General features: G+C 42.9%; 2 protein-coding genes across 3 annotated transcripts in view; one reads left to right on the top strand and one right to left on the bottom strand.

Moving 5' to 3' along the window:
• tet3 (tet methylcytosine dioxygenase 3) overlaps positions 1-10,097 on the top strand; it is an 81,692-nt gene extending 71,595 nt beyond the window's left edge. For both annotated transcript variants that reach the window (XM_084307503.1, XM_084307504.1), the window contains 2 exons: positions 4,447-4,804; positions 7,915-10,097. In XM_084307503.1, the coding sequence (XP_084163629.1) occupies positions 4,447-4,804; positions 7,915-9,707 (2,151 nt within the window). In that variant the 3' untranslated portion in view covers positions 9,708-10,097. The remainder of the gene's footprint in view (positions 1-4,446; positions 4,805-7,914) is intronic.
• Positions 10,098-29,444: 19,347 nt separating this feature from the next.
• Positions 29,445-71,866, bottom strand: LOC311223331 (histone-lysine N-methyltransferase EHMT1-like; the record flags this gene model as incomplete). Its single annotated transcript, XM_084308123.1, has 19 exons — positions 29,445-29,635; positions 29,682-29,818; positions 30,120-30,295; positions 34,832-34,910; positions 35,059-35,145; positions 36,429-36,544; positions 38,699-38,776; positions 39,243-39,387; positions 40,746-40,913; positions 43,511-43,665; positions 45,016-45,120; positions 45,874-45,975; positions 49,184-49,306; positions 50,524-50,630; positions 52,236-52,315; positions 52,448-52,534; positions 52,678-52,862; positions 64,462-64,547; positions 71,656-71,866. The coding sequence occupies 19 exons, from the start codon at positions 71,864-71,866 to the stop codon at positions 29,445-29,447; spliced, it is 2,418 nt and encodes an 805-aa protein (XP_084164249.1).
• Between the last annotated feature and the right edge of the window lie 223 nt (positions 71,867-72,089).

Here is a 72,089-nt window from a genome sequence, read left to right as displayed (position 1 = left end):
CCCATATCTTGTTATTTGGATACAACTTAACTGATTTCATGGTAACATTAGCTTCCCAAAAGTTCAGATAAAACGTTATGGTCTCAGTCAGTTTGCATCTGCACAGTTATCAAAAAACAGTCCCCAGTCCGTGTCTTCAAAGCAGTCACGCAGTCTTTCCTCACAGCTGTCATTCCAAAGTTGAATCTGTTTGACGGTTGGTTTCTTTGTTTCCGTCATATTTCGGAAGTAAATGTATGACGTTATGGTCTGATTCTCCCGGTGGAGGTCGGCACACTGTTTTATAGGCACCAGGTACGTTGCCAAAACATTGGTCAAGAATTTGCGTGTGGCGCGTAGGGCAGTCAACATATTATATATACAGCACTGTTGTACAATCTATCATACAGAGTATATGGGTAGACAGTGAAAGCAGTTGGTAGGTATAAATTGAGTATAGGCAACAGAGTTCAGAGTCGTACAGTATGGGTAACAGAGCCTATAGGGTGTAGGCAATGGAGTCAGAGTTCAGAGTTTATATGGTGGGGGGAGTTCAGGGAGTGCTTTCCGGTCAGAGGCAGTGCAATTTCTGTACCAGCCTGTGATGCAGTTGGCACACCGGTAAACGTTCACCAGGATCTGAGGGGACAGGTGTGCTTTCCTCAGGCTCCTCAGGAAGAAGAGGCGCTGATGAGCCTTCTTGACCAGTGCTGAGGTGTTGAGGTTCCATGAGAGGTCCTCGGAGATGTGGGACTCCCAGGAATTTGAAGCTGGAGACAGGCTCAACCTCCGCCCCGTTGATGTAGGCGGAGGCATGCGCGCACTGGCTCTGGTCTTCCTGAAGTCCACGATGAGCTCCTTGGTTTTCTTGGTGGTGAGGGCCAGGTTGTTGTCGGCACACCATGCCACCAGGTGCTGGACCTCCTCCCTATAGGCCGACTCATCATTGTTTTTGATGAGGCCCACCACCGTCTGCAAACGGAATTATGGTGTTGGTACCATGTATAGGAGTGAAGTCGTGGATGAAGAGGGAGTAGAGGAGGGGGCTCAGAGTCAGCACACACACAGCCTCGCGGGACGCCGGTGTTCAGGGTGAGGGTGGAGGAGGTGAGATTGTCTATCCTAACGAACTGAGGTCTGTTCGTTAGGAAGTCTAGTATCCAGTTGCAGACAGAGGGGTTGATGTGGAGGTCCTTGGTTTCCACAAGGTCACCAAGTTTGGAGATGAGTTTGGAGGGGATGATGGTGTTGAATGCTGAGCTGAAGTCGATGAACAGCATTCACACATGGGTGTTGCTCTCATCCAGGTGGGAGAGGATGGACAAGCAAAACTGTACATTGGAATATTGACAAAACCATACTTGGTCATTTACTGTACATTGGAAGGGGTTGGGTTAGGACATTTACAGGGGCCAGTTTCGAATTGCAGTCTCCCGTAGGTGTTCTTTGAGAGTGTTTTTGAAAGTGGGTAGTGATTCACATTCCTTTACAGATTTGGGTAGGGCGTTCCACATTGATGTGGCATAATTGCGAAACGTGTCTAGTCCCTTGTTTGAGCCGAATCTGGGTTTAACATGATTTGTGGAGCTCCCTCTGGTGTTGTGATCGTGGTATTCACTGACCTTTGGGAATTATTTTGACATGTACATGGGTACCTTGGTCGTGTAGTGTATCTTGTAGACCAGGGCCCTCATTCATCAACGTTGCGTACGCACAGATATGTGCTTAACCCGTGCGTACAACCATTTCTAAGCAAAGTGTGGGATTTATCAATTTGTACGTGAACTTGACTTTGTGCGTATGTCTACGCACAGCCCAGAGCATGCGTAGCTGGCGCCCGTTTGTAGAATATATTATTACAACAAGGAAATAAGCTTCTGTGCATTAGTTTCAACACTGGCGTGTTCTGTATGAACCGTAATTCATTATAGTTCATTGTAAAATAGCAACAGTAGTGTAATTATGGTCAAAACCCTATAAATAGCATTTGGAATAATCTGTCTTTATCTCCGAATGAATGCAGCATGGTTTATATAGCGTTATCGGAATATACGGGGTGTACTGACTGACTGCGCTCCGCGTAGCTCAACTTGTTATTATTTTGCGCACAGACCGCAGAAACACGGGACCGTTTTGATTATATTTAAAAGGCTTTACGTTAAACGAAACAAGTGGAATTTCGAAGCTGTAAGCAGAATACAAGTCATATGAACACCCACGATATAGTGTTCTTCCCCCTTCCTACTGTATAAGAAAGAATAAAAAACGCATTGCAATGAGAACAGAGGGTGTATGTGTATACAAAACCCTTGCAATAATGTGTCTTAAATTAATGAAAAGCATACATGCTCTGGACACAGAGCATATATTGTGTGGGTGATATGACTTGTATTATGCTTACAGAATTCCACGTATTTAGTTTTACAATGTCAAAGCCTTTTAATATAAATCAAAACGTTCCCGTATTTCTTCAATCTATGCGCAAAATAATAAGGAGTTGAGGTAGATACACACTCAGAACATATTATAATGCTGGTATGCTGATAGAGTAAACTATTATATGAATATGAATAGGAATATGATATAAGGTATACACTGGTCTTTCCGCGAGGATAGCGAGGAGGAGTCGGAGAGCCATTAAATGCCATTTGAGAATATAGGCTATTAATGCAATGAAAACATATTATTTAATGTTTTCATAAGCGTAAAGATACAACAGCTAGATTAATGATCAAGTTAGTTTACTGTGCAGGTTTCGCAGGGCTGTGCATTGTGCTATTATATATGCGCAAGTTACTGTTGCATAATGTAGGCTATGGCTGCTATTATATGTAATTCATATAGGCTACCTAATAGTATATGATTTTTAGAGGCATCTATTTTGTTGTCGGTATTAGGCTAATACCGACAACAAAATAGATGCCTCTAAAAATCATATTATAGCCAATCGAACACAACTAATAAAGGCATTCATATTACAGCACGGTTATAATGACACACTACCAACGCCAAACAGTGGTCAACGAACGGTCTTTATTAGTATTTTGAGCTGTCCAGGCAGAATTGCAGCAATGGTCTTAGGGAGCCGTTGATATCTGACATCACCGTGTACAAGTCAGCCTTTTATTTATCCCATAACACCGGTTGTGTCTTCTTGGTTCGACAGCGCCTCATGAACAATCTCCCGTGAAGTTTCTCAGAGTTCCGCTCGGGTCAGTCCATTATTTCACATCCCATGGGGGGTGTTTCATGACCATATATGGATAATCATGCACGAGCATTGACGGTAGAACAAAGAGGTATTTATCAACACGGAGGAGCGTAGGACCTGTGTACGCAAGGTTGATAAATCCCAATATTTCTGTGCATGCACACATTCTAAATTCTGTGCTTATGTATGAAAATAGAATACTTTCTAAGAAAAATTGATAAATGAGGGCCCAGGCCCATTGCAAGTTGCTGTACTCTGTCGTCTACTCTAAGCCATCCTAGGTTGTCAAAGTGGGCAGGGGTGAGGTGGGTTCTAGGAGTAAGGTCAAGCAGTAGTCTGACCAGTTTGTTTTTAGCGCCTTTGAGGTGCTTTGGTACCATGAGGTGCAAGCATAGTCGTAGTACCCTTGAATGAGTGCTCCTGCCAGAGTCTTCAGGGTATTCTTGTTTACCAGTGAGGAGATCCGGTACAAGAATCGAGTTCGTTGGTTGACTTTTTGTATTACATTGGATGCCATTTTGTCACAGGAAAGATTTGCCTCTAGGATGGAACCCAGGTAGGTAATTTCTTCTTTCCTTGTGACAATATTGTCACCCACTGTAACTGAGAAGCCGTCGGTCTTGCTGAGTTTGTTATTTGAACCGAAGAGAATGGACTCTGTTTTGCCCATGTGTAATGATAGTTTGTTATCAGCGAGCCATATGCAGATTTTGCCTAGTTCCGAGCTGAGGGATTTTTCAACCTGTAACTTGTTCTTGTCAGAGACCAGCAGGGCTGAGTCGTCCGCAAACAGGAACAAGTTGCAGTCACAAGCTGACGACATGTCATTTGCATAAATTAGGAACAGTAGCGGTCCTAGTATGCTTCCTTGTGGAACACCACAGCTCACTGTGAGGGGGGGGGATAGGGTACCGTTTACCTCCACCATCTGTTCTCTCCCCTCCAGGTAGGATTGCATCCAGCTCACTGATAGACTATCAAAACCAATTGCTTTTAGCTTGTCAATCAGAATGGTGTGATTGACAGTGTCGAAGGCCTTTTGTAGGTCCAGCATGATCTAATATCTACTGTATATCTCTCTCTCCCTCTCTCCCTCTCCCTCTCCCTCTCTCTCTCCCTCCCTCTCTCTCTCTCTCTCTCTCTGTCTCTCTCTCTCCCCCCCCTCCTCTCTCTCTCTCTCTCTCTCTCTCTCTCTCTCTCTCTCTCTCTCTCTCTCTCTCTCTCTCTCTCTCTCTCTCTCTCTCTCTCTCTCTCAGGTGTGTACTCTGACTAAGGAGGACAACCGGAGGGTGGGGGAGATCCCCGAGGATGAGCAGCTCCACGTTCTGCCTCTCTACAAGGTCTCCCTCACCGACGAGTTCGGCAGCGAAGAGGGCCAGCGCCTCAAGATGAAGACGGGGGCCATCCAGGAGCTCCAGGCCTTCCGGCGCGAAGTGCGCAAGCTGCCCGAGCCGGCCAAGTCGTGCCGGCAGCGCCGCCTGGAGGCCAAGAGGGTTGCATCGGAGAAGAAGAAGAGCAAGCTGCAGCAGCAGGCGGGGGCGACGCCGGACAAGACGGTGATCAAGACTGAAGCTTGCCTCCCCGGCTCCCCACACCCTCCCACAGGCAATAAAGGTGAGGCGGTCTTATATATTGAAATTCTTTATTCGGAATAACCCCTTGAGATGTAGCATCTCGTTTTCGAGGGGCTCCTAACACAATACAATGTATGCACATTTTCAAAAAACAAACAAACAAAAAAAAACATTAGACATCGAAACAGAATCTACAACAACAAAATCAACTAAGAAATAACAATACAAAGAAATATAGTATGCAGTATATAAATGACATGTATCACTTATCACAATGTACAGGAGGGATTTGTGAAGGCTAGTCTAAAGTTAGAGATGCACCAATATGTAAAAAAAAATTATAACCCTAACTAACCTTACTGTCATGCACTTGTCCTAATAAACTAACCTACACTGTAGCACTCAACACTTTGATGAACATTGTTACTCTCAGCTGATAGAGTTGTGCCCTTCCTGATGACTTGTTGTACAAAACTAGTAAGTCACTTTGGATAAAAGCGTCAGCTAAATGACTAAATGTAAATGTAGTTTTTTTCCAATGACCCCAACATCTAAATCTATACAGTGGCTCAGGAGGTAGAAAGCTCGTCTGGTAATCGGAAGGTTTGTGGTTCAAATCCAATTGTGCTTTTTAAAGCCTAAATCGGCCAATGCCATTGTCTGCCCATACAAAGGTATGGAATGGATGCATACCTACCTATCTGAAATGTTGAATCTTTTATAACTCAATAAAGCCCCTTTCACGCATGCACTGAACTCCTTAACACATTGAGTGCCAACGACGATAAATCTCGTTGTTGGCCGCCATGCGTTGAGTGCCAACAACGACAAATCTCGTTATTTAATCGTTATTTCTTTTATTAGCAATATCCATTCATTTTTCATCAATCCAGCCTCACGTTATCATTGGGACTGTCTCTGAGCTCGAAAAGGGCAAATACCGCCCCCTATCGTCTCCCGGATGGTATTGCACCCATTGGAATGGACTCAGTGAAAATGCATGTGGAAAAAAAACTCCGGATTCCACATTTTACTTCTCAGGCATGTAACCCGAGACTATTGCATTCATTGGGGCAACCGAAAGCAGCGTGGATTATCTGTTTCGAGGTCTAATGTTGGATCAATAAACGCGATCGATATTTGGAATGGCGATCAGGAATTGGAATAATCTTTTTGGAGAACATCTGATCTGAGGTAATCAGTTTTGGGGTAATCAGATGTTTTTTTCACATATTTCACAACGTGTGTGTGTGTGGCTGTGTGTGCGTGTATGACGTTAGCGCTGACCAGGTCATGGATAATTGATTTTTCAGCCCGCTTCTCTAGCGTGCATAAGTACACATATACTATCGATAATCTAGCGTTTATTTGAAAACGATTCATAAATCAGCGGAAAATGACAATGTTTTGTGTGTATTCCAGTAAAAGGCGATTCCTGCAGAATCTTATTTTTTTCCTAGACATTTCCAAAACTATACTCGTATTCAAAACGGTATAAAACGGAAATGTACAGATGAAAAAACAATCCGTTTCGTACATGTTGACTGCAAGCAAGTCATTGATAAGCGATGGGCGTATTAGACACAGCCATAATTTAAAGGAAAACTCCCTGGAGTTAGACAAGAAGATACATACCTTTTTTGTCTCTGTGCATGCATTTAGTTTAGGGAACAGCCGCTCCGTTAGCGTAGCTTAGCTTCATCCCTGGAAGTGGGTCAGATTTGTAGCCTCAAGTTCCCTAAAGTTCCCTACAGTATACACTCCAAATACAATCCAAAACGTTCCTGTAAACATGTTGTGACCTGTGTATTTACCACATGGAGAAATAAAAAATAATTGAATTCGACAATTACGTTTTCTAAGCAAATATACTCGGAACAATTTTTTGCCTAACCACTCGTCTCTGGGCGCAGTCAGTGATTTCAACGTGAAGCCGTGTTTGTTGACATTCTCATTCATTCAAAGGATCCGAACCGATTGAAGTTTATGGATACCATGACTTAAAATCCTCTTACCTTGACGATTAAAAGCCTCCCCAATTTAGAAAACAGTATTCCAATGGCTGGTCTTGATAGGCTGCTAGCTAACGGAGCTAACCAATAAACACAGAACCGGGCGGACACTAAAGCAGATAACGAGAGCAATGACTTCCTTTCTGGGGGGTTTCAAAATAAAAGAGCGACGTCTATAGCAGCGGAATACGTTTATTTTGTACATTATCTAACGTTAACACGAACCTAAACTAATGTTACAACTAACCTAAAGTTAGTTTAGGTTCGTGTTAACGTTAGATAATGTACAAAATAAACGTATTCCGCTGCTATAGACGTCGCCCCAGAAAGGAAGTCATTGCTCTCGTTATCTGCTTTAGTGTCCGCCCGGTTCTGTGTTTGTTGGTTAGCTCCGTTAGCTAGCAGCCTATCAAGACCAGCCATTGGAATACTGTTTTCTAAATTGGGGAGGCTTTTAATCGTCAAGGTAAGAGGATTTTAAGTCATGGTATCCATAAACTTCAATCGGTTCGGATCCTTTGAATGAATGAGAATGTCAACAAACACGGCTTCACGTTGAAATCACTGACAGAGACGAGTGGTTAGGCAAAAAATAGTTCAGAGTATATTTGCTTAGAAAACGTAATTGTCGAATTCAATTATTTTGTATTTCTCCATGTGATAAATACACAGGTCACAACATGTTTACAGGAACGTTTTGGAGTTGTATTTGGAGTGTATTTCGTGACTGTAGGGAACTGTAGGGAACTTGAGGCTACAAATCTGACCCACTTCCAGGGATGAAGTTAAGCTACGCTAACGGAGCGGCTGTTCCCTAAGCTAAATGCATGCACAGAGACAAAAAAGGTATGTATCTTCTTGTCTAACTCCAGGGAAGATGGCAAATAAGCTAATTTCCCAAGATGTTGGAGTTTACCTTTAAGATATAGTTTATGCGTTCACAAATGTGCTCGCCCTCTCATTGACTAAAGCGCTGGCACTCAAGCGATAAATAGCGCACCCCCTGCTGGCAATCAAAGTGTTAACTGCACATTCTGTAACGGCTGTATGTGCGAACACAACATTTTTGTATTATTCAGCCTGGAGTTTTACTCTGAAGTTCTGTTTGTAACTTTTTCTCTGTTTTTTAACCCGGCAGCAATCGTAAAACAGGAGGTGAAACCTACCATTAAGAAGGAGCCCTTCATAGATGGTTACCCTGCGCAGGGAGCGGACCTCTACAACAATATCTACCCCCACCCTGCTTACTATGCAAGGGGAGGCCTCCCTCCCAGTGGCCAGCCCACTGTGCCAGGCCCCATTGTCAACGGCTACCACCACAATCTGCCTGCACTGCCATATGGCTACTACAACTATCCCCCCAATGCACTTTTCCGCCCTGAGCTGAGGACCTACGAGGGTCGAAAAGCGTCCTGGACCAAAGCAGGTTCCAAGGTTGTCCAGGTAGATCAGAAGCCCGATGTCCAGGGTCTCCAGGCCAGACTGGCCCAGTCCTACTCCAGCTACCCCGACCAACAGCACCCAGACCCAGTCAACCAACACAGCGCTTACCCCCAGCAGCCGAATTATAGCCAGTCCCGGCCCTCCTCTGTGTCCTCTGAGCACTCTCACAGAAGCACCCCGGTCATCAAGCAGGAGCCCATGGATTTGCCAGTCTATGAAGGCTCAATGCAGAGCCAGAGTGGCACCAACACACCCAGCACCACGCCACAGCCTGGCGCCTGGCCTGGGCACAAGGTGAATGGGAGTATTGTGTCCAATAGCTGGGATGGGTATTTAACCCCCAAACCAGGCCCTGCGGTCTCTCCCTTCACCCCAGACAAGCAGCAGTTTCACCAGCAGCCCCTGCAGCAGCCCTCTCCCTACCCCCAGCAGTGGAACTCCCTCCCTGGCTCTAATACTCCCATGGCCTCCCCTGTTCCCTCTCCATGTCCCTCCCCACACCCAGGTACCCCACACCTAGGCAACATATACCCAGGCACCCCACACCCTGCTAGCCCACACCCAGGCACCCCGCGCCCCTCGACCCCTCACACAATCACCCCTCGCTCGGGTACACCGCAACCTGGCACCCCACTCCCGGGCACACCCAGCCACTGGGCCAGCCCCGCTCCCAGTCCCCAGCCGCCTAACGCCTGGGCCATGGGGGGGCCTGCGGACTACAGCCCCGGTCCGAAGCACAGCAGCAACCCCGCTGGAGCCTACCCTGACAAGATGTGGTCCAAGGCCGGGGGGGAGAGCTGGGGGGGCTCCGCTCCTCTGGGGCTCCAGGAGAAGGCGTGGAAGTCGTGTGGAGGTTCAGCGGCGGGCAGCACGCCGTCCCCGACTCCCGAGGGCCGCCTCTTCCCCGACTCCCTGCAGCAGTCGAACCCGGCCTACTGGGACCCCAGCCGGGCCGAGAGCGACATGGAGAGCACCAAGAGCCGCGACGAGGACGACGAGGTGTGGTCGGACAGCGAACACAACTTCTTGGACCAAAACATCGGCGGGGTGGCGGTGGCGCCCACGCACGGCTCCATCCTGATAGAGTGTGCCCGGCGAGAGCTGCACGCCACCACGCCGGTCAAGAGGCCCGACCGCGCCCACCCCACCCGCATCTCCCTGGTCTTCTACCAACATAAGAACCTCAACCAGCCCCAGCACGGTATGGCTCTGTGGGAGACCAAGATGAAGCTGCTGGCAGAGCGGGCCCTCCAGAGGCAACAGGAGGCGGCTCTCCTAGGCCTCTCCCAGGAGGAGATCAAGGCCCTCAGTAAGAAACGGAAGTGGGGTGCTGCAGCGGTAGGGGCCAGCCTGGGCCTCAGCCAGGCCAAGGACAAGAGAGAGGGGCCAGTGACACGGCTGGCCCCGACATTCTACACAACCTCCACCGTCACTGTGTCTCCCTACGCCTTCACCCAGCTCACTGGGCCCTACAGTCACTTTGTCTGAGTGCAACACACACACACACACACACACACACACACACACACACACACACACACACACACACACACACACACACAGACTGGTGCAGTGGCGGGCTGGAGAGAGGGATGAGCCTAGACACCCTTCCCTCAACCTCCATATCTCTCCATTCTGCTCCCTCCCCAGTCCACTGGAAGGAGGGGGACATTCTTTTTTTTTTGTTTTTTTTTACCTCATGTCAGGCAGCAGTTTGGGCCTCCCCCCAACAGACACACTGCCTGTGGTGCTCTTCCTCTCTCCTCCGTGGGAGGAACTCCATTGGTTCTCCTTATTCATAGAATTTTAATGATCCTAATTATTGCTATTATTATCAATATTATTATGATTGCTATTGTTACTGTTAATGTTGTTATTACAGGTATTGCTATTATTATGAAGACTTTGTTTTTCTATTGTTGTTTTCATTAATGTTATTATTATTGATGTGGTTGCTTTGGTTGTTCCTTTTTTTTATCAGGAGTCTATCAGACTCAGACAATTGCTTTTTCCTTGTTTGGAAAATGTTTAACCCTGTTTCCTTTAGGTTTTATTTGGCCTTTGTCAATCTTTTAGCTGTACTTTGAGGAGGAGGGGCCATCGTCTGCACTGCAAGATGCAACATGTCTTCAATCACACATTGCAGAGCCTTTCCTAAAGGCTTGGCATAGATATCTATCTTTATATAATTATTATATAGATATTTATCTTTGATAATGTTTGCCAGTTCAGGCCTTTTTTATTTTATTTTTATCACCTTGCTCCTCTTGCTGTGAGCAGATATGGCCGCCTCCTCTTCTCCACCCATAGACGTCCCCACTGGGGCTCCACCTCCACCTCCTGTCCATTCTTCTGTTCCCCTTTGCACTTGGTGCTGTACAAGGTGCTCTTACCACACACGCATCAAGAGAACGGAGGAACTGTCACTGGAGGTCCCCATCTTCCGAAGGTGTCCCAGTAAAAGCGAGCGCTTCCCATTGTAAACCCTAGAAGGCAGCAATGGCCCCCTTTTCAAAATGGTGCACACACATCCCAAGCACTTGAGTTCCACTTGAAAGCCCTGGTCAGCCAGCCGGCATAGAGCCTTGCCTTACTGCTTTAACCATCCATGGCCACTAGAGGGAGCTCTAGCCCTCCGTTTGCCTGAGATACAGCGATAGGAAAAGTGTCGGTGCAGTAGTGGCCCTTGGTGCTCCTCCTATGCACACAAACACGCAACTGTATGGTGCTGTCGTCTCGTCACCACCACGTGAACCCAACCGGAGGCCTTTCGTGGAATGTTTGGAGTGCAAGTTTTTCGTCCATGTTGGAGGAGAAAACGGCAGCCATGTGCAACACAACGGTTCGGCATGTGTTGATATATTTAGAAATATATCGACAAACATTTTTAATCATTTGGTGTCTTATTGCTGGATCTTGTAAACAAGTCACAGTAGATCAGTAATATCAAGCTTTTCCAGTATTTTACCTACTCTACCACTGCACAGAAATATATATATTCTCTCAAAAGTGGTTACAAATGGTTACAGGCTATACACAAACATTCCGTGCAAGGCTTCTATAGGCCGCCTGGTGGTGTCAGTGACCTCAGTGCAGTGACCCCGTGCGGGCGGCTGTCTTGTCATTGAGCTTTAGTGGAGATACCTTCCATAGCATTTAGCAGTGTGACGTCTTGTCTCTATCAAGGTGCACTGCGTGGGGCTTCGCCGAGAGAGAGAGCTCTACCCCCCAGCAGTCAAATGGACAGAACAGTAAGGTGAAGCTACACACACACAGACCAACACCATCCTCCCTGGTCTGTGGTCGAGGCTGGGGGAGCGATGTCGAGTGGTTAGTGTGAGTTAGTCGAGAGATGAGCTCCCGAGAGTCTGTGCTATTATGTCTCTCCCCCCCCCGCGAGTATTCTGCACTCCAAAAGTACTGTATGTCGCTCTAGTGTGTCTGTGCTTGTATGAGAGAGAGAGAGAGAGAGAGAGAGAGACTGTTGCTTCAGCTGATTGGCGACCGTCAGTTGTGTGATAGTAAAGGGTTAACCTTCTGTCGTGTGGCAGTGAAAGGGTTAAGAGTGCGAGTCCATATACCTGTGGGTGCTCTCGTGACAGAACCGTCTCCGGTGCGTCTCCAGAGGGGTCTAGAGCTCTCTCTCTCTAGAGCTCTCTCTACCTCAGGTCGTAGGGACACTGGTCACGACCGCACCACGCTACTGAGGGCAGAGAATCGTGCATTTGTACCTTTGTGGTGGTGGCTCTCAATCTACACTCGTTTCTATCCTTTTATTTATTATTATGATGATGATGATTGTCGTTGATGTTATTGTTTTGTTTTTGTTTTATTTCGTTTGTTTTGATATAGCCAATACAAATTGTATATACAGAAGAAAAGATTTTATAAAAGCACTTTTAATCTTGATTTTAATGACAAAAAAGAAAGAGCCGATTATTGACAACTTGAAGCTTAGTTTTGTTTGTTTTTATTTTTTTTTCCTCAAGAGAGAGATAAAAAAAATGTAAATATTGAAATATTTAGGTAAGATTATTTAACTGGTGAGGGATAATAATGACTAAATCGTGAATGATTGGGGGTATTTGAGTCTTCTCTGTCAGCCCTTCACAAAAGTGAACAACACTTGGTCGGTCCCAATGTGTTGTGTGTAAATGTGTACTTATTAATACTGCTGTTATGCTTTCAAAAGTACTGTACCCCCCTGTCAGCATATACCGTATTCTATTCAACCAAATTAATCTCCCCAAATCATGCAACCTGGAGCCACATGATTAATGTCCACTCATCAACCTTTTGGAAACAGACTTGGAGAATTCCCCAAATTATGTTTTCTAGATTATTCCACTGTCACTGAACTTAAGGACAAATCCATAAACTATATAAAGCTTGGTATGTAATTGACTGCTTATCAATAGAGTTGCACTTGATGGACATCTATTGATTGGACCCTAACCAGCAACAAGTGTGTTGTGGAGCATACTGTAGTAGCTGCAGAAGCAGTTTAACCCTTTCACTACCACACTACAGAAGGTTAACCCTTTCACTACCACACTACAGATGGTTAACCTGTCTGTAGTGTGGTAGTGAAAGGTTAACCTGTCTGTAGTGTGGTAGTGAAAGGGCTAAGCTGTTTCAGTCTGAGAACTTACATTAGTGAGGAATAGCCCAGCAATCTGTGTCAATTGTGCTAGACTATCAGGCGAGAGGTTTCCTCCCTACTTGTTTAAATGTGTCTGTTGTTATCAATGATAGTGTTACCAGTAGTAAGGATGCATCGTGAGAAAAATCATGACACCTTGGTGGAAGACACAAGATAACAGGGTAGCTAGTTTGTAATGGTTGTTGTTTGTCGCAGACATCATGGCCAAGAGTACTTTCACTGGTGCAGGGGCTGAACGCTCCTCTATGCCTTTTCCATGGTCTCTCAATGCTTATTGAATACTGTCACTGATGCAGTAGGAGCCCCCTTTTATAATAATAATAATCATAATAATATAGCATGGTCCACATTCCACACACAATATATACGGATTCAATCATATTTATGATCTACGTAAGAATGGGTGCTGATCATATACTGTACATTATCTTTTATTTTTTATTTTTAACTTTGTACATTTCTATACAAGTCAAGTGACTTTGGTAGACGGTGTTCCTGGGGTGGTGCCGTACGTCTCCCGAGCAAGCTGGTGCTACGCCGCTACGCCTCACCTCCACTGTGGACGTGTGAGGGAACAACCCATTACTGCTATTTTTCTGAGCTCTTAGAATGTCAAAACATCTATAGTATTTGATTCAAGCAGTTTCACAGGATTGTAAGCTGCCTGGTGCTGACTTTGTGAAAGGTCTTTAGTCACAACTAGACTGTAAACGCTATATTAGTCCCTTGGGAGGGGTTAAAAGAAAAAGAAAAAAGCACTCAAAACAGTTATACATTCTCTATTAATCTTCATTCCACATAGTACTTGAAAAGGTATTCTTTATCTCATTTTAAACAGGGGTTATAGAAGATATAGAAGCATATTATATTGAGACTGTTATCTGGGTTGGACAATTGGTACAATGTATGTACCAGAAACTATTGAAAATCTCTTGAGTGTGCACATTATCATGTTAAGGGAATGCCGAGATATTTGAACAATACAAACATAGGAATTGTGTTCTTCTTCCCTCTGTCTTCCTTATGCACTTATTTTCTTATTCCCTCACTTTCTAATCTAAACACGTTGTATATTTTGTCTTTCACTCACACACAAATACACAAGTACATACATTATACTCTTGTAGTACTGCATCTATGAGGACCTCCCATTGACCACATTCACTCTCTTGCCCCTAATTCAAACCTTAAGCTTCACCACTTGCATCAACAACTTGTTACCCTAACCTTTTCCTAACCCAAATTCTAAATTCATTAAAGGGGAATGTCACCTTATTTTGAGAATGTACGTGTTCTTCCTGTGCCCCAGAGGACGGCTCAGTAAACCTCACGTGGGTGTGAGAAGTCACACAAACATTGTACGGCCTCACAAAATCAGAACCCCTGTATTTGTCTGTGGAGCTGCCCCGGCTTTACAAAACATTGTCCCCCACTTCCCAGAAAAGTCCTCTCTGGTCCTCACAAGTACAGTAGTACACACACGAAAACCTACACACACACACACACGCATTTCATTGCATCCCACTCTCAGAACGGGTCTTGGTTGGTCACTTAATTTGTCAATTTTCCAAAGTCAGAATAGAAACTTAGACCCTGGCCCATACAAAATAAAAACAAACACAACTGGCAGCTACATTCCTTTTTACGTTTTAGGATTGTTCTTGGTTCTTTTTTTCATGTCAAGTATGCAGTATGTAAAAACAAAAAAAAAACGAAAAAGGAAAAAAAAAGTGTTTTTGTTCAGTCTCTCTCTTTGTAGCTGTATGGTGTATTATGTGAATACATAGTGTATGTGGTAAAACCCACAATATTGTTTTATGTTCCGCGATAAATAAAAACATGAAAATAAGCTTTATTTTGTGTATTTGCTTTCTTTAAATTCACACTTTAATGTAACTTCCTGCAAATATGATGAGAATGAGAACCCAGGTCACAAAAGGTAAAAAATTGGTTGGAATGAATTTGTAACAAACCAATCATCTTATCAAAAGTACATTAATCAGCCAATTAGGGAGCTGTATTGCATGAATACCCAGATGCGCCAGAATTGCTCACAATGATGGGACTTATGATATGGCCATCATCAATCATCCTTCTTATGAGTAGAGAATGGCAATAAGAAGTGTGCTTACCTTCTATTAATTTGTCCGAAACAGCCCACAAAACAGCCATGGAGCCATCAGCCTCTTTCTGCTTTGTAATGTTAATGTTTATTCCCAGGGGTTTAGGCAGATAATCCATAGCCAGCAAACCTGTTGATATTTCTAAATGACGGGAGTGCAACTCTGGTTTGAAAAGTTCAACAAAAGAAAATACAAATCTTTTACATTTGACCTGTTTTCCACCATGCTGCCTATTTCACAGAGTTAGCCTAGTTCACTCTCTGAGTTCAGGACAGGCTTATTGCGTGACCTGGTCAGTAGGGCTGACCTTCGAAATATTTTTTTGAATTCGAAGCTTCGGGGCCGAGATTCGATTTTAATTCGAATCTTCGAGATAAAAAAATTAAAAATGTAAATAATATTTTAATTTTTTTTATGTTGTGGGGCTTGTACAGCACTTTGTTCAACTTTGTCAGTGCTGTAAAGTTTAAACCTTTTAAAATCTTAGACAAACGAAACACTTTGCTTTCATGAAATATTATAAGCCGTCATTTGAGGCTTTATAAAAGCAGCATAATGAACACAAATCTGTCAGTGCCGAGTCCGACCTCATCTTAAATAACAAACAGCATTGCTTGTTGTAGTTAACAAAGAGAGGCATTTTTTTTTTTTTTTTTTATATTCACATTTTATTTTCATATTCAAATCCCATGCCCATCGAACGAAACTTCGAAGCTTCTAAATATTTAAGACAGCCCTACTGGTCAGAGAACTAAATAAAACCTGATCGACGTCTCTCAAGAACTGCAGTCTGCTTCCTGTTTACACCGACATGCCCAGTGTATATGATGCTTATAAGTTATAACAAATTTTTTTAATGTTTTTTTTTAAACTTTTTTTCAGTCATATATTTTCATTGTTCAAGTTTTGTTAAAAATTGTTAAAGGGGAACTATTTTACTATTTCTTTCACTATTTGGGTACTTTTACACAATTCCTGTGAGTCTATGGAACACCTCTGTAAGTTTTTTTTCAAAAAAATGCATTGTTTTGTATTTCTAATCAAGACAATCAAGTACTCAAAAACAGCATTTTTCTACCTCAAGATCTTAAGCCGTTTTGAGGCTGGGCTCCAACCACTGTGTGGCCTGGTGCCAACTGCCACATCAACTGCCACATTATTATGCAGCTGAGAAATCTCTGACATCACAGATATGCACATTTTCAGATGACTCATTTCAGTGAGGGTGAATATTGTGAGAGGAGAATTGGAAGAATGCGCCAATATGAGAATTAGAGACATAGATAGGGGTCCCGATAATGGGACGTTTGTCTGTCTGCTCCAACAGAACAATGTCCCGCAATTCAAAGATCATGGTAAAAACAATAATTATTATTATTATTATTATTATTATTATTTAAAAAATGTTTTAAATGTTGTTAATTTAATGCCTGCTCCAATTAAGTGTGTCAGACTGTCAGAAGAAACACGCACCTCTACCCCTGCGGGGCCAGCCGTGTATAGGTCTAACAGAGTGACAGCCAATGAAATGGGTGCATTTGTCACGCTATCCAAGGTGCTGAACTGCTCTCTCATGCAGCCGTGTTGCCGGCTTGAGTCCCGCTCGGGGCAAAAGCCTGCTGCCTGTCCGCCGACCCCTCTGCCGGTGAACACACACCTCTACCCCCAAATTGCCGTGACTCCGGCGAGATGCGGCCCTTGCACCGGGGGATGATGAATTTAGTGGCGTCGTTAGCCCTGGGCTTCCGGGGCTTTAGCCCCGGATGTTTTTCTCCTAGCCCCGGATCTAAGATGGATTTTTAAGATGTCAGCATCCCCATTGTCTGTGCTGAATGTTTGTTAGTGTTTGGTATTTTTTGTTGGTTTTTAGTACTTTTAAACATCCATTTTTAGTAAGTCGTTTTCATTTGATCCTATAATTCTTTCATTCACCGATTTGTGGACTTTTTTTTTAGTGTCCTGAAAGGCGCCTTATAAATCAAATGCATTATTATTATTATTATTATTATCATCATCCAGGAGGGAAAAGACACTTTGGATAGTAGGGACTGCATCTCTGCCTGTCCTGACCAGGAAACACTGTGATCTCCTCTGGCAATAGTTGGATATTGTAATGTGTGGCGAGGGGTTGCAGCAATTCCACTGAGAGAAACTGGTCTGAGGCTGGATAACATGCCTGTATGCCTCTCATAAGTTGTTATCCAACTCATGAGAACCTGCTCTCAAGCTCTTGCAGCATTCTGTCGACGACTGGATAGAACAGTCTCTGAGCTGAGGTCTGAGCTTGTGCCACAAGATGACTCAACTACATACTCGTCCATCCTTTTCTGCTTCCTCCTTTGGCTGGTAGTATGTTCCTCAATCCAAAGGCCATTACATATGGCCTTTGTCCTGTCATACATGTCCACTGCCATCTCTGAAGTGCGATAACCTTTGAGTGTGTCCTGCACTGTGCTTTTAAATAGTACAGATATTGAAGATGTGCACTTTAACGCACCTGGAGCCATCCATACCCATGTCCAGTGTCCTATAATAAGCTTTAATCAAACCCTGGTTCATTTCCTCGGATAGTCCGGTTGGTTTGGGGTGGTGTGAAAGCTCATTCACTATTGCAAGTGAACCCTGCTGCAGTTCATTTGAGATGTGAATGCAAAGCGGACCAAAGGCAGGAAAAGACCCAAAAATCTAATCTCTTTTTTATGAGAAGACTGAAACATAATATATAATGAAACACACAATACAGTTTTTTTTCGATTGCCTAAGCATGTTTTTGAAAACGGGGCCCGGTGTTTCAAAACACACAATTAGCACAACCACACACACAATTATCAGAACACCTCAGATCCTTTGCTAAATTAAACACTTGTCAAAACCATACACTAATTTATAAAAAACTACATTTTGTTACCATATGAAACACACGTTTCATATGACTTAATTCTGTTTGAACCAGTTACACACACTGCTGTGCTTAACCTAAAACACATTTAGCAATTCTACTTCTCAGTGATTAGAGTACTGTAAGTGAAGTACGCAGAGAATGTGCAAATATACAATAAATTCACCAAACACTACACAAGACCAATGCTGTAGACTGATGAAAATATAATTTATTTATCTACATATACCCAAATCAATGATGCAGACTGATGAAAAAAATTACATTTTCTCTCCATATACCCAAATCAATGATGCAGACTGATGAAAATATAAATGTTTTCTCCATATAACCAAATCAGTCAACATTTCAACATGGAGAATCACAACAATACATGTCCCAGTTTTCATGCTACTATGTGCATAACACTGTAAGCTCAGCAAATATCAGACACACATAAAATACTGTATCCAGTACAGATTAAAATTACAGTCAAACTAATTTTTTTTGAACAAATTTAAACAGAAAATACTAGACATTATCTCTTTGCCTAGCTGGATCTGGCAAGATCATTTTTTGTTGTGATTCTCCATGTTGACATGTTGACTGATTTGGGAAAATGGGAGAAAATGTATATTTTCATCAGTCTGCATCATTGGTTGTCTTGTGTAGTGTTTGGTGAATGTATTGTATATTTTCATGTTCTCTGTGTACAGTACTTCACTCTCCTTCCATTTTGGTTGAAGCTGCATTTTTATTTTTTTTAAACTTTGACCAGTCAGCTGGTTCTTTTAGCGTTTATCGCTTTTTCTGGTCAAGCATGACCGACAGAAACAGGTTGAATGGGGTATAGATCGGGGGAAAGACACTCTGAGAAAATATGGCGAGTCCGGACGCGGGAGGCCTGTTCCTTAATGTCAAGCAAGCAGTGCAAGAATGCGGAAGCATTCTACCGTAGTGGCGTGCGGTAATGCGCCTTTCATTTTCCGCCGCCCAGCACGCAGGTGCGTGCACCGGCGGCGGCGTCCGGGAGTCGAACTCGTGTACCCCAGATCCGTGACGCGCACGGTTGTCCCCGACGCCAAAATAGCGTTCGAGGTACGCGGTGAGCTACTGGAGCTCCCCGAAGCTGCATTTTTATAGTGCTTAAACCTGATTGGTGTATCTACAATTAAGCAATGGTGTGTTTGTGCATCTGATGGCTGTGTTTAACCAATTGGCTCATATGTGTGGTAATTTGACATTCTGTGTCTAATGTAATGCAAGTTCTGTGTCTAATGTAATGCAAGTGTGTTTAGTGTTTTGCAAATCACTGTGTGTATTGTTTTGCAAAAAGTGTGAGGCTGACATTGTAGGGGTGCAAATCTGGGCCTATATTTTGCTCCTTGAGTGTACGGTTTTGATAATTGTGTAATACTTTTGATTTGAGTGTTTATGCAATTGAAGAAAACTGTAACGACTAGAGATGAACTGTTTATTTCTTTTGTACATAGGCTGTGCATATGTTTGTTTGTTTGTTTGTTTGTTTAGTGCTTATGTGTATGATTCTTAACTGTGTTTTTATTTTGTTATTGGTGTATATGTGTGTATGTATGTACAGTATATGTATATATATTATATATATATGTATATATATATGTGTATATATGTATATTTGTACTCCTGTTGGGGCTTCTTGGACCAGATCAATGTTTTATCTGGCTAAATAAAGGTTAAATAAATAAATAAGAAACTGATGATTTGGTCCTGTTAACTTATAATGTTCTATGGGGACCCCCCTCCACCCCCCCCGGGCTGAAGCCCCCAATGTTTTCTAACCCTAAAAACGCCCATGAATTGCGCCGCCACCGTGAGCCAGCGAGGGACCGAAGCTGTCCAGAAAACCGTGAGAGAAGCCACTGCCCCCATAGACAGCTCTCTTGATACTAGACCAGATCCTCCTCTACCAGCATGACCAACCTCTATATACTGATGATCCTCCTCTACCATGTCAGAGTGACCAACCTCTCTATATACTGATGATCCTCTTCTACCATGTCAGCATGACCAACCTCTATATACTGATGATCCACCTCTACCATGTCAGCATGACCAACCTCTATATACTGATGATCCACCTCTACCATGTCAGCATGACCAACCTCTCTGTAACTGAGGGGTACAATTCCCTGACTGTATTGAATAAGTATGGTATCATTAAACCACTACTGAGTTATGTACATTACTACTGGCCATACAGTACACATGTATATGAGATGAACACCCACACAATAACACGGCTTAACAAGGAAAGTACTGTTTGTAATATTTATTAGAAGAGCACCAAGATTATCTTACATTTATTAAGAATTAGAGTTGCGCTTGTAAGGCGAAGAATGTGCATGAATAGGTCAAGAGCGGAAGTCCATGAGCATATTACGAAGGGGATAATTAATACCACCTGTAGCATAAGAATTATATAAGGTACACTCGTAGGTCAGCTGGAGATACTAGGGGGGTTCCCTCCGGTTGTAAGCCAGCAGGGGAGAGGATTTGTCTGTAGCAAAAGTCTGGATCAACGAGGAATAAGGAGACTCCAGGTACAGGAGACGGTGCAATAATCCCTTGATCCGTAGACAAAGCAACAGCTATTCTCCGGTATGCACTGCCGCATGGATGAAAGCTAGCCAGCCTCAGAGTCCTAGAGGCGGGCTCGACGGTGCTCCTCACAGGGTAAATTCCACACGGTAGTGGGGGTAGACGATTCTCTGCTCCAGCAGCCACAGGACCAAAGCAATATAATCCAGCCGAAAAGGGCTCTGTAGTCGTCGGTGTAGGTTATCCAGTGTACATATCCACACGGTTCTCGTCTAGGGCTCCTCGGATGACGGCACAAGGTTAGGCCGCCCAGCCTGGATAAGCACACTAGCTCGGTACGATGAAACGTTGGTAATGCTGGTCACTGTAGAACGGTAGCCGCACGATACACTATACATAATAGACTATTACTTAATAATAGAATAGGTCGAACTCGACGATACAGCGTTAAACTCTGACACTTCAGCTATCAATTCGCACGCGGTCTCAAGGCTCTATTTCGGGGCAAAACGGGCCCACTTCACAGCACGTTGTATCGTGGTGAAGGCTTCAACTTATTGGGGTAACACACTGCTGTATCCACCTGCACCGTATTTATACGTAAGGTGAATAATCTAGTACCAGCCTTATTTCTGTCTCATATTACTGCGCAAATCTGGGCATGTTGAGACATGTCTTAGCGGTGACTTTGAACTAGACATTGGGGGTATGGCCGTGGCGCCTAGGGGGTCGCTGTCCAATAGGAGAACGAATATTATGGTCTGGCCTGTACTAGGTAAAGGGATATTCCGTGTATATGTACAAAGAATATACAAGGGATATCAGACGATATACAAATACTATACAATATATCTCAAGTAATAAATATATATATTCGGTTTAATCTGACCCTTTGTAACACTCTCCATATACTGATGATCCTCCTCTACCAGCATGACCAACCTCTATATACTGATGATCCTCCTCTACCATGTCAGCATGACCAACCTCTCTATATACTGATGATCCTCCTCTACCATGTCAGCAGGACCAACCTCTCCAGATACCTGGACCATGGCACTGGCACCTTGGCACTGCAAGCTAATACATGTGTCCGAACTGGCTGAGTCTCTGGACTCAGAGTACTGCAGCACTCTGCTGGGATACTATGACTTTTCTGGGGATGACTGCCAGTGCTTTCAAAGGAAAGAGACAGGTGAATCCGTTGAATAATCTGCAGAAGAAACCTAGATTCCAGAAGGCTTTTAGTCAGCTTGGCACATTGTCGCTGGTAACAGATGAGCTCCAACAGGAGATGGAGTTCTTCACATGCATTATAGATGGCCATGGTCGGATGAAGTCACTTGATGCTGTGTGAGCCAAGATGCTGCAGAAAATGATGGGTGCTGATAAAGTCTTGGATGCAAACTACAAAGTAGACATTGAACGCCTGCCTCCCCCCAAGGTCTGTCTCATCCCACATGTACAGCGAGCCAACTTCATAGTCGCCTGCTACAAAAGAGCAGAACAGCCAATATTCAAGAGGCCCAAAGCCTATGATCAAAGTATGGACTGGGAAAAACAATGGATGAGGAGGTGTTAGAACCTGTCTGGACGGTTGGACCAATCCTCCGCCCTTCTCTTGTTGAGGTACTGGCCCAGAAAGTGGAGTCAGAAGAGCAAGAAGCTCTTGATAAGGAGGCAGATTACGCAAAAAATAACATGGATGAGGAGGATGGAGAGTACGAGTGTGATGAGGCAGAGGAAGAGATGGAGATCGAAGAGATAGACTTTGACAATTGTTTTAGTGATGATGATGATTAGTAGTTTAGGGTACAAAATACAAATAGAAAAAAAGACTTGAATGTTGTGTCAACAAAGAAAATATCCAGTCCATGATATCCAGTGCATATGAAAACATATAGTTTGAACCTTAACAATAAATAAATCACTGATCAAAATCGCATGGGAAAATGTGTTAATTTGTCTCTATATAATTGTTTATGCAAAACTATAATATTTAGGGCATAACAGCATGGAGACAATCTTTATTACAATATTATTTCCAATATTAACCTAAGCTAAATCGATCTCGTCCAATGCACTACATTTCAGTAAAAAGGGAAAATAGAGATGTGATATAAGTTTTTTCAGCGTTTTTTGCCTTTTCTGTCCTGAAATTTTATCAAGATGTGTTTGAATCTTTAAAATAGCAATTGTACTGAATTCCTTGGGTCAAACTTGTTTGGGAAAATGTTTTAATTTGTCTCTATATGTTGTTAACTTCAAAAGTTATGCTGTTTTATTTTTTTTATTTTTCAGGTTTTGGTTCAGAATAGGTGTAATAAAGGGTTAAAAAATAAACCCCATGGGACATTATACTAACCTGTTACCTGTCAGAATCTTAAAATAGACACTTCAAGGATTAATAAAAAACAGGTGGTGAAAAGAAATCCACCCTATGCAGGTGGACCTACTGTATGTTTCCATCTAGACCAGGGGTGTCAAACTCATTTTCACAGAGGGCCACATCAGCATTATGGTTGCCCTCAAAGGGCCAAAGACCGTAATGTAAAATAAATGTAGCTATACATTTACATATTGTTAAACATGGTGTTTCTGTATTTATTACTTATTCAAGTTATACATATTGCATATTCATTTGCATAAATGTAAAAATATATGTTAGCTTATGTTATTTTAACAAATAATTTTAGTTTATCAGAACCCCATATTACTCCACCAATCAATGATCAAACCATTCAAGTAAATAACAAAGAAGAATATCATCAAATACAAGCTATGATATTAAGTTTGTTCAAAACCTTTTTGTCACAGTCAAGAGGGGCAGAACTAACAACTGTGAGCTGCAAAGAACACGTGGGACAGATGTAGCAGATGTTACAAAAACAAATGGCTGCACACAACCTTGCAGAGGCCATACATCCAACTAATGGAAGATAGTTTAATTAACTTTAATTAACAGATTGCAGAATGGGTACAGTACAGTACAGCTCAATACACACAATTGTTAAGGGGATGCAGACCAGAGAAAGACTTTCAGGGTCCCCCATTTTCAATTCGTAATGAAATTGCTATTATGTGTCTGCATGAACACACAACTGTAACTGTACTCAAAAATAACAAAATAAGGGTTGTCTCAGTTCACAACTATATTGGTCAAGTTTTGGGTGGGACTTGTTTGCGTCCCTACAGCTTCTTATTCAATTGAGCGAGATGCTCGGTTATGTCACACAGCCAGTTTGCATCTGACAGTTCAGACAATATTTCTTCAACCCTTTGTTACCTATTCCGCCTGGATATTTTTTGTATTTTGGGCTGTAAAATTGTCAAAGAATGTCTGAGGAGTAAGTGCTTTTGGCTTTTTTCCTTTGTTACCTCAGATGTTCAACATACATGTATGTGTAAGAATGTGTAATAACTAAGGCTGTCAAAGTTAAAGCTTTATTAACGCATTAACCCACAATTATTTTAACACTGCTATTTTTTAACCCAATATTAATGTAAATTTTTTTTTTTTTTTTTAACCTGAGCTCTTGGGGGGCCACATCAAATGACGTGGCGGGCCGGATTTGGCCCGCGGGCCGTGAGTTTGACACCTATGATCTAGACTATGGAGCCTAATACTGCTTTTCTAATTCAAGGCTAACAATGACCTGTAACAATGAAATAGTATAGGCATATTATACATTTCCTGAATCCTTATGGTCCTGAGAGTGTTGTAGATATTGGGTCTCTTCCTGAACGAAGTTACGACAAAAAATTTCGTCTTAGCCAGATTTCGGCCCATTTAAGACATATTAGGGCTGGGAGTGGGAGTCCCCAAATTTTCCTGAGATCAGATTTGATCGTGGCTGAGAGCAGATTTAAGAGTGTTCCTCAGCACTCTTAAATCTGCTCTCAGCCACGATCAAATCTGCTGAGGAACACTCTTAAATCTGCTCTCAGCCACGATCAAATCTGCTGAGGAACACTCTTAAATCTGCTCTCAGCCACGATCAAATCTCATGATTGATTGACTAATTTAAAATGTCATTATAACTTGACAGATTGTGTTCTCATAGTGATTCCTTCACGTCAACGCTACAGGCCTCCTTGGAATTAATTACTTAATCATAATTAAAATAAATATGACAATATTTGTACGATAAGAAATTACGCATTTGATGTCGGAAAAATAAATAATATGGATTAATCTGATCACAGGGCAGCTGCTTAACCATATCTGAACCAGCTATTTTGGACAAATGTATAATTACTTTAATTACTCAGATATTCAAACACAATTATGCAATTATTGTGAAATGATTGAAAATAATAATTATTTAATGCCTTCTGTGGAATTTGTATTTCTTATTTGTTCAATGTTACACATCTGTTTTAATGATTAATTATATACATTTGAAAGAATGCAGGTCAACATGCAATGTATCCCATTGATTGGTATACAATGGGACAGACCTTTGTTTGATTGATTGATTGAAAACTTTATTAACAGATTGCAGAATGGGTACAGTACAGTACAGCTCAATTACATAAGGGGATGCAGACCAGAGAAAGAATTTCGTCTTGTTTACATCAGGGTACCCATTTTCAATTCATCATAACATATATGACACACACGACACAGATAGACAGTACTGCTACATCTATACATTTATGACATACCAGATTTGCAAATACAGTACTGTTTGTGATACAAAAAGAGTCCAGAAAAGAGAGTACATTTGACATAGAAACTGTTGGAGGAGGTTGGGTAGGAGGGGTGGGTGGGGGATAGACTTACACTGTACAAGCAAAACTGTACATTGGAATATTGACAAAACCATACTTGGTCACATTGGAGGGGGTTGATATAGCTATAAACCTGCATTCCTTCGAATATATCATTAATCAATTAAACTTATATTGAAATACACTATATAGCCTATACACCAACACTGAAATGACAGTGGATAAATAAATAAGAACTAAAGCTAATCGGTGGAAATAGACTGCATTAATATTCCATAACAAGTCTTGTGTGCGCCTACGAATGAACAGTAGCCTATAGGCTTAATTATGGAATAATAAGCCATACTGCGTTCATTCATTACGCCTGCCATAGGCTATATATATTATATTTCATTCATTCATTCATATACAGTACTGCGTGCACGCGCATGTGTGTGTGTGTGTGTGTGCGCGCGCTGCGGCAGGTGTACCGCGAGCTGTATATGATGCCAATACATTAATCTAATCTAGTTTTGATGGCGCGCAAGCGTGATTACGAAACCTAGCCGCATTTCTCGGAGACGCTCTCTGATTGGCACTGACTGACGCTAGGTTTCGTAATCACGCGGCTCGCAAGACTCGCAAAGCACTTCCGGCATTCCATTTGCACACAGCTGCGTCACTAGTTGCCTTATAAGGACCTCTGGAGGCGTTGTTTTGTATGCAAATGACCTGAACGGGAACGCGCTTTCGAGTTTAAGACAGAATGCCATTCTCCAAGCAGATATCAGATCATATCATTTGTGCAACCTTTTCAGCCACTTAAGACATATTACCAGCACGTTCAGGACTCAGAGTGAACTTGTCATTGATTATGTCTCAGTGGTTCCAAGATAAGTCTTCCAGAATATATCTTTGAAAAATGTTCGGGAATGAGACCCATTGTATTTTGTGTCTCTGTTGCTCCTAGATGACACAAGGCTAAAAGATAGTATATCATTTAGGCGAAAATCGTGTATAAATGTGTGTTGTTGACTGTTCAAAGAGCTCCAGTGACCTCTATATTGGTCAGAAAGATTCACATCTTAGCTTGAATGAAAGAGGACATAGTCCACTTTAAAATGATACCAAACACAATATTGCGAAACATTGACAGATGTCCTCTACGTGAGTCTAAAGCAGGATATGCGCCAGAATCTGAAATGCAATTTCCTGAGGGGGTAGGTATACTTCATGACTTGATAATTATGATAAAGCTACCACTCTGGAAGGGCTATCATACAAAAATATCATCTACAGACATAGATCTTTGAAAAAATGATATGTAAGTTTATTCACCCTGAGTGGCACCGACAAGTGAAATTTTGGCCTCTGGCCCATGGACTACAGGTGCAGTACAGAACAGATATGACGAGAGGCAGATGTTGGTTTTCAAACAAAGCAATACTTCTTTAATTCGAGTAGGTACATGAACACGCATACGATGGCGGATAAACAAAAGGGGAGAAATCTCAGTCTCCAAAACACGTTGAATACTAATTACAATACAAAGGATACTCTATACAATAATCAGGGAAAACAAAGGGGAGAAAGCAAGGTCTCCAAAACACGCTAAATGGTAAATACGTCAAACGACGGTGCTACATATACACAAGATAATATAAACTCTTAACAATGAAATTCAATCGGCAATCAAAGTGACACGGTGATTCAAACACATAGCGAATGAACTTATCCTCCCTGGCAAGGAGCGATAAGGCTTACACATGTAGGTACTCACGGACAGTTTCAGTGATCGACTGTTAAGGAACACTCCAACATTTTGGGAAATATGCTTATTTGCCATCTACCCTGGAGTTAGACAAGAAGATAAATACCTTTTTCGTCTCTGTGCATGCATTAGGCTTAGGGAACAGCCGCACCGTTAGCCTAGCTTAGCATCATTCACTGGAAGTAGGTTACACACGAAATACACTCCAAAACGTTCCTGTAAACATGTTGTGACCTGTGTATTTACCACATGGAAAAATAAAAAATAATTGAATTAGACATTTAGCAGATATACTCGGAATTTTTTTTTGCCGAACCACTGCTGTCACGTGACTTCACGCGACGCAGTGCTACTTTCTAACGTCGAGGCCAGTGTTTACATTTTCGTTTCATACAAAGGATCCGAAGCGATTGAAGCTACTTGCTCTGAACATAGATTCCAACACACTAATGGAAATAATCAAGAATGCGTGTGTTTGCTCAGAGCATTTTGCACTTTTCTGTACTGACCTGCAGACTGTACTCACTGTTCTGACTAGGGATGGCCCGATCACGTTTTTTGCCACCAATACCGATCACAGATCGTCTATGAGCCATATCAGCCGATACACTGCCGATACCGATCGTTTTTGGTTTTGTTATAGCAGCTGGCAGTATTATACTGTAGGTCTAACACAGGCATTCTCAAAGCCCGGACTCCGTTCCAGATCCGGACCGAACCACAACTGTCCCTGGACTCTGAGCAAATTATACTTTTCATATGTATTATCTGTATTATCTGTATTATGTGCGAGAGAGCGCCAACACGCAACGAGTCAAAATTCTCCATTATATCCAGTATCCACTACAAGCAGCGTCTGTGCATGTCCGACTGCTCCACTGTCTGTGTGTCTGTTTTGATTGAATTGATTGAATTGATTGAAAACTTTATTAACAGATTGCAGAATGGGTACAATACAGTACGGCTCAATACAAACAAGGGGATGCAGACCAGAAAAATACTTTCGTCTTTTTTACATCAGGGTCCCCCATTTTCAATTCATCAAGACATTTATGACATACATGACATACAAATATACAGTACTGTTTTGAAAAAGATCATAAAAAATAGATACATTCGAAGGGGAAGAAACTGTACATTGGAGGGGGTTGGGTGGGTGGGTGGGTGGGTGTGGGTTAGGACATTTACCGGGGCCAGTTTCTAATTGCAGCCACCCGTAGGTGCTCTTTGAGAGCGGTTTTGAAGGAGGGTCGGGATTCACATTCTTTTACGGCTGTGGGTAGGGCGTTCCACATTGTTGTGGCATAATTGCGAAACATGTTTAGTCCCTTGTTTGAGCCGAATCTGGGTTGAACATGATTTGTGGAACTCCCTCTGGTGTTGTGGTCGTTAAATTCACTGACCTTTGAGAAGTATTTCGCCATGTACATGGGTATCTTAGTGGTGTAGTGTAGACCAGGTCCATTGCAAGTTGCTGTACTCTGTCGTCTACTCTAAGCCATCCTAGGTTGTCAAAATGGGCAGGGGTGAGGTGGGTTTTAGGAGTAAGGTCAAGCAGTAGTCTGACCATGTTTATAATATTGTTTTTAGGGTCTTTGAGGTGCTTTGGTACCATGAGGTGCAAGCATAGTCTTAGTACCCTTGAATGAGTGCTCCTGTTAAGAGTCTTCAAGGTATTCTTGTTTACCAGAGAGGAGATCCGGTACAAGAATCTTGTTCGTTGGTTATTACATTGGTTGCCATTTTGTTACAGGAAAGATTTGCCTCTAGGATGGAACCCAGGTAGGTAATTTCATCTTTCCTTGTGACAATATTGTCACCCACTGTAACAGAGAAGCCGTTGGCCTTGCTGAGTTTGTTATTTGATCCAAAGAGAATGGACTCTGTTTTACCCAGGTGTAATGATAGTTTGTTATCAGCGAGCCAGGTGCATATTCTGCCCAGTTCAGAGCTGAGGGCCTTTTCAACCTGTAACTTGTTCTTGTCAGAGACCAGCAGGGCTGAGTCGTCCGCGAACAGGAACAAGTTGCAGTCACAAGCTGATGACATGTAATTTGCATAAATTAGGAACAGTAGCGGTCCTAGTATGCTTCCTTGTGGAACACCACATCACCATAATCCCTGAGGAGAGCGAACCCCAAACATTACAAATACCGGTAATTAACACAGATAGAAAACATTTCAAAGTACTCAAAATTGCCAATATCAAAATGTCGACCTATTTCTGAATCGCGCAACGTTTTCGGGCATTTCTGAAGAATCTTCTCTGGCGGCACAATCCGACCTAGATCGTACCGCGTCACATTATTTGTTTTGGTCTGAGATGCTGGTGCATTAGTGACATCTAGTGGCTGAATCTGCGATATAGCACCTTTAATGCAAGTTATATGAACTTAATGTTTTCATTTATTTCAGCTGTTTATTAGGGGGGGGGGGGGGGTGGGTTGCTTATAATATTATCATTGAGCTGGACATCTATCTGGACTGCTGGCTGCTGGGCTTATACAGTGGTCAGACTCGGGGCGACGGTGGTTAGACTCTGGGCTACGGTGGTCAGACACTGGGCTACGGTGGTCAGACACTGGGCTACGGTGGTCAGACACTGGGCTACGGTGATCAGCCTCTGTGCTATGGTGGTCAGTCTCTGGGCTACGGTGGTCAGCCTCTGGGCTACGGTGGTCAGACACTGGGCTACGGTGGTCAGACACTGGGCTACGGTGGTCAGACACTGGGCTACGGTGGTCAGCCTCTGGGCGACGGTGGTCAGACACTGGGCGATTGGAGGAGGCAGATGAGTGGCGACACTGTGAAGAACCGCACTGGCAGCTGAAGAACTTGCTCTTGATCCTCCAAAAGTTTTCGCCATAGTCGAACCTGGACGGAGAACAAAGCAGAACAGTTCAAGTTTCAAGTTTGTTTATTATTTGTCATAATACAATATAGAATACTTTAAGATGAAATGCTTGTTTCTGTATGAGCCCCTGAGAGTGTGCTACATACAGTAAAAAAAGTAAGTAAGTAAAAAAAAAGTACATTCCTTCCTACCAGCATTTACATTTCATTATGTGAAGTTGTTGTGGTTACAAATATAAATACTGTATATATGATTACAAACCAACACCACTTCCTGTTTTATCTCCAAGCCCACGCTTGATCTGCTCTCTCCGTCACTCACCCTATCTGGTCCCCTGCCTGGACCGGCCGGCTGCAGAAGAAGGCGATGCGCGGGAAGCGAAGGTCCTGGTGCATGGTGAACACCCTGACCGCCAGCAGGTTGGGCTCGCACAGGTGGTTGATGAAGCGGCCCACGTTGCCGAAGAGACGGGCGTCGATACAGTGAACGTCGTCCACCTGCAGGGCAGCACAGTGAAAGAAATCGGTGTTTTTCAATGTACATTTGGTTTATAACTGATATATAGAGATGAGCTTTAAGAGCGTCTACTGAGACAGATCTATAGATCTTAATAGCGCTGGCAGGCAGAGGGTGTTGCAGCAGCAGACTGAGATAGAGCTCAGGGCATGCCGAGGTCGCCATCGGCACATAAACAAACTGATAAGAAAACAGCAGCAAGAGGTTTGGGTCAGAGCGATGGGGTGAGGTTTGACATCATTAGAAACAGCGTTTTAATGTGTGTTAAAGGTTGTTACCATGACAGCGCGTCACATAGCGACCGAAGAGAGGCCGGGCCTGTCGTTGCTATGGCGAGAATATAGAAAAGTACGTTTCTTCCGGGTGTAAGCCAGACTAAGGAACGAATCCCCAGAAGAGAGGAACCATTAGAGACTTTGAAGCGATTTCCCCCTCCCCCTCCCCTCGCGGGGAAAAGGAGGGGAGGACTAATAATTAATAATAATAATTTAGGACCTGCTCAAAGGTCATCAATCGGCACACATGCGATGCATGCATGCAATTCGTATCTGCGATTAACCCATCCCATCGTCCTTCCCCCCCAAGGGCAGCCGGGAGCAGACAGGCGTCAACGTGAGCCGCGCCAGGGGACCAATCCAAGTGCTCCTGTCCGTCTTCGTCAAGGACGCCACAGCGTTAGCGATCTATTGTTGTGCATGTTTTTCCATTGGGTTTATCTTATCGGGGGGGAAACCCTTGCGAGCACGGGGAGAACATGCAAACTCCACACAGAAAGGCCTGGGAGATACCCCACCTGGGTACCTGGCATCATGGAAACCTGGTCCCCAAGCGGGAATCGAACCCTGGACCTTCTTGCTGTGAGGCGACAATGTTAACCACTACACCACCGTGCCGACCACGTGGCACGACCACGACGACAGGCTTTTGGGATAACAGCCAGGCCGCAACGACCCCCGAGCGGGGTAACAGGAGATCATAAGAATAATGAATTTAGTTTTCTTTCAAAGACTTTCTCAAGGACAATACAGAGTTGGTTTCCATCCGATTACGAGCAGAAGAGACGATAGCAAGGACAATACAATCTGATAACATCTGATCTGAGGCCTTTGTTTATGTAATAAACAACGTTTGTTCAAGAAAGGTACTACGCTGTCCAGTAGGGCTGCAACGATTAGTCGACATAATCGACGATGTCGATTATAAAAAAATCGTCGACGAGAAATTGTTGCGTCGATTAGTCATTAAAAAAAAAAAAAAAAAAAAAAATGTATTTAATTTATTTTTTATTTTTTATTTTTTTGCACTACCTATCTTTGTGAGAGTGGCTTCTCAGGGTTCCAGACAACATCATAACATGATGATCCCATAGCAAATTTTGGACATTGAAAACATTGTTCCCCTGCAGGAGATGATGATCAGACTAGACACACAATACATTACACACGCACTCCTCTCACTCACACACAGCGATCAGAGTAAGACACACACATACACACTCCTCTCACTCACACACAGCGATCAGAGTAAGACACACACACATACACACTCCTCTCACTCACACACAGCGATCAGAGTAAGACACACACACATTCACACTCCTCTCTCTCACACACAGCGATCAGAGTAAGACACACACACATTCACACTCCTCTCACTCACACACAGCGATCAGAGTAAGACACACATACATTCACACTCCTCTCTCTCACACACAGCGATCAGAGTAAGACACACACACATTCACACTCCTCTCACTCACACACAGCGATCAGAGTAAGACACACACACATACACAAATTACACAGTACACACCTCTCACTCACACAGCGATCAGAGTAAGACACACACAAATTACACAGTACACACACTCCTCTCACTCACACAGCGATCAGAGTAAGACACACACACATACACACACACACGGACTCCTCTCACACACAGCAAACAAAAGTTATTTAAAGTACACTTCCACTTTAATTTGTATTATTTAATTTATTTATCTTGTTATGAGTGATTGCTGTATTGTTCTTCAAATACATTTTCATTTAAAGTGGCTTAAAGATCCAAATTCAAATGTTTCATGAGTCATTATTTTAATTTGCTATGGGATCATCATGTTATGATGTTGTTGTTTGGTCCTGACAAGAGTCTCAAAGTCTGGGGTGATGGTAGACAAGCAACTCTGAGGTCATGCTCAATGTCCAATCTGTTCCTCTGCTCTGTCTTCAGCTGGACCAGAGCTGAGAAGCCACTTTCACAAAGATAGGTAATAAAAAAAAAAAAAAAAAATCATTTTTTTTGTTGTTGTTGTTGTTTACATTGGTTTTCGATTAGTCGACTAATCGAAAAAAGAATCGGCAGATTAGTCGACTACCAAATTAGTCATTAGTTGCAGCCCTACTGTCCAGTGTCGAATACTTATGGTTACGGAGTTGCATTAAAGGGGGATGACAAAGATTATACAGCCAGTATGAGAAGACGTCAAAGAAATAAACACAACGCAGAGTCAGCGGATGGAGAGGTGATAACACAAGCCAAACAGATGAAGAGGTGATACTGGCTGATTGATCAGAATCTAACAACAGAAAACACTTAGTCACAACAGCACAGAAAACACTTAACAGTAGAGTGATAACAGTACAGAAAACACTTAACAGTAGAGTGACAACAGCACAGAAAACACTTAACAGTAGAGTGACAACAGCACAGAAAACACTTAACAGTAGAGTGACAACAGCACAGAAAACACTTAACAGTAGAGTGACAACAGCACAGAAAACACTTAACAGTAGAGTGACAACAGCACAGAAAACACTTAACAGTAGAGTAGGGCTGGGCGATATGACGATATTATATAAATATCGGGTACAGTTCATTAACGATACACTTTTTAAACGTATCGTGGATATCGTGATGTTTTGCCCAAGAGGATTGTGTCGCGTCAATCTGGTCCACACGTTCAAACTTTTGAACAGCGCCGCCCCACACACACTACTGCATCAAAGTTACTACTTATGATAACAAAGGCATTCGTTTTGTGGCATTAACGTTATATAGTTACACGTTCAATAACATCAGCGTATTTACATAGCAACGTCCGAGGTCGACCTAGATAGATAGCAAGCATTAGTCGTTCATATCTCAGCCCGTGCTGACTCAGTTGTGCCCATTCTGCGGTCTGTTAATAAAGTTTTCAATCAGACAGATGTATGGAAAGGTTTTTATTATAACATTCGTTGCAGTAAAATCATTATGCCTCGTTTAGTCATCCTGCGGAGCTAAAAGCTAAACGTTGGCCGCGGGGAGCTACCGCTACCGTTGTTGTTGTCGTTGAGCTGAGCTCTCGTCAAAATCAATGGCGGATATAGCGGAAGTAAAAAATTAAAATGCGCTTGCCGATTGGTGCTAAGAACAGCAGGGCGGGTGCAAGCGGTGTGACGTAATTGGCAGACTCGACTGTCAATCAAAATGATTCTGTTTGCCGTCTGAATGAATGAAAACGTTATTAACAGATTGCAGAATGGGTACAATACAGTACAGCTCAATACAACAACAGTGGACTGGAGGATGCAGACCAGAGAAAGACTTTCGTCTTGTTTACATCAGGGTCCCCCATTTTCAATTCATCATATTTCATATCTAAATCATATAATATCTCATTGCTAAATATATGCAATATATAATCTAATAATCCAATAATCTAAATCTAATATATAATATAAAAATGCTAAATGCATGGGTATTTTATTTTGTCTTTAATGTTAGCTTGCAAACTCAAATACTGTGTTCGTAAGCCTCATAATGAATTGTTTGGGGAAAAATAGAAAAACATCGTGATGCGTATCGTGTATCGCCGAAAGGTCAGAAAATATCGTGATATCATATTTAGGCCATATCGCCCAGCCCTACAGTAGAGTGACAACAGCACAGAAAACACTTAACAGTAGAGTGACAGCACAGAAAACACTTAACAGTAGAGTGACAACAGCACAGAAAACACTTAACAGTAGAGTGACAACAGCACAGAAAACACTTAACAGTGAGTACTGCCTGTGAATAACCACAACGTCAGGAAAATAAATCAATAAGAAAATATTTTCCAAATCAATTAAATCATGAATAATGCTGTGCATAGAAGGAAGGCAATCCAATGCTGTTTGTCCAGTATGTGGCTGGAGAGGCTCAGCAGCGCCACCTCTTGAACAAACAGTGAACACATGGGTATTAATATTATTATTATTATTATTATTATTATTATTATTATTATTATTATTATTATTATTATTATTATTATTATTATTATTATTATTATTATTATTATTATTATTATTATTATTAATATTATTATTATTATTATTATTATTATTATTATTATTATTATTATTATTATTATTATTATTATTATTATTACTACACTAATACTGTCATTTGACAAGTAGTCTCTAGTGTAATAACCAGATATCAATCATAATAAAGGCAAACTTATGTTGAGTATTCAAACAGATTCATCAAATCACCTTATTGTCAAGAGTGAAGAGGAAAGAGTCGTCCTCCCGCTTGTTTGCCTCGGCGTCAGAGATGATCTCCCCGACGTACCTGAGGAGGGATTGTGACGGGACACACTGACAGTCAGAAGAGGGCTTTTACAGAGCGTCGGATCTGCGGGTCGTTGATGAAAATTTTATGAGGCAAAAACTATTTTGGATATTTTATTATTATTTTTTAAGTGCAAGCCGGTCCTCACTCGCAAATGAATGTTCCTTGAGGGATGTCCTGCATGGCCCTCACTCCCCAGCCCATCGTCTGAGTCCTGTAGAGCTGGAGCCGCACCCTGGAACAGAGAGCAGAGCACAACGCTGGGGTGAGAGACGGCGCAATGGTCACAATACTGGGGCTACCATACAAGAGAATGGTCACAATACTGGGGCTACCATACAAGACAATGGTCACAATACTGGGGCTACCATACAAGAGAATGGTCACAATACTGGGGCTACCATACAAGACAATGGTCACAATACTGGGGCTACCATACAAGAGAATGGTCACAATACTGGGGCTACCATACAAGAGAATGGTCACAATACTGGGGCTACCATACAAGACAATGGTCACAATACTGGGGCTACCATACAAGAGAATGGTCACAATACTGGGGCTACCATACAAGAGAATGGTCACAATACTGGGGCTACCATACAAGAGAATGGTCACAATACTGGGGCTACCATACAAGAGTATGGCAATTGACCTCAAACCCCGCCCTCTTTTCTTGATCCAATCATTCTTCTCGAGTGACCCCAAAGTAATATAACAGTCTATACCAGGGATCACCAACACGGTGCCCGCGGGCACGAGGTAGCCCCCAAGGACCACATGAGTCGCCCCGTTTTCCCGTGTGGTAGTGAAAGGTTAACCTTCTGTAGTGTGGTAGTGAAAGGTTAACCGTCTGTAGTGTGGTAGTGAAAGGTTAACCGTCTGTAGTGTGGTAGTGAAAGGTTAACCATCTGTAGTGTGGTAGTGAAAGGTTAACCGTCTGTAGTGTGGTAGTGAAAGGTTAACCGTCTGTAGTGTGGTAGTGAAAGGTTAACCGTCTGTAGTGTGGTAGGCAAAAGGTTAACCGTCTGTAGTGTGGTAGTGAAAGGGTTAATGTAATGAATCAGTATTCCATATTGACCGACACTTAAAGGTTTCGTTTTCAGAATCAGCTAAAAAAGAGGCATCAGTGTATCCGCTATTAATTTCTAGACAAAATATGAAAGAAAAAAGATCCCGCCTAAAATCTGGAGAGGAATTCCCTACAGCATACGCATTTAACCCTTTCACAACCACACTACCAAAGGGTTAACCCTTTCACAACCACACTACAGAAGGTTAACCCTTTCGCTACCACACTACAGACGGTTAACCCTTTCACTACCACACGGCAAAGGGTTAACCCTTTCACAACAACACTAGTGAAAGGGTTAACCTTCTGTAGTGTGTTGTTGTGAAAGGGTTAACCTTCTGTAGTGTGGTAGTGAAAGGTTAACCTTCTGTAGTGTGGTAGTGAAAGGGTTAAAAAAAGGCAACCTTCTTCCTGGAGTGGAAAGAAAAGAGGCTTTGAATCATCACCTCAGTCCATTTTGGACCAGACGGTTCCTGCAGGTCCTCCAACAGGAGCACTGGTGGTTACACTCGAACAGCACCGGAGGCTCCCTCTGACAGAAGTCCAGTGGTAAACGGCCCTCCTGGATAAACACAAGCACACCATGAGATAAGATAAGATAAGATAAGATAAGAATACACTTTCCCTGAGGGGGAAATTTACTTGGAACATCAGTGCTGCATCATTCTGCGATTACAGTGTAAACAAAGAAGAAATATATATACAATCATTCATTCATTCATTAATTCAGTTAGTAAAAAGAACTTCAGACAAATATGACAATACATAGAGACGTGCAACCATAATACATAAGTAGGTAACTCATTTCAAAAGCTTCAAAAAGCTTCATATTGCACCCTGCCCTAATTAAATGACAACAGATTAAGACTTGGACAAAATAAGATAAGATAAGATAAGAGTAAACGTTATTGTCCCAGAGGGGGACATTTACTTGAAACATCAGTGCTGCATCATTCTGTGATAACACTGTTAACAAAGAAGAAAAAAATAATATATACAATCATTCATTCAGTTAGTAAAAAGGACTTCAGACAAATATGACAATAGAGACGTGCAACCATAATACATATTAAGTAGGTAAACTCATTTCAAAAGCTTCAAAAAGCTTCATATTGCACCCTGCCCTCATTAAATTACAACAGATTAAGACTTGAACAAGAAAGAAAGAGGTGACAGCCCACTGTTAGGTGGCACCACAAAGGAATCGTCCTTCTAGTGTTATTTAGGAGAGCGATGGATGTAGGAAGGAAGGAGAGCTTGTAGCGGTTGCTCTTATATCTACTTGCTCTGAACCGTCTCCCTGAGGGAAGAACTTCATATTCTATAAGTTACCCTCTAGCCCATAGGTGTCAAACTCACGGCCCGCGGGCCAAATCCGGCCCGCCACGTCATTTGATGTGGCCCCCCAAGAGCTCAGGTTAAAAAAAAAAAAACGTTTTTTTTTTTTTTTTTTTTACATTAATATTGGGTTAAAAAATAGCAGTGTTAAAATAATTGTGGGTTAATGCGTTAATAAAGCTTTAACTTTGACAGCCTTAGTTATTACACATTCTTACACATACATGTATGTTGAACATCTGAGGTAACAAAGGAAAAAAGCCAAAAGCACTTACTCCTCAGACATTCTTTGACAATTTTACAGCCCAAAATACAAAAAATATCCAGGCGGAATAGGTAACAAAGGGTTGAAGAAATATTGTCTGAACTGTCAGATGCAAACTGGCTGTGTGACATAACCGAGCATCTCGCTCAATTGAATAAGAAGCTGTAGGGACGCAAACAAGTCCCACCCAAAACTTGACCAATATAGTTGTGAACTGAGACAACCCTTATTTTGTTATTTTTGAGTACAGTTACAGTTGTGTGTTCATGCAGACACATAATAGCAATTTCATTACGAATTGAAAATGGGGGACCCTGAAAGTCTTTCTCTGGTCTGCATCCCCTTAACAATTGTGTGTATTGAGCTGTACTGTACTGTACCCATTCTGCAATCTGTTAATTAAAGTTAATTAAACTATCTTCCATTAGTTGGATGTATGGCCTCTGCAAGGTTGTGTGCAGCCATTTGTTTTTGTAACATCTGCTACATCTGTCCCACGTGTTCTTTGCAGCTCACAGTTGTTAGTTCTGCCCCTCTTGACTGTGACAAAAAGGTTTTGAACAAACTTAATATCATAGCTTGTATTTGATGATATTCTTCTTTGTTATTTACTTGAATGGTTTGATCATTGATTGGTGGAGTAATATGGGGTTCTGATAAACTAAAATTATTTGTTAAAATAACATAAGCTAACATATATTTTTACATTTATGCAAATGAATATGCAATATGTATAACTTGAATAAGTAATAAATACAGAAACACCATGTTTAACAATATGTAAATGTATAGCTACATTTATTTTACATTACGGTCTTTGGCCCTTTGAGGGCAACCATAATGCTGATGTGGCCCTCTGTGAAAATGAGTTTGACACCCCTGCTCTAGCCTATGGCATCAGTAGAGACATTAAGAGAACATCTGTCTTCGGAACTGCAAGAGAAATATGGTGACAGGAGGTTGTGTGTTTGTGTGTGTGTGTGTGTGTGTGTGTGTGTGTGTGTGTGTGTGTGTGTGTGTGTGTGTGTGTGTGTGTGTGTGTGTGTGTTTGTGTTTGTGTGTGTGTGTGTGTGTTTGTGTTTGTGTGTGTTTGTGTGTCCCGCATCGACTTACGTTGTCATACCAACATCCCAGGCTAAGCTGACCACACGTGCAAGTACTAGACGAGCAGTCATCCGTACACGCGCAGTGCTGGAAACAAAGAGACATCAAACATTAAAGGAACACTTCACCCCCACAAAATTATAATTCATAATGAAAAGAAAAGAATATGCAGGAATCCAAGGCAACATGGGGTGAGTAATTGATATACAAATTATCCTTATCATTTTTAGGGTGAAGTGATCATCTAAGCGGCATGTAAACCACAGCCAAATGGTGTATATATTAAAAAAAATCACGAATCTTATTCACGTGCCCCAAAACAATATCTGTGAACATGCACCACTCTCTCGTGAAGTCAGAAATCAGAGAGGGAATCCTCCCCAAAGTGGGTTTCAATGTTTAACAGACTGGACAACATCATTAGAAAGACCAGGAAATAGGGCTAGGGGTCAGAAATTCCGAACCTACCCCTTTAAGACATGTACACCACAGCTAACACACTGTATAAAGAGTTAATACTGTATTTGGTATAGATCAGTGGAAGGCAGCTCACCTGTAAGTGAGTGAAGTCTTTATCTATGTTCACGGAGGAGGTAACACAGTTGTCCGGGATGTATTTGAAGTTCTGTGGGCAGGGCTCATCATCCACCCCGTTCACGCAGGCTATAGGGACCGCCTCGTAACCCCGGGAGATGTCACTGCAAGCAAGGAGTGTGGAAGAACCAAGACCGTTACAATCGATATATATATATACGAAAATACAGTATTATATGCACTACGATCGAAAATAAACAAAAGGTATTTTGCATGGATGGAGTAAACCACTAAAACTGTCCCTGTTCGTTTTTAAAGCCCTTAATGGTCAGCCCCCCTCCTACATCTCAGACCTCCTATCCCCCTATTCCAACACCAGGTCCCTCAGGTCAGCCGATCAGAGGCTCCTGACAGTCCGGAGGTCTAACCTTAAGCTCAGGGGGGGGGCCGTGCCTTTGCTGTCGCAGCCCCTGAACTGTGGAACAGCATCCCCACCTCCATTAGGCTTGCCCCCTCGACAGATGCCTTCAAGTCTAGACTAAAAACCCACTTCTACTTATGCCCTGTTTGCCTGTGTGTGTGCTTGTGTGTCCTCCCGTAAAACGGAGATGTGATTGTTGTCTATATGTTGTCTAGATGTATCTATGTGTATCTACCCTCTGTACAGCACTTTGGTTGACATGTGTCATGTTTAAATGTGCTCTATAAATAAATATGATTGATTGATTGATTGTCCCGTAACATGAAGATCACAGGTCTCCACAGCATCTCTTAGGCAAGACACTGATCCCACTACATGCCAGCTGGACCCAATACCCTCCTCACTCCTCCAGACCATAGCTCAGACTATTCCTAACTGCAACCATCAACTCCTCTCTCAACTGCAGGGTGGTTCCCACCTGCCTAAAACAAGCTAGTGTCACACTGTTCATCAAAAACATCAACCATGAACCCCACCGTCATAGATAACTATCGCCCTCTCTCTCTCCTTCCTTCTCTAAATCACTTGAACGTGAACGTGCTGGTGAAATGTCTGACCCTACACTTCGACCCCTCTGGTGAAATGAGTGTAGGTGTGTGTGTCCCGGGGATATGCAAAGAAATTAATTCCGAATTACACTGTGCGTGTAATATGGCAATTAAATCCTCTAAGTTCCTAAAGAAACAATGCTGTGTATTGTTGTCTACCTGATTATGACCCTGTCCCCATGGCAACCCCTGTCTACCTGCTGAGCTCCCTCTGACGTATATGTCACAAATGTAACAGTACTATATACCTGTATGTCATGCATGTCCCTATGTCATAATTGCCATGATGTCATGTATGTTGTGTATGTCATAAATGTCACTATGAATTGAAAATGGGGGACCCTGATGTAAACAAGACGAAAGTCTTTCTCTGGTCTGCATCCCCTTAACAATTGTGTGTATTGAGCCATACTGTATTGTACCCATTCTGCAATCTGTTAAATAAAGTTTTCATTCATTCATTCATTCACTCCCCATGGCAACCCCTGTATACCTGTTGAGGACCTTCTCTCCATGGCAACCCCTGTCTCTCCTGGCATCAGTCAGCTTCTTGTTGGCGCTGAGAGCGTCCCAGACCTCGGAGCCGTGGACACAGCAGTGGAGAGCGGTCTCGCCCTCTCCATTCTTCACGTTGACATCGGCTCCTCGGGACAGAAACAGCCTGGGGAGGGACAGCACAGGGAGGGGAGGGGCAGCACAGGGAGGGGAGGGACAGCACAGGGAGGGGAGGGACAGCACAGGGAGGGGAGGGGCAGCACAGGGAGGGGAGGGGCAGCACAGGGAGGGGAGGGACAGCACAGGGAGGGGAGGGGCAGCACAGGGAGGGGAGGGGCAGCACAGGGAGGGGAGGGACAGCACAGGGAGGGGAGGGGCAGCACAGGGAGGGGAGGGACAGCACAGGGAGGGGAGGGGCAGCACAGGGAGGGGAGGGGCAGCACAGGGAGGGGAGGGACAGCACAGGGAGGGGAGGGACAGCACAGGGAGGGGAGGGGCAGCACAGGGAGGGGAGGGACAGCACAGGGAGGGGAGGGGCAGCACAGGGAGGGGAGGGGTAGCACAGGGAGGGGAGGGACAGCACAGGGAGGGGAGGGGCAGCACAGGGAGGGGAGGGGCAGCACAGGGAGGGGAGGGACAGCACAGGGAGGGGAGGGACAGCACAGGGAGGGGAGGGGCAGCACAGGGAGGGGAGGGGCAGCACAGGGAGGGGAGGGGCAGCACAGGGAGGGGAGGGACAGCACAGGGAGGGGAGGGGCAGCACAGGGAGGGGAGGGGCAGCACAGGGAGGGGAGGGGCAGCACAGGGAGGGGAGGGGTAGCACAGGGAGGGGAGGGACAGCACAGGGAGGGGAGGGGCAGCACAGGGAGGGGAGGGGCAGCACAGGGAGGGGAGGGGCAGCACAGGGAGGGGAGGGGCAGCACAGGGAGGGGAGGGACAGCACAGGGAGGGGAGGGGCAGCACAGGGAGGGGAGGGGCAGCACAGGGAGGGGAGGGGCAGCACAGGGAGGGGAGGGGCAGCACAGGGAGGGGAGGGACAGCACAGGGAGGGGAGGGGCAGCACAGGGAGGGGAGGGGCAGCACAGGGAGGGGAGGGGCAGCACAGGGAGGGGAGGGGTAGCACAGGGAGGGGAGGGACAGCACAGGGAGGGGAGGGGCAGCACAGGGAGGGGAGGGGCAGCACAGGGAGGGGAGGGGCAGCACAGGGAGGGGAGGGGCAGCACAGGGAGGGGAGGGACAGCACAGGGAGGGGAGGGACAGCACAGGGAGGGGAGGGACAGCACAGGGAGGGGAGGGGCAGCACAGGGAGGGGAGGGACAGCACAGGGAGGGGAGGGACAGCACAGGGAGGGGAGGGACAGAGGGAGGGGAGGGACAGCACAGGGAGGGGAGGGACAGCACAGGGAGGGGAGGGACAGGGTTCCCACAGACATTGGAAAATGAAATTCAAGGACTTTTAAGTACTTTTCCAAGAACTATTTAAATTTTTCAAGGATGTCACTCGAAGGATACAATTCACTTTTTTTTTAAAGCATCTTCTTGGCCTGCTTGCCAGCTAGAGCAAGCTAGAGCATCACACACCAAGAAGAAATGAGGAAAAGCAGTTGGAGCACGCGAGACAGCGACAGATTTTCTTTTGACTATTTCTTGATTCAGAACAATTTGATCATGGATGAACAAAACATTCAATGCGAATGGTTGATTTGAATTTCAAGGCATTTTTAAGCACCTTGTTAAAAAATGGGCTGTTTTCAAGGAATTCCAGGCCTTGACGTTTTAAAAAAAAAAATCAAGCACTTCAAGGACCTTGTGCGAACCCTGGGTGAAGCTCTGCTGAGGTCAGAACAGAAGAGCCACCACTGAAAGTAGCTGAAAGTACTAGTTCTGCGCTAGAAAATATGACTGATTACTAGGTCATGTGACTCTATAGCTAGAGATTTTTCTTTTTCTCTCACAATTATTATCAACATATTTAGTGTGTCTTTACAACAATATAAAATGTGTAGTCGGGGTATCATGACTGAAGAACAGTTTTGTGTATGTGTCTGAACGTAAGTCTGAAATTCAGATTCCATTTGTTAACTAAAAAGTAAGTTTCATGCCTGTGGCTGACAATGTTGGCACCCTTGTCAGTTTTGTTGATAAAGAAGTAATTCAAGAAATGTTTGATCTCCAGTTATTATTATGATTTTCAGCATTCTTAAAAAACATACAATACAAATATATTAATATAATTTAAACTGATAAAAAACCAACTCCACACACCAGGGGACCCCATTCCTCATACGTGGATAACTGAGGGATTAGATTGTTGACAGTTTGCCTGGGATTTTCTGTTACTTGAAGCAAGTTTATGTTTTAGTCCAACCTGTTATCATAGCAACAACTCCTTCGGCTCAAAAAGGCAGGTTTATTCTTTACTGGATTAGATTCAATATTTCCCTGGATCCAGACCCTGATTCACCAGTCGCTAGTCCTGCCGACTCAGGTCCCCTGATGCTAAAACAGAGTGCAGTTATCCTGGATGGTTGGCTCCAGCCTGTCCAATCAATTCTTCAACTGCATTTGAGGAATGGACTTAGCCAGATGTAACATGGCTAGATAATCAGATAATGCACACATCATATTATCCAGGACTAGTGAAGTGACATACGAGGAACGGGACCCAGGATGGTGTCCTCAACACTAATCTAGTTGGGTCCACGTGGGATGTTGAGTCATCTCTTCCTATAGCTCTGGAGAGACAGAGAGACCACAGACTCACGTCACACACTCCAGCTGGTTCTCTTTGGCAGCGATGTGGAGTGGGGAGTCCCCATGGATGTTGACAGCATGCAGGTCACCCCGGGCGTCCAGCAGGGCCTGGGCGACGTCAGCGCAACCTGAAAGGGCCGCCCAGTGCAGGCAGACATTCTCTTCCTGGAAAGAGGACAACTCAACAGGTCAACTTGGGACTCGGAGACACAATCCAAAATGCTTGATATGTTCTTGGCATATTTTGAAGATGAACCACATCTTGTTTGACACATGGTTAACTTACTTCACTAAAGTTTTCTCCATTTCTAACACAAGAAAGCTCTTTTCTTTCTCGTTATTATTCCCTAATTCCACTGTCTCAAAGGTTATTTTGAGAAGCTAAATCTGCCGTGTTGATCAAGATCAAGAACGTCAAACATAATGACCTAATGGACTGGATGATGCAACTTTCTTTCGCTACTTTCTTTTTTACTCAGTGTCTCAGTGACTGTTACATTACGCTAAGTTAATGTTGACAACTTCTGTGAAGTTAGCCAGCTAGAAGTTAGTTTGAGTTACAGTAGGTTAGTCTAGCTGAACAATGGAGAACAACAAAAACGGCAACAGAATTGTGTAGTTGTGTGATATGCTCCTCTGCTTTTTTTCTTTTTTTTTTATTCTATTTATTTTTGTGCTTTCTGTATTTTTTCACCCATCCCAATTTAGTCGTTATGCCAATTCCCTTCCTGGTCGTTGCGCGCATTGCCCCACTGTCGGCCTGGGGAGGGTGTAGAACTACCACACGCCTCCTCCGATACATGTGGAGTCGCCAGCCGCTTCTTTTCACCTGACAGCGAGGAGTTTCACTGGGGGGACGTAACGCGTGCAGAGGTTCACGCTATTCCCCCCAGATCCCCTCCCTGCTGAACAGGCCAGTAGGAGTCACAGTTTACAACGACCAGGACGCCTGATTGCTTTTACCAACGCGCTCGTGTTTCCGCGTCTCTGATTGGCCAGGTCATGTGACATGTACGCCCAATCGTGGGACCGCAAGTTTCTACACTGGTTAAGCTTAGGCGCTCTTTCGAAGTTGGTTAAGGTTAGAGTTTGTCTTAGAGCAGGGCGATAGAACACCAGCCCTGATTCCAAACTCTAACCTTAACCAACTGCGAAAGAGTCGCCTAAGCTTAACCAGTGATAAACTAGGCGTTAGGTAGTTTGCAGGCTGTTCGACTCGGAAATAGGCGCAGAACTTGCCGTCCCACGATTGGCGCACATGTCACATGACCTGGCCAATCAGAGCGCAAAACGGGAACCCGGAAACACGAACGCGTTGGTAAAAGCATAGACGCGACCAGGACACATACATGTGTGTCTGTCTGTTCTCACAAATGCCTGTGTGTGTGTGTGTGTGTGTGTGTGTGTGTGTGTGTGTGTGTGTGTGCGTGTGTGCGTGGGTGCGTGTGCGCGTGTGCGTGTGTGTACATGTTGTACAGTGCAGTACAAGGTGTATAGCATGATTCTTGTGCTGACCTTGTCTCTGATGTGAACATCAGCGCCTCTGGCCAGCAGCAGTTGTACCAGCTCTCTGTGCTTGTACTCTATGGCCCAGGTGACAGGAGTCCACCCACCACCATCCTGCAACCAGACACAGGCAGCTACAACACAGACCTTCACCTCCACGAGCACATGCTGAGAGTGGAGTTCGAGTATACATATACATATACATAGATATAGAGTATACATGTGCATACCGCACCTTATGTGAATACTGTATACTTCATCAGATCATATATTTAGCATTTTAGCATATTCTTTAGATTAGATTTAGATGATTGGATTATTAGATTATATATTGCATATATTTAGCATTTACTTTTAGCATTTTTTTTTTAGATTATATATTAGATTAGATTTAGATTATTGAATTATTAGATTATATATTGTAACTATTTATTGTAGGGAAAATATAACTGAGAGGGCATACATAACCTCATCTCGCACCTTGTTGCCCATATGCACATGTCCAGAGTTAATTATATTGATTTGTTATATTGTTTACACTGCTTTTTTATTCTATTTTTATTCTATTTGACTAACACTAGACACCAGGTCAAAATGAGTTTTGAAATTGTATTTTCTGTATATTGTGGTTGCAAAAGATGTATTTACATCGGTACTGTTTGTACACTTGATAAAATACATCATATTTGGGTCAAAAAAGCTACGATCTGGATTTAATTAGATCATCTAAAACTATATTCACAAATTTGACTTGTAGATCATCAAACATAATATACGCTTTTGAGAAGTTTCAAAACACAAGTTCATACAAACAGTGACATGAATGAAGCAGCATCAGTTGGTAAATCAGGCAGTATGAATATGTACCTGACAGTTGATGTATTTAGATGCCTTGGAGAGCAGATGAAGCAATATGTCATCATGGCCCAGTTTAGCTGCCAGATGCAGACAGGTGGAACCCTTGATGTCCTGGGAGGACAAGACGATTCAGATAGAACAATGTTACCCTGAACCACCATTATGTTACCCTGTACCACCATTATGTTACCCTGTACCACCATGATAAACAATGTTACCCTGAACCACCATTATAAACAATGTTACCCTGTACCACCATTATGTTACCCTGTAACACCATTATAAACAACGTTACCCTGTAACACTATTATAAACAATGTTACCCTGTAACACCATTATAAACAATGTTACCCTGTATCTCCATTATAAACAATGTTACCCTGTACCACCATTATGTTACCCTGTAACACCATTATAAACAATGTTACCCTGAACCACCATGATAAACAATGTTACCCTGAACCACCATTATGTTACCCTGTAACACCATTATGTTACCCTGAACCACCATTATGTTAACCTGAACCACCATTATGTTACCCTGAACCACCATTATGTTACCTTGAACCACCATTATGTTACCCTGAACCACCATTATGTTACCCTGTAACACCATTATGTTACCCTGAACCACCATTATGTTACCCTGAACCTCCATTATGTTACCCTGAACCACCATTATGTTACCCTGAACCACCATTATGTTACCCTGAACCTCCATTATGTTACCCTGAACCACCATTATGTTACCCTGTAACACCATTATGTTACCCTGTAACACCATTATGTTAACCTGTAACACCATTATGTTACCCTGAACCACCATTATGTTACCCTGTAACACCATTATGTTACCCTGAACCACCATTATGTTACCCTGTAACACCATTATGTTAACCTGTAACACCATTATGTTACCCTGAACCACAATTATGTTACCCTGTAACACCATTATGTTACCCTGTAACACCATTATGTTACCCTGAACCACCATTATGTTACCCTGTAACACCATTATGTTACCCTGAACCACCATTATGTTACCCTGAACCACCATTATGTTACCCTGTAACACCATTATGTTACCCTGTAACACCATTATGTTACCCTAAACCTCCATTATGTTACCCTGAACCACCATTATGTTACCCTGTAACACCATTATGTTACCCTGTAACACCATTATGTTACCCTGAACCACCATTATGTTACCCTGTAACACCATTATGTTACCCTGTAACACCATTATGTTACCCTGAACCACCATTATGTTACCCTGAACCACCATTATGTTACCCTGTAACACCATTATGTTACCCTGAACCACCATTATGTTACCCTGTAACACCATTATGTTACCCTGTAACACCATTATGTTACCCTGAACCACCATTATGTTACCCTGTAACACCATTATGTTACCCTGTAACACCATTATGTTACCCTGAACCACCATTATGTTACCCTGAACCACCATTATGTTACCCTGTAACACCATTATGTTACCCTGTAACACCATTATGTTACCCTGAACCTCCATTATGTTACCCTGAACCACCATTATGTTACCCTGAACCACCATTATGTTACCCTGTAACACCATTATGTTACCCTGAACCTCCATGATAAACAATGTTACCCTGAACCACCATTATGTTACCCTGTAACACCATTATGTTACCCTGTAACACCATTATGTTACCCTGAACCTCCATTATAAACAATGTTACCCTGAACCACCATTATGTTACCCTGTAACACCATTATGTTACCCTGAACCACCATTATGTTACCCTGAACCTCCATTATGTTAACCTGAACCACCATTATGTTACCCTGAACCACCATTATGTTACCCTGAACCACCATTATGTTACCCTGTAACACCATTATGTTACCCTGTACCACCATTATGTTAACCTGAACCACCATTATGTTACCCTGAACCACCATTATGTTACCCTGAACCACCATTATGTTACCCTGAACCTCCATTATGTTACCCTGAACCACCATTATGTTACCCTGTAACACCATTATGTTACCCTGAACCACCATTATGTTACCCTGAACCACCATTATGTTACCCTGTAACACCATTATGTTACCCTGTAACACCATTATGTTACCCTGAACCTCCATTATGTTACCCTGAACCACCATTATGTTACCCTGTAACACCATTATGTTACCCTGAACCACCATTATGTTACCCTGTAACACCATTATGTTACCCTAAACCTCCATTATGTTACCCTGAACCACCATTATGTTACCCTGTAACACCATTATGTTACCCTGAACCACCATTATGTTACCCTGAACCACCATTATGTTACCCTGTAACACCATTATGTTACCCTGTAACACCATTATGTTACCCTGAACCACCATTATGTTACCCTGAACCACCATTATGTTACCCTGTAACACCATTATGTTACCCTGTAACACCATTATGTTACCCTGAACCACCATTATGTTACCCTGTAACACCATTATGTTACCCTGAACCACCATTATGTTACCCTGTAACACCACTATGTTACCCTGTAACACCATTATGTTACCCTGAACCACCATTATGTTACCCTGTAACACCATTATGTTACCCTGAACCACCATTATGTTACCCTGTAACACCATTATGTTACCCTGAACCACCATTATGCTACCCTGAACCTCCATTATGTTACCCTGAACCTCCATTATGTTACCCTGTAACACCATTATAAACAATGTTACCCTGAACCCCCATTATGTTACCCTGAACCTCCATTATAAACAATGTTACCCTGAACCCCCATATTATGTCACGGATAGACAAACTTCAAGTGTTTCTTCACTTGCCAGACTAACATATACTGTATGTGAGGGTCTTGTTTTAACCCTTTCACTACCACACTACAGTAGGTTAACCCTTTCACTACCACACTACAGACGGTTAACGGTTACAGGCTACAGATGGTAGTGAAAGGGTTGTTTGTTTGTTTGTTTATTTACACATAAAAACAATTACATATATAATACAATACGATTCACAAGGGATGTGTAGGAGAATTGCCTAAAAGCCCTCTAGGGGCTTGCATGTGGCATTCACCAGGAAGCAAAATTACCCCCCCCCCCGCCCCCCCAACCTGCTGTAGTGTGGTTGTGAAAGGGTTAACCCTTTGTCTCGTGGCAGTGAAAAGGTTAACCTTCTGTATTGTCGCAGTGAAAGGGTTAACCCTTTGGTAGAGTGGTAGTGAAAGGGTTAAAACCTGTAAGACTGACTGAGACTTGACCAGTAAGCTATAGGCTTGTCGTCTAAGTGACCGACCTTATGGCTGACGTCCGCCCCGGCCCTCAGCAGGTAGGTGACCGTGTCCAGATGGTTGTGTTCACACGCGCCCATCAGGGGCGTCCTCTGGTCCTCGTCGAACATGTCCAGGGTGGCTCCGGCCTGCGAGAGCAAGTGTTCACAGACATTAAAACATGGTTCTTTCACCAGGCAAGGCCCCTTGAAGTTAAAAACCTCTTATCTACGGGGGGCCTGGCACCCCAATCCTCAGCGCCCATTAGAATGATGCAAAGGTAGCCACTTCTTTATACATTGTTCTTGAAAAGCTTTTTGTGAAAAGAAAAATGTATGGAAAAATGCATAGGGGAGAACGGGGGACATTGTCACATTCATTATATTTCACCACCAGAGGGTCCTGTCTCCCATATTTTGGTATTTAAATGTCCAGAATTGGGGTCAGAGTTCACCTACATTGTCATCTTTGGAGTGAAACAGCTGGACTTGAGGTGAGAGGACTTTTTGTCCATTTGTAAATATTCCGCTCCTCAGTATTTTTCTTCTAGGCTTTTACACAATTGGTTTATAATGAAACAATTATTACCATTAAAAAGCGTGAAGGGATAGCTATAGTTTAGATGGCTGTTAGCCTTGATGCTATCAAGACATTCCAGTTGGGGTTGGTCGTCACATTTTCTTTGGGGTTGGTTGTCACATGTTGTGTAGGCTATTATTGTTAGGCCGATTTATTGTGTTCTTATTTTGTTATATAGGATGGCCTAAAGATGTGTTTCCTGTTTATGTTCATGTTAAGATGCATTAAATTATGTATTTGTCAACTTGTGAATGCAATTAAACTTTAAAAATTTAGTTCTGCCTTCTTGTCTTCTTTTTAAGATTTTCCCGACTAAAACACATGGTGACAACCAACCCCATAGTGTGCGACAACCATCCCCATGATGGGGTTGGTTGTCACAATGTGTCAGAGTGTCTTTGATAGGTGATTAACTCTTTGTTACAATACGTTGAAAAATTAGAGGGATACACATTTCAAGCCAACATCTTAAGCTTCAATTTAATGTAGGAATGACTATTGAAAGATGTTTTAATGATGAGCAATTCACACTGGAGTAAAAAGTGTGACAACTATCCCCGTTCTCCCCTACTCTGTAACGCTGAGACAATTACCAATGTGGTTACACATATGGCTTAATAAAGGAATCTGAATCTGAATAGGGAAGCGTCTGTGATTTTGGACTTAAAAACATTACTTTTCTGTCACTTACCAATCATAATTTTATAAAATAAAATTAAAATTAAAAAGAATCACTGAACTTTACAAATCTGAATGTCAGTGTGTACTGATGCCAGGCTCCTCTCACCTGGACCAGCATGTGGCAGATATCCTGGTGGCCCTCTGCAGCTGCTGCGTGAAGAGGGGTGCGCTTGTTTCGGCTCTCCATCAAGAAGTTGGGGTCCTCCCCATCCACTACAATATACAGAGGTTTTACTATGAAAATAATAGAGGACATACCTGGGCCCTCATTTATCAACGTTGAGTAGAAAGAGTTCTAATTTATATCCTACAAACAAAATGTAGAATGTCTCTACTCACAGAAAGATTGATCAAACGCACACATGCAAGCACTCCGTGTTGATAAATACCTATTGTGCTCACCCTCTTTGCTCGTGCATGATTTTAAGTATTTGCATACAGAACCGCCCCCAATTAACTATATCGTAACAAAACATCCCTTTAAAGGCTCCACGTGGAAACATGCCTGTTTGTGGAATGTGGAATAATGGCTAAGTGAACTTAGCCAGTGAGAGTAACTTCATTGGGGGCGAGTCATCTAACCTACAAATTGAAGGTAGAAATGATTTTGTTGTGAACAATTCTATTTGGAAGCATGACACACAAAATAATAGTATTTTGCTTTTTATTTTAAACAATATTTAATCTTATGATACAATCTTTTTGGTAAAATAAATAAATAAAATTAAATGGTCAATTTCACAGACAACTCTGGGGGTTAAGGGAAATGTTGGCATCCAACACTGCGGGCATAATCCTGCTCATGGAAGGTTGGGAAATGCCCGATTGATCTACAATCTCCCACTGGAACGTGCTGGACTGCCGGTGGCCAAGAATCCCAGGGTGGAGTGAACTTGAATGTGCACAGGGATGTCATTCGTGCCAATTTGGGTCCCAAATTGCGGCACAAATCTAGGAGAATGTTTCTCGGGTACTGGGATCTACTTATGAGCCACTCTGTGCTCTCTGCTAATAGATCTGCTCTATTTCTGAAAACACGCTCCCTGCGGAGCGCACCTTGTGCCAAGTCTTCCAGTAATGCAAGATAAGCCATGCTGCATTCATTTGGAAAGACCTATTATGCTATTTATACAATTACACTGATTGCCTCCGGCTTTGCCGGCCGTCATACTGACACAATTGGCGGTGTCAGCGGGAGGGAAGCCGGTGGGTGGTGATCTGGTCATTGTAAAACAGCGACTCCTACAGGTCGGTCAGGGCGCCTGCACAGCAAGGGAGGGAAATGGTGAAGGTAGTGTGACCTCCCACGCGTTACACTTCACCAATGAGAGTCCGCGCTGTCAGGTGAAAAGAGAGCCGCTGGCTGTCTCCACATGTATCGGAGGAAGCATGTGATAGACTTCAGGGCTCCCTAGACCGACCAGTAGGGGGCACATGTGCGCAATGACCAGGTTGGGGAGGGGGGAATTGGCATAACGACTAAATTGGGATGGGAGGAAAAAATACAGAAAATTAGGAGAAAATGAGGATTACAAAAAACAAAACAATTACACTGATTCTTCTCTATTTTACAATTAACCACAATTTATTATGAGTCATACAGAACACGTGGGTGGTGAAAGCCTATTCCGTCTGTTGCAGTTTTCCTATTCTACCACTTGGTGCCATGTTCATATTGGTAAATCCCACACTTTTCTTAGAAATTATCGCACGCACGGTTTATGAAAATTTCTGTTTGTATGCAGCATTGATAAATGAGGGCCCTGGTGTTTTTTTTTTTAAGTCATAGCCAAATGGAGATATTAGTTAGGTTCTTACCTAGAAGATTAATGACTTCCTGGAGCTCTCCCTGTTCCGCAGAAATGTACAGCTGCATTGCAGGGTTTGTTGGTTTGAAGCTAAAAAGAAAGAAAGAAAAAATACCAAAGGTAGAGGAAAATATAAACTAAGTAAATCAAAGCTACAGAAAAATATGAATATTATATCAAGTTCAAAATCGGACTCCACACGATTCCAAGATGAAGTATTACTTGTCATCATCATCCAGTGCCATGCGGATGCTCTCCGGTGACTCTCTGGGTGGTCTCTGTCTGGCACACAAAGGCTTCCCCATCATCCTTGGGACAGACAGCAGGTATGAACTATTCCACTCTTTTGACATGGACACCATTATAAAACACGTTGCAATCATGCGGAAAGACAACAGAAAGACAAAGGGAGAAGAAAAGATAAGAGCAAAGAGGCGAAATATCCGCATTACTTATTAGAGCTCCTGTCTCGCTCTGGCCCAGTGGTCTTCTTGGCCCTGAGGATCTGGGGCCCAGGAGGGTCGGATTTGGGGACAGACTTTGCCCTGCCGGTGTCCAGCCCGCAGCGTGGACAGTGCTGGTGCTTCTTTGGGACGGAGGCACAGCCATGGTGGAAACGATGGGACATGAAGGTCCTCTGTTGAAGACACACCAGTCAACCCATGCGGTCCTCGTCTCTACAAACTACGAGTCGATGCTCATTTTCGTCTTGTGGGTGAATGTCGATTAAATAGTCAATATACCAAACGTTCTCTACGCCAAGTGCAAAAAAAAAAAAAAAGCTCAATTTTCACCCGAGCTACTGTAGCTGCTCTGAAGGTTATTTTAAAAGAACACTGCAACATTTTGGGGCAATTAGCTTACCGTCTTCTCCAGAGAGAGACAAGAAGATAGATACCAGTTTCCTCTCTGTGCGTTCAGTAGAAAGCTATCTGGCTGCATGTTAGCCTAGCTTAGCACAATGAATGGAAGCGGACATGACCGCTTCCAAATTACTTGGAAAATAGAGCAGTGAGGGCGGCTGATTGGCGCAGTGGGCAACGCGCTCGCCTCTAACGCAGGAGACGCTGGGTTCGAGCCCAGCTCTCGGCGTTGCTACCGGTTTGGCCGGTCGTTCATACTAACACAATTGGCAAGTGTTAGAGGGTGGGAAAGCCTGTGGGTGGGGATTGGACGTTGTGGACAGCGACTCCTACAGGTCGGTTTGGTGACGCCGGTGCGACGGAAGCAGGAAGTGACAGGGGCAGCGTGAGCCTCCCACTCGTCACTCCTCGCCACTGAGAGTTCGAGCTGCTGCGGCGAAAAGATGCGACAGGCTGCCTCCTCGTGTACCGGAGGGGACACGTGATGCAAGGCTTCTGTCCTCACTACAGCCGACCAGTGGGAGGCATAGTCTAGCAACGTTCAAGACAGGGGAGGTAAGAATTGGATACACGAAATTGGGATGGGAAAAAAAATTTAAATGGGGAGAAAAAGTGGATCAAAAAAAGAAAATAGAGCAGTGAGTCAAACACACTTCTAACGGAGTGAGATGTCAGTGCCAGGTCTAATGGAGTGAGATGTCAGTGCCAGATAGGATAGGATATGTTTTTATTAATCCCTCACTGGGAAATTCAAGTGACATCGTCTCATTAAACAGTCATCATTTCACAATCATAAAATGTTTACAGTAATAACGGCACAACATAAATTCAAACAGGCATGTACATTTGTTGACACATGTCGACTACAGTATGTCTGAGACACCGTATGCAATAGTCTGCTGCGGCCGCACCGAGGTGTCACCGCGCCATAGGCGGGAGGGAGAGAGGGAAAGAGATTGGGTCTCATTCCCGAATATTTTCCAAAAAGTTATCTTGGAAGACTTATCTCGGAACCGACTGAGACAGTTCACTCTGAGTCCCCAACGCATGGGGAAGATGTCTTAAGTGGCTCAAACTACCACAGCTGAGGCCATGTCCAGACTAAAACGATTTGGGTCGTTTTAGGCAAAGTATTTGATCGTTTGCACCTTTCTGCCAAACGGAACTGCGTTCTGGCAGCCTGAAGACGGTACTTTCTGATACCAGCTCCCAGAGTGCGCAATTCTGAAGACGCCTGAAGACGCCCCCCATTGCGTCACCATCTTTACAAGCGATACGCGTCTTCTCCTGAACCGATGACGCGATAGCCCACCTCTCCCTTACCCCGCTTGTGAAAACATCACAACAACAATGGCATGTACAGCTATTGAGCTTGATCGGGCTTTTACAGCTTTACATATGCTGTGCTCTCTCTATCTGTCTGAAGCGGAGCGGGGCTCTGCTGTACAGTACACACACTCCCGACCGAGGCGCACACACATGCTTGAGCTTGATCGGGAGGCTACTGTGATGCAATACATGATACTAACTAGAGATTAGAGTCACATAGCTGGCCTTTTTCTGAAAACCCAAGCACATAGTTCCATAGCATACGCCTTCAGTTGATCATGACAAATCCTCTCTTACCTTGACGATTAAAAAGCCTCCATAATTTAGTAAATAAAGCTGTAGCCAGCCAGCTAGCATTGATGCTATTAAAATGCTATCCACATTAGCTAAGTAGCTAACCAACTAAATACAATAGACCAGTGGTGCCCAACCAGTCGATCGCGATCGACAGGTAGATCGCAGGCTGATTTCAAGTAGATCTCGATTAATAAAATTTGATTATTAAATTTTTTTTTCTTTTTTTTTTGAAAATCAACTCTGCCTCTCCTTGTTAACTACAACATGCAATGCTGTTTGTTATTTAAGATGAGGTCGGACTCAGCACTGACAGATTTGTGTTCATTATGCTGCTTTTATAAAGCCTCAAATGAATATACAATTTTGGCTGGTAGCTCTCGGCTAGGTGGTAAATTAAAAAGTAGATCTTGATTCAAAAACGGTTGGGCACCCCTGCAATAGACAGTCACAGTGGTATCCTGAGGTAACGTTAAATACAGACAACGTTTGCTAGTCGAAAGGACTGGACACAGGTACAAGTTAAACATCAATCAATTACTTTATTAATACAACACAGGTAGTTTGAGCCGTGGCCTCTCTCTTTATCTCTCTCTCTCTCTCCACTCCAGAACGAAAACTAGGAAACTAGGTCAGCTCAAAACAACGACAACACTTCCGGTCGGGGGTTTTCAAAATAAAAATAAACATTTATTTTGTAAATTTGTGACACGCACTTATTATCTTGAGACGTTTTCGTTTTAACGGAAACCTTAAAAACGAAACGAAAACGCAAAAGATCAAAATCATTTTAGTCTGGACAAGGCCTGAGACAGCTTCTGAAACATGAACGTGCGTTCCCTTCTAGGTAATTTGCATACAAAACCACGCCTCCAGAGCTCCTTATAAGGCAACTAATGATGCAGCCGTGTGAAAATGGTGGCGGAAGCGAATTGCGACCGATATGAGATTAGATTAATGTATTGTCATCATATATAGTACAGCTCGTGGTGCAACTGCCGCAGTGCGTGCACACACACACACACGCGCGCGCGCACGCAGTACTGTATAGCCTACGCGCATAATGAATGAATGCAGTATAGGCTTATATTATTCTAATGACTTGTTTTATTAGGAGAGCAGCAAAGATACATAGTATTGTAGTACAGTCCACCATGCAGTCCGCTCATGGTACGCCCGACTCTGGCGGCCTTAATATGTGTACTGTACTTACTGTACGTAGGGCAGAGCATATATATCTACTAAATCCTAATGAAACAAGTAATTAGAATAATATAAGCCTATGTTCATTCATTAGACTTGTAGGCTATACTGTGTGCATGTGTGTGGCGCACACAACAAGACTTATGGAATATTAATGTAGTCTATTTCCACGCGATTAGCTTTAGTTCTTATTTATTTATCCACTGTCATTTCAGTGTTGGTATATAGTAGACTACATCGTGTATTTCAATATCAGTTTAATTGATTAATGATATATTCGAAGGAATGCAGGTTTATAGCTAGATCAAACAAAGGTATGTCCCATTGTACATTTACATTTAGTCATTTAGCTGACACTTTTATCCAAAGCGACTTACAAGTTCTGTACGACAAGTCATCAGGAAGGGTACAACTCTATCAGCTGAGTAACAATGTTCATCAAAGTGTTGCGTGCTACAGTGTAGGTTAGTTTATTAGGACAAGTGCATGACAGTAAGGTTAGTTGTATTAGATTGTATACCAATCAATGGGATATATTGCATGTTGACCTGCATTCTTTCAAATGTATAATTAATCATTAAAACAGATATGTAACAAATAAGAAATACAAATTCCACAGAAGGCATTAAATAATTATTATTTTCAATCATTTCACAATAATTGCATAATTGTGTTTGAATATCTGAGTAATTAAAGTAATTATACATTTGTCCAGAATAGCTGGTTCAGATATGGTTAATCCAGCTGCCCTGTGATCAGATTAATCCATATTATTTATTTTTCCGACATCAAATGCGTAATTTCTTATCGTACAAATATTGTCATATTTATTTTAATTATGATTAAGTAATTAATTCCAAGGAGGCCTGTAGCGTTGACATGAAGGAATCACTATGATTCCTCCCAAATAAAGCCATTAAGAACATGGAGAACACAGTCTGTCAAGTTAATAAATTTGTCAATCAATCATAAGTGTGCTCCTCAGCACTCTTAAATTCTGCTCTCAGCCACGGCCAAATCCGATCTCAGGAAAATTTGGGGAATCTCACTACTAGCCCTAATATGTCTTAAATCAGCAGAAATTTGTCTGAGAGCAAATGTGCCTGAGGGCAAATTTCTTGTCGTAAATCCCTTCGGGAATGAGACCCATTGACCGGAACCACCATTGCAGAACCGGAAGGGGCGGGGATCATGGATCTAATGGAGTGAGATGTCAGTGCCAGGTCTAATGGAGTGAGATGTCAGGTCTAATTGAGTGAGATGTCAGGTCTAATGGAGTGAGATGTCGGTGCCAGGTCTAATGGAGTGAGATGTCAGGTCTAATGGAGTGAGATGTCAGTGCCAGATCTAATGGAGTGAGATGTCAGGTCTAATGGAGTGAGATGAATGAATGAATGAATGAAAACTTTATTTAACAGATTGCAGAATGGGTGTACAATACACAGTACGGCTCAATACACACAATTGTTAAGGGGATGCAGACCAGAGAAAGACTTTCGTCTTGTTTACATCAGGGTCCCCCATTTTCAATTCATAGTGACATTTATGACATATGACAACATACAGATATACTGAACTGTGTAGTAAAAAGAGATCATAAAAAATATATACATCCGAAGGGGAAGAAACTGTACATTGGTGGGGGGGATTTGGACATTTACAGGGGCCAGATTATAATGGCAGCCACCACCTATATGTACATTTATGGAATAGGGACATACATGACATATACAGGTATATAGTACTGTTACATTTGTGACATATACGATATGCAAATATACAGTACTGTTACCCATAGATCCTAACAGAGATTATATACATATGAATGATGGGGAGGAGACTGTACATTAGGAGGGGGTGGGAGGGTGGGAGAAAAAATATACATACGGTGGGGAGTTTGGGGACCGTGGGAAGGAAATATATACATAGTGTTACCCTAAGCACTCAGGCCTAACAAACATCAACAACATGTTTCAAAATAGGTTTTATGTGAGTGAACATATCGCATAACATAAGGGTGAGTTTGTGGGAAATCAGGTCCGTCGGGCTCAACTGGTGTGATTTTTAAACGTAGCCTATGTTAGGGTTAGGCGGAAGAGACCCTTCGGCGCTAAACCAATCAGAGAGGGTCTTCGCTGTACGCGGCTAGCCAATCAGAGAGCGTCTTCGTAAATATAGGCTACGGAAGAAAATCACGCGTCTCAGCTGGTGTGTTGTTGTGACAGCGGAGTGAATGAATGAATGAATGAAAACTTTATTTAACAGATTGCAGAATGGGTACAATACAGTACGGCTCAATACATACAATTGTTAAGGGGATGCAGACCTGAGAAAGACGTTTGTCTTGTTTCCATCAGGGTCCCCCATTTTCAATTCATATAGACATTTATGACATACACAACATACATGACATTTATGGCATAGGGACATATAGGTATTTAGTACTGATACATTTGTGACATAACGGTATTCAAATATACAGTACTGTTACCCCTAGATCCTGACAGAGTATATACATATGATGGGGAGGGGACTGTACATTAGGAGGGGGTGGGTGGGTGGGAGGGAAATATACATACGGCGGGGAGGGAATATATACATGCGGTGGTGAGGAGACTGTCTATTAGGAGGTGGTGGGGGTTTTGGGCATTTACGTGGCCAGTTTCGAATTGCAGCCTCCCGTAGGTGCTCTTTAAGAGCGGTTTTGAATGTGGGCAGGGATTCACATTCCTTTACAGCTTTGGGTAGGGCGTTCCACATTGTTGTGGCATAATTGCAAAACGTGTTTAGTCCCTTGTTTGAGCCGAATCTGGGTTTAACATGATTTGTTGAGCTTCCTCTGGTGTAGTGGTTGTGGTATTCACTGACCTTTGGGAAGTATTTTGACATGTACATGGGCACCCCGGTCGTATAGTGTGCCGTATAGATGTCAGTGCCAGGTCTAATGGAGTGAGATGTCAGGTCTAATGGAGTGAGATGTCGGTGCCAGATCTAATGGAGTGAGATGTCAGGTCTAATGGAGTGAGATGTCAGGTCTAATGGAGTGAGATGTCAGTGCCAGATCTAATGGAGTGAGATGTCAGGTCTAATGGAGTGAGATGTCAGGTCTAATGGAGTGAGATGTCAGTGCCAGATCTAATGGAGTGAGATGTCAGGTCTAATGGAGTGCGATGTCGGTGCCAGATCTAATGGAGTGAGATGTCAGTGCCAGATCTAATGGAGTGAGATGTCAGGTCTAATGGAGTGAGATGCCAGGTCTAATGGAGTGAGATGTCAGGTCTAATGGAGTGAGATGTCAGTGCCAGATCTAATGGAGTGAGATGTCAGTGCCAGATCTAATGGAGTGAGATGTCAGGTCTAATGGAGTGAGATGCCAGGGCCCTCATGCATCAACGTGTTCTACGCACAGATCTGTGCTTACCCTGTGCGTACGATCATTTCTAAGCAAAGAGTGGGATTCATCAATTTCAACTTGAACTTGACTTTGTGCGTACATCTACGCACAGGTCAGACCTGGCGTACCTCGCGCCCAGTGGTAGAATATATTATTACAACAAGGAAATGAGCTTCTGTGCATAATAACACTGGCATGTCTGTACGAACCGTAGTTCATTATAGTTCATTGTAAAATAGCAACAGTAGTGTAATTATGGTCAAAACCCTATAAATAGCATTTGGAATAATAGATCTTTCTCTCAGAATGAATGCAGCATGGTTTATATAGCGTTATCGGAATATACGGGGTGTAGGCTACTGACTGACTGCGCTCCGCGTAGCTTGATTGATTGATTGATTGAAAAGTTTATTAACAGATTGCAGAATGGGTACAGTACAGTACAGCTCAGTACATACAATTGTTAATTGGGGATGCAGACCAACTTTCGTCTTGTTTACATCAGGGTCCCCCATTTTCAATTCATCATAAATCATAAAGCTCAACTCGTTATTATTCTGCGCAGACCGCAGAAACACGGGAACGTTTTGATTATATTTAAAAGGCTTTACGTTAAACGAAACAAGTGGAACTTCGAAGCTGTAAGCAGAATACAAGTCATATGAATATAGTGTTCTTCCCCTTTTTACTGTATAAGAAAGAATAGAAAACGCATTGCAATGACACTATAGTGGACAGACTATGTATATGATGGGATTCAAGTTCGCGTTTCTGTTGCTCATAGGCATGCTGTCAGAGTATGATATCTTAATCAAACATTCTAGAACATTTGTCGTCACAGATCATGTCCTAATAGAACATAGGCTATGGCATGGATCGTGATATTGTGTGGACTGTTATTATTACTGTACACCGGTACCACCCATTGTGTTAACAGCCTTGTGAGTCCCGCACACAAACATGATGGAATTCAAGTTCATGTATTGAAAGGCAGGCTATCATACATGCAGTGAGATTCATTGTTCTTGTATATGCTCTCGTATTATATTGTTTATATAGGCTACCCAATACTGACATCAAAATAGATTGTAGTATGCCTCTAGAAATCATATGCAGCAGGTAGAAAATTGACGGGAGATCCATCGCGATTTGGAATAGAATTGAGGAGAACTTTAATCCCTGGTATTAATCAAACAACACGGGAAAAGGCAGTCATATTCCAGCGCAGTCTTTATTAGCCGACAACAAAATAGATGCATCTAAAAATCATATAGCCAATCGAACACAACTAATAAAGGCATTCATATTACAGCACGGTTATAATGACACACAACCAACGCCAAACAGTGGTCAACGAACGGTCTTTATTAGTATTTTGAGCTGTCCAGGCAGAATTGCAGCAATGGTCTTAGGGAGCCGTTGATATCTGACATCACCGTTTACGAGTCCGCCTTTTATTTATCCCACAATACGCGATAGTGTCTTCTTGGTTCGACAGCAGTGAACAATCTTCGTGGAGTTTCTCAGGGTTCCGCTCGGGTCCGTCCATTATTTCACATCCCATGGGGGGTGTTTCCTCATTTTCATGACCATATATGGATAATCATGCACGAGCATTGACGGTAGAACAAAGTGGTATTCATCAACACGGAGGACCATAGAGCCTGCGTACGCACGTGTGATGAATGCCGACTTCCCTGTGCGTACGCTAGTTCTACATTCCGTGCTTACGTGTGGAAGTAGGTCAAGTTCTACGTCCACGTTGATGCATGAGGGCCCAGGTCTAATGGAGTGAGATGCCAGGTCTAATGGAGTGAGATGTCAGGTCTAATGGAGTGAGATGTCAGGTCTAATGGAGTGAGATGCCAGGTCTAATGGAGTGAGATGCCAGGTCTAATGGAGTGAGATGTCAGGTCTAATGGAGTGAGATGTCAGGTCTAATGGAGTGAGATGTCAGGTCTAATGGAGTGAGATGTCAGGTCTAATGGAGTGAGATGCCAGGTCTAATGGAGTGAGATGCCAGGTCTAATGGAGTGAGATGTCAGTGCCAGGTCTAATGGAGTGAGATGTCAGGTCTAATGGAGTGAGATGTCAGGTCTAATGGAGTGAGATGTCAGTGCCAGGTCTAATGGAGTGAGATGTCAGGTCTAATGGAGTGAGATGTCAGTGCCAGGTCTAATGGAGTGAGATGTCAGGTCTAATGGAGTGAGATGTCAGGTCTAATGGAGTGAGATGTCAGGTCTAATGGAGTGAGATGTCAGTGCCAGGTCTAATGGAGTGAGATGTCAGTGCCAGGTCTAATGGAGTGAGATGTCAGGTCTAATGGAGTGAGATGTCAGGTCTAATGGAGTGAGATGTCAGGTCTAATGGAGTGAGATGTCAGTGCCAGGTCTAATGGAGTGAGATGTCAGTGCCAGGTCTAATGGAGTGAGATGTCAGGTCTAATGGAGTGAGATGTCAGGTATAATGGAGTGAGATGTCGGTGCCAGGTCTAATGGAGTGAGATGTCAGTGCCAGGTCTAATGGAGTGAGATGTCAGTGCCAGGTCTAATGGAGTGAGATGTCAGGTCTAATGGAGTGAGATGTCAGTGCCAGGTCTAATGGAGTGAGATGTCAGGTCTAATGGAGTGAGATGTCAGGTCTAATGGAGTGAGATGTCAGGTCTAATGGAGTGAGATGTCAGGTCTAATGGAGTGAGATGTCAGGTCTAATGGAGTGAGATGTCAGGTCTAATGGAGTGAGATGCCAGGGCCCTCATTTATCAATTTTTCTTAGAAAGTATTCTATTTTCATACGTAAGCACAGAATTTAGAATGTGTGCACACACAAAAAAAACGGGATTTATCAACCGTGCGTACACAGGTCCTACGCTCCTCCGTGTTGATAAATACCTTTTTGTTCTACCGTCAATGCTCGTGCATGATTATCCATATATGGTCATGAAACACCCCCCATGGGATGTGAAATAATGGACTGACCCGAGCGGAACTCTGAGAAACTTCACGGGAGATTGTTCACTGAGGCGCTGTCGAACCAAGAAGACACAACCGGTGTTATGGGATAAATAAAAGGCTGACTTGTACACGGTGATGTCAGATATCAGCGGCTCCCTAAGACCATTGCTGCAATTCTGCCTGGACAGCTTAAAATACTAATAAAGACCGTTCGTTGACCACTGTTTGGTGTTGGTGGTTTGATTGATTGATTGAAAAGTTTATTAACAGATTGCAGAATGGGTACAGTACAGTACAGCTCAATACATACAATTGTTAAGGGGATGCAGACCAGAGAAAGACTTTCGTCTTGTTTACATCAGGGTCCCCCATTTTCAATTCATCATGTGTGTGTCATTATAACCGATGATGAATGCCTTTATTAGTTGTGTTCGATTGGCTATAATATGATTTTTAGAGGCATCTATTTTGAATGAATGAATTAATGAATGAAAACTTTATTTAACAGATTGCAGAATGGGTACAATACAGTACGGCTCAATACACACAATTGTTAAGGGGATGCAGACCAGAGAAAGACGTTTGTCTTGTTTACATCAGGGTCCCCCCCTGTTGTTGTTGGTATTAGCCTAATACCGACAACAAAATAGATGCCTCTAAAAATCATATACTATTAGGTAGCCTATATGAATTACATATAATAGCAGCCATAGCCTACATTATGCAACAGTAACTTGCGCATACCAGTGTATGCGACGGACCAGTGTATACCTTATATCATATCATATTCATATAATAGTTTACTCTATCAGAATACCAGCATGTAATACGTTCTGAGTGTGTATCTACCTCAACTCCTTATTATTTTGCGCATAGATTGCAGAAATACGGGAACGTTTGATTTATATTAAAAGGCTTTGACATTGTAAAACTAAATACGTGGAATTCTGTAAGCATAATACAAGTCATATCACCCACACGATATATGCTCTGTGTCCAGAGCATGTATGCTTTTCATTCATTTAAGACACATTATTGCAAGGGTTTTGTAATACACATAGCAGGCCTACACCCTCTGTTCTCATTGCAATGCGTTTTTTATTCTTTCTTATACAGTAGGAAGGGAGAAGAACACTATATCGTGGGTGTTCATATGACTTGTATTCTGCTTACAGCTTCAAAATTCCACTTGTTTCGTTTAACGTAAAGCCTTTTAAATATAATCAAAACGTTCCCGTGTTTCTGCGGTCTGTGCGCAAAATAATAACGAGTTGAGCTACGCGGAGCGCAGTCAGTCAGTACACCCCGTATATTCCGATAACGCTATATAAACCATGCTGCATTCATTCGGAGATAAAGACCTATTATTCCAAATGCTATTTATAGGGTTTTGACCATAATTACACTACTGTTGCTATTTTACAATGAACTATAATGAATTACGGTTCATACAGAACACGCCAGTGTTGAAACTAATGCACAGAAGCTTATTTCCTTGTTGTAATAATATATTCTACCAACGGGCGCCAGCTACGCATGCTCTGGGCTGTGCGTAGACATACGCACAAAGTCAAGTTCACGTACAAATTGATAAATCCCACACTTTGCTTAGAAATGGTCGTACGCACGGGTTAAGCACATATCTGTGCGTACGCAACGTTGATGAATGAGGGCCCAGGTCTAATGGAGTGAGATGTCAATGCTAGGTCTATCCAGGCCTGTGAGTCTCTGGTGTCTCTCCACTCACCGCCCGGCAGAACAGGCCACAGCTGGGGCAGCGCTGGACCTGTCTCAAACCCTGCCCTCTTTTCTTGATCCTCCAATCACAACTGTCGCTTACCTCGGACAAACCAAGTTTGTCCGAGGTAAGCGACAGTTGTGATTGGAGGATCAAGAAAAGGGGCAGGGTTTGAGACAGGTCTATTACGGTGGACCGGACGTGCACACGGTGGACCGGACTAGGGATGGGACTTTCTAGCAAAAGTGCTATTCGAAAATCGCTGGTTCTTAAGACCGAATATACGAATTTCTTTAACTGCTTTCGATAAAAAAGCTATATAAATGGACCATTTACCATCTATCATGTATGTCAGCAGAAGGCACATTATTCCACTCCTATCACCTTAACCAGGATAATGATCTAGTATCCAGAATACTGTGTGCATGTGAATGTGAGATGGAGGAGGATGTGGACTTTACCTTCTGCTGCCGTTTCAAGATCCTGGCCATCTTCTTCTTCGGGACCAAGTTGTACAGCCTTATCTTCCTGTTCTTCCTCTTCACAGCTGAGGAAAGTTGAATAATATAATAGCATTAGGTATGAATACGTTTTGGGGGGGATTGTAGGCTACTTTCTGAATGAATGAACATTTAAATAGCACTTTTCTAGATACTCAAAGCGCTTTACAATGTAGGGTGGAAATTGCCTTCTTCACCAAAGCCCAATGTCGACCGAGTGACCTTTTAAATGAATCATGAAACTGTTTGATGCTGAGGTTTGAGAAAACAGTTGATATTCAGAAGGCAGCAGGGTTTCCCCCTAGAAATGTTGTTAGGCTCAATGGTTGCTGACTACAACCCCAGAAGGGCCCAGCACCAGATTTAAGACACCTTAAGACATCAGACAGATTTAAGACACCAGCCCGGGAATTTGCGGTCAAGTGGCCCCCATTTATCCCAAAATAACATATTGAATCAACGAATCATCAAATAACAAAACACAATCCTCTAATTTACCTTTGTGTCAAGTTAATATGCAAAACAATGGGTCTCATTTTCAAATGTTTTTCTTTTATATATTTGTGCGTACAGAACATATCTATGCTCCAATTACTTTAAAACTATGTTTCCATATTAGTCCCTGCAAAGGCTTCTCCCTCCTCCAACCTTTCCCTGTCTTTCTCTGCCTCTGGTTCATCTGTTTGTTTAAATTGCATAAAACAGACATTAAGACAACATACTTTGGACAGTTGGTTGACATGTGCATCAAATATAATTTAGCATTCATTAAATCCATGATATAATTCATGAATAATTGAATAGTCCATCTGAACTATGCACTATGGTGTTATGCCCTAATTCACTTTACACAATGGCAGTCAATATTGCACCTGTAGTTTCTTCTATGATGCTGGTTCCTGCAAAGGCCTCTCCCTCCATCCTTTCCCATTCATTTTCTGATTCAGGTTCACCTGTGTGTTTAAATTGCATTAAACAGACATTTGTATTGTTGGTTGACAGGCATAACATATTTTAAAGCAACATATTTTGCATTCATTTTAACTATTGTAATGCAATCACAAATGTATGATGAATAGTCCAACCTGAACATACTATGCATTGGTGTATTATGCTCTAATTCACTTTACACAATGGCACTCAATATTGCACCTGTAGTTTATTCTATTATGCTGGTTCCTGCAAAGGCCTCTCCCTCCTTTCCCTTTCTTTTTCTGACTTTTTTGTTTAAATTGCATTAATTATAGCTTGTTGGTGGATCAGAATACTGGGAGAAAGCTTGGCTAGCAAGCTTTAGTTTATTTAGTTTATTTAGTTTATTTATTTTTTTACAACCTATGTTTTGATAATGCGTTATTAGATCTACAACCTGTTGCAATATGGGACCGTTATGCTATAAGGTCAATAGCGGCATCGTCTCACTAATATAGCTCAAATAAAGTGTTACAAAAGAAAGTGTTACAAAAGAAAGTGTTACAAAGTGGCGGAATAAATTCAACCACATCGTCTATATTTGGATTAATTAAAGTCTACGTATCATATTGCATGTAACAACAAACGTTACAGGACATTCACAGTGTAACTCCTCTCGGCTCGACAAATCTCGGGCGTTTTGATGTGCTTTGACTGGCGAGGCGGAGACATTGGTGGAGGTGTTTCCTGTTTCATAAGAAAAGTTCTCTGCGCTACGAATTTCAAAATAAAAGCGTCCGCTATTGTCATAGGAGAAACGTGCATAGTATTTCTTATTTTCCGCGTTTGATTAATAGAACTTTGCTGGGCCAAATTCAAATGGGCTGCGGGCCGCCTATTGGAAACCCCTGATATAGACATATCATACATAGAAACCGCCAATAAATAATGTCTGTTCAATTTTTTTTAATTAAACACGAGAGGTGGCAAGTGGACCGGCCCACCGGGAACATTCCCGAATTTCCCGATGGCCAGTCTGCGCCTGGCTTGATGACAGCATCACAAAATAGTCCAATCTGGCATCTGAAGTTAGACGTTGCAACAGGTTGCTATGGATGTTCGAGAGTACCCCTGCACTATAATAATATGAAAGCATATGGCTTGATGACATAACTGTTGTGACTCCCACCTCGTCCCAACTCATTGAGCCTAATCAGACGCGATTGGGAGCAGCTGGGCGCACGCGGGGATGCACGCAGAGGGAGAAGCACCGGCAGCATAAAGAGCCCGACAGCCCGTCGTTCAGTGCTTGTTCGTACTGATCACTTGCGGTTAGTTTTACCAAGAAGCCTATTTTCAAATCATTGGATTAGTATTCGTTGTCTTCTCCTCTCTCCTTCAAGGATACCCCCCCCCCCCCGCGCTCGTATTAACACAATTTCTTTTTTTGTATCTCTCTTTCTCCGATTTTTCTCTGTTTTCTCCCCGTCCCAATTTAGTCGTTGTGCCAATTCCCCCCCCCCTCCCCTACCTGGTTGTTGTGCGCACGTTCTCCTACTGGTCGGTACAAGGGAACCCTGAAGTATCTGCACGCTTCCTCCGACACGTGCGGCGACAGCCAGTGGCTCTCATTGGTGAAGTGTAACGCGTGGGAGGTCACGCTGCCTTCCTCAAGTCCTGCCTCCGCTGAGCAAGCGCCCAGACCTGGGCCCTCATTTATCAACAATTCTTAGAAAGTGTTCTATCTTTGTTCTTAAGCACATAATTTAGAATGTGTGTACGCACAAAAAAAACGGGATTTATCACACGTGCGTACACAGGTCGTACGCACATCTGTCTTGATAAATATCACTTTGATCCTACGCTTCAGCTCGTGCACGGTTTTACGTATTTGCATATAGCACCGCCCTTAATTAACCATATACGGTAATGGAACACCCCCATGAAATGTGGAAAAGTGGACTAAGCCGAGGGAAGCGTGTTATGGAGAAATACGCAGGCTGACAGACATGTACACGTACGGTGATGTCGGATATGATATCTATTAACTTAAAGACCATATTAACTAATAAAGACCGTGCTGGAATATGACTGCCTTTTTCCGTTTTGTTCGATTAATACCCAGAGATTAAAGTTCTCCTCAATTTTATTCCAAATTGCGACGGATTTTCCGTCAATTTTCGACCTGCTGCATAGGATTTGTAGATGCATACAATCTATTTTGATGTCGGTATTGGATAGCCTATATATAAACAATAATACGAGAGCATTATACAAGAACAATGAATCTCACTGCCATGTATGATGTAGCCTATACGCCATTTATACAACGGCATGCAAATTTCTCGATTCTGATTGGCTGAAACAGTCCATTTACACGTCTTTATTGGCAACAATCCACGGTCCTGGGCTCAGGACCCGCCCACAACCGAATCACATATCACTCCGCCGGCTCACTCCGGGAGAAAACAAGATCGCGGACAACAAATGGATATGTTGATAGCGCCATAACGACTAAATATGAAGCGATTCTGTCACTGCGAATGTGTTAGTCCTTTAAACAATGTTGGATGATGTAATTGATGGGTCTTGAGTCATTCTAGAACAAAAGAAAAATCGCGATTTGATTGATTGATTCATTTGCATTTTTTTTTTCAATTTCTTTTTCCTTCTCTCTGACTGTCCCACCGCCCCCCCCCCCCCCCCCCCCCCCCACACACACACACACACACACACACACACACACACACACACACACACACACACTCCTGTCTGCAACGCGGGTCAGACTGAGAGAGAGCTGGGTGCTGCGCTGTTCTAAGTGAGCATGGCCTATTGAGTTGATTTATTGATTGATTGCTAATTTTATTACTGTACGCTTGGTTTCCAACTGGTTAAGTTTAGGCCCTCTACAGTAGGTTTAAAAAAATTTATAAAAAAATAGGGTCAAAAAGAAAACGTTTTTTTCCTATAGGGCAAAGAAAACTTTTTAATTTGTTTTACCTACTTTCTATAGAAGCATCTAAGAATGAAGTTCTATGGAAAGTATGTCTGCATTCCCTTAACAATTGTGTGTATTGAGCCGTACTGTATTGTACCCATTCTGCATCTGGTAATAACATTTTCAATCAATCATTCCAATAATACACAGTTGGATGTGTTAGTTGGTTGGATGCACTTCAAGCTGCTTCCACATGAGGCAACTTCTCTCAATCATTCCAATAATACACAGTTGGATGTGTTAGTTGGTTGGATGCACTTCCGATCTGCTTCCACATGGAGGCAAATTGTCTTTTTTGTAGTTGTGGGAACTACTTTTTCTGGCGGATGGCTTTTTCAATAAATCTTCGATTAATGTGTGTTTATTGTATAGAAATAAGGTTGGATGAATGTGGCAGTTGTATAAAAGCTTTACACCACTTGCAGTCGTGATTTGTGAACAATAAACCATGCCTAGGGGGGTCTAACAACCACCCCTAGGCATGGTTTATTGTTCACAAACCACTCCTGCGCGTGATGTAATGCTTAAGTATAGCCTGCCTATATGTGATAAATACAAGCTTGCACTTGAATTCCATCATGTCTGTGTGCGGGAGCTCACAAGGCTGTTGTCACAATGTAAATAAGAACGTGCACTGAAAAGTTACAGTATGTAGTTGGTTGATTATTTGTATGACAGTCAGTAAACCCTTGCAAAAAGTATCCATTTTATTTAATGAATTGAAAACATGCAGCATGCCTTTCCTCCCGGCAGCGACGACATTAACACTTTGGTCGCCAGGCTTATATTCTTAATATACCATCCTCCGCCAGCTCTATTTGTCTATGGAGAAGTTCCCCTTATTTGCAGGGCTATAACTTTTTAAATTGTATTGCTAAATTGACATTACTATGGCCCATTCAACATCAAGTATCTATTGTTCAGGGTGTAGCAACGTTATACTTTTTCATTCACATATTCATACTAAAATACGGTCTAAAGTATAAGTATGTTTTTATCGTTTTCTGCAGATTTCTCCAGAATGTGATTTATAGCCCCAAATGCATTATATTGATGATCAAATACAGTTTGATAGGAATCTGCACGAGATTAAAAAATTCAAATGGACGTGCTTCTAGAAGTTACTACTGATCATCTGATGTTGACCGGATGGGGGGGGGGGTCGTTTATAATTCCGTGGCCAACGTTAGATGATTCATCTAGTGTGGGTGATATGATCATTAGAGCAGTTAGTATAAACACGGTAAAAAATAACGCTGAATCTTACCGTAGCTTCCTCATAGCGTTGGGCGATGAGCGTGGAACAGAAATATTCCTATTATGGGATGTAGAAATATGCAATCCATTTCCAGGTTGTATAATAGTATATACGTCCAAATCATGTTGTTTATCGAGTTATTGGTAACGGATTGCTATCCGTTGTGTCTAGCTCGAGTCCTGGGACTATTACCGAGTGATCAGACCGAATTGGAATGAGCACCAGCTTCCATTTCCTGTTTCCGCTCTGGGCGATCCGGCGATCGGCCACCAGATGGCGCTCTTGAACCGTTGGAGAGTTGAGAGGGGATCAACAGTAGATCTCAAGTCTCCGGGGGAGAAATATGATTTCGATCACAGATTTTTGAAATATTGATATCAAAGACGTGGTACGGCGTCTTTGGCAGAATGAGCATGGCGGGGAATGACGTGGTACAGCGTTTTTGGCGACCATAGTGTTAAATGAATTAATTTTATCAGGCAAATGCCCATCACTGAGTGGAATCCCTTTCTATTCACATAACTGCATTTGTGATGGAGCTTTGACAGCTACATGGGTGGTACAGTAACAGTCTATTGCTCGATCCATCTACAATATCACGATGGACCGTGCCATGTATAGCCTGCCTATGTGATCAATAAAAACGCGAACTTGAATCCCATCATCATATTTATATGTTGTGTGTCTGTCCACTATGTTTATTACTTTGTTATTTCCCCCCCCTATCTATGTAAAGCGACCTTGCATGGGTCTCTTGAAAGGCGCTATATAAAATGAAGCTATTATTATTATTGTTGTTATTATTATTATTATCACGTCTGTGCGCGGAGCTCACAAAAAAAAAATACTGTCTTTTACTTTCAGTCTCAGTGAAGTTGCAACAGAGCGAGGTAATCTATTCTAACCAACAAATTGAAGTAGAACGCATTTCGTTGTGGCCAATCTTATTTGGAAACATGACACAAAATAATAGTATGTCGCTTTTTATTTGAAACAATATTTAATCGCGTTTGGAGGTGGGTGTTCTGCGTCTGCCCCCCCGTGCCAAACAAGCAAGCCAACCTCTTGTTCGCGCGTGAGCCCGTTATAATTACACTACTGTCGCTATTTTACAATGAACTATAATGAATTACGGGTCATACAGAAGTTGAACACGCCAGTGTTGGAAGTAATGCACGGAAGCTTATTTCCGCGTTGCAGACTGCAATAATTCTACCACCAGGTGCCAGCTACGCATGCTCCGAGCTGTGCGTATATATACGCACAAAGTCAAGCACAAGTTCAATTTGATAAGTCCCACACTTTGCTTAGAAATGATCGTACGCACGGGTTACGCACATATCTGTGCGTACGCAACGTTGATAAATGAGGGCCCTGACCTGTAGGCGTTGCTGTCCACAACGCCAGTTTCCCACGGCTTCCCTCCCCCTAACCCAGCCAAACGAGTTAGTATAGCGATCAGCCCAAGCCAAGGCAATGCTGACTCTGGGAGTTGAGACCGCAGCCTCTTGCATTGGTGACGAGCGCAATCTCCGCTACGCCACCTGACCGCCCGGATTAACACCATTTTGCTTCCTGCGCGCACACGCTCTCCAACTGGCGTCTCGGGACGCACAAATGGACTTTGTACTCGGACATTCCCCCACCCTCTATTACCAGACTGGTTAGTACACGCAAACGAACAACAGCCTGACACATTTACATTTTACACCACATTAGTTTTACATGTTAGACACATGCATCCACACACATAGGTTATTCTGTATTACACACTTCATTCACATGTTCCCTGCTGGCACACACACACGTCCCCCACTTAGGCCCTGTTAGGATATTATTGTTTATTCCCCTGTTTTCCCTGTTGTATATTTCAATTCAATCTGGTTTATTTATCATCTGTTTCCTGTGTCTGTCTGTCCTGGGATACTGCCACTTTTGACCACTTGGTTCGACCGTAACAATAACGTCAGATTCAATCAGTCACCTGAAAGGGGCGGAGAGGACAGCTCTTGCTGAGCGTTGAGGTCCAGAGAATCCAAAGCCAGTTCTGTGTATTCCACACGGCCACCCTCCTCCATACCAGTCTCCATGTCCGTCTCCATACCCGCGGCCAAGTCCTCCTCCGTGTTGGTGACAAGGTCCTCTTTCTGATGTGAGGGGAAGAATATATACTGTGATGACTCTGTGACAGACATTTCTCTAGAGAACGCTCACCAAACCAAACTAGAACCTTCTCAAAGAAATCTTCTCTGAGACTGAGGCCTTTGTCTTAGGAATCAATGAATTCTTCTGAGCCATCTATTTCTAGGTCTTTAGTGAGTTTTTTTCCTTACCTTTGCTGGGGTACTATGTCTGGGAGTGTTGTTTTGGATTTCTTGATGTTTTTTTTTTTTCTTGGTTTATTGTGATGTTTCTTCT

This window comes from Notolepis coatsorum (assembly GCF_963971535.1).
Source record: "Notolepis coatsorum genome assembly, chromosome: 2".
In the NCBI taxonomy this organism is placed as follows: domain Eukaryota; kingdom Metazoa; phylum Chordata; class Actinopteri; order Aulopiformes; family Paralepididae; genus Notolepis; species Notolepis coatsorum.
This window is presented reverse-complemented; position numbering and strand designations above follow the sequence as displayed.